Source organism: Prionailurus viverrinus, chromosome B3 (assembly GCF_022837055.1).
Source record: "Prionailurus viverrinus isolate Anna chromosome B3, UM_Priviv_1.0, whole genome shotgun sequence".
In the NCBI taxonomy this organism is placed as follows: Eukaryota; Metazoa; Chordata; class Mammalia; order Carnivora; family Felidae; genus Prionailurus; species Prionailurus viverrinus.
The window spans coordinates 129,509,035-129,571,430 of record NC_062566.1 but is presented as its reverse complement, the minus strand read 5'-3'; the positions used below and the strand labels follow the sequence as shown (position 1 = coordinate 129,571,430).

At 48.5% G+C, this 62,396-nt stretch overlaps 1 protein-coding gene across 1 annotated transcript; it reads right to left on the bottom strand.

Annotated features, from left to right (window-relative positions):
- Positions 1-39,404: 39,404 nt before the first annotated feature.
- CALM1 (calmodulin 1) lies at positions 39,405-47,447 on the bottom strand. Its single transcript, XM_047863111.1, has 6 exons — positions 47,237-47,447; positions 44,428-44,458; positions 43,363-43,506; positions 41,096-41,202; positions 40,534-40,669; positions 39,405-40,351 (listed from the first exon to the last, which is right to left on the bottom strand). The coding sequence occupies exons 1-6, from the start codon at positions 47,237-47,239 to the stop codon at positions 40,323-40,325; spliced, it is 450 nt and encodes a 149-aa protein (XP_047719067.1). The 5' UTR covers positions 47,240-47,447; the 3' UTR covers positions 39,405-40,322.
- Positions 47,448-62,396: the final 14,949 nt, after the last annotated feature.

Sequence of the window (62,396 nt, the reverse complement as noted above, 5' to 3'; positions counted from 1 at the left end):
ATCCTCAAAGCATCCTTCAGACTCCGGTGCAGACTTGAATGCTCTCTCCCTGGGCTCCTACTCACAGACAGCTTTGCAATTATCCGAATTATCCGTTAAAGTATGCGTTCCCCTGCTGGGCCTCATTCTCTCTGTCCCTCCGGCCTCAGCACAGCACTCAGACACCTGCACTCCCCCCCTCCCCCACCTGGCACCACTGGGACAGCCCCCCCCCCCATGGCTCAAAACAACAGGGCACAGGCCCAATGGCCAGAGACCTCCAGTGGAGGGCACGGGTTGGACCCCAAAGGTTTTCTGGGTCTGAGAGTATCCATCCCACCTTTTCCTGGTGCAGGTGAGGGGACACCAAGGCCTAGAGAGGAGGCACGGTTTCTTAGGATCACTCACAGAGAACCTGCGCAGCGCTCGGACTAGAACTGAGAGAAAGATGGGGGGCGGGGGGCTGGAGAGAAGAGGAAGCAACATGCCAGCATCGAATGCCACGGATGACCTGACGTGAGCCAGCTCGCTGTGATGTATGCGCCACCATCCTCGGGGTGGCAGAAGAGCTGAAATCCTTTCTGACATTTCAGGACTGACCTCCTCAAATCCCAGCAACGGTTTTTCCCCATCACCACCCAAGCTCACTAGGACGGCTCAGTGGAACTGCCTGGCCCGGACAAGCCAGGCCAAGGAAGCCTCCTGCCAAAGACTGCCCATCGGGCTGAAGAGCTTAAACCAGGCCCAACAGCGAGGGTTGGCTATTCATTCCCCGGGGCATAGGGATTAAGGGCTCTAGAGCCAGTCTGCCTGGGTGCAAATGCTGAATTTCCCACTCACCAGGTCTATGACCTTGGACCATCCGTTATGCTCACCCAGCCTCAATGTCTGCGCAGAGTTAATGTTTACAATATGAATAAAATAACATAGAAGCCTTAGCTGTGTCTGCCTTTTAGGAAACATTCAGCTCATGCAAACCATTATCATACGTGTCCACGTCCTGCCAGGCTCCGGGGATGCAACGGAGAGGGAGCCAGACAAGACCTCTGTCCCCCGAGGGCTAGCAGCCCTGCAGGGAGGACGCACAAGGGGGTGAATATGTGGAGGTAGAGGAACGGGGGCGGGGGGGGGGGGGGGCAGAAGGTGGTCTTGGGAGTTCTGTAAAATGGTGGCAGTGGGGGAGGATGTTAGAATAGGAAACTTCTCTTGCACGTGAGGAAAGGGACGCCCGCCGACACCACGCCTCTCCCCTGCTCGGTGGCACAGCCCGGACCTCCGTCTGCCCAGCGTTCTGCCCTACACGGGCCTTCTCTGCCAGCCTGACCCCAAGGCTCTGGGAGCCTGGGGCACAGAGGCCTAGAGTCGCAGTTCGGATGCGGAGCCCAGGAGGCTGTCTTGCCAACCAATGGAAGCCCAGAGTGATGATGTAATGCTCTGCCTCCATTGTCATTGGCTGCCCTTCCTGCCACTCCTGAGCCCGCTCGGGGGCGGAGCCTTTCGCCGGGGAGGTTTTCCCGCACGAGGGGGGGGGGGGGGGGGGGTTTGGCCGGCGGGAGGGGCGGGGACGGGCAGGGGGAGCTGAGGACCCGGCTGGGAGCCCAGGTCCCTCGCGGAGCGGGGCGGTGGGGGGTGCTGGCCGCCGCCCCCTGGGGCCTCTGCGGAGCTCAGAGCTCCTGCGGGAGCGCAGCTGCGGGTTCTAGACACCCAACTCTGTCATCTCCCGAGGCAGCGCGAGCGTCTCGGGGTCGGCAGGCGCGCAGATCCCGGGAGAGCGAGGAGAAGAGGGCCCCAGGAGGAGGCCTGGGCCGAGAGTGCGGGGGGCCTGGGTTCAGCAGGAATAAAGCATGACCGCGGAATGAATTGCAGGTCGGAGTCCAAACTGTGGGACCTGCCACGGGAGCCGCTCACGACTTGGGCTTGCCTTGGAAATCACTGTGCTTTTTCAAAAAAGATCATTCAAGGGGCACCTGGGTGGCTCGGTCGGTTAGGCGTCCGGCTTTGGCTCAGGTCATGATCTCACGGTTTGTGGGCTCAAGCCCCGCGTCGGGCTCTGTGCTGACAGCTCAGAGCCTGCGATCTGCTTCGGATTCTGTGTCTCCCTCTCTCTCTGCCCCTTCCCTGCTCATGCTCTGTCTCTTTCTGTCTCAAGAATAAATAAGTATATATATATAAAAAAAAAAAAGATCATTCAAGTGCTCTGAGGGAGAGGGACAGAAGCAGCCTTTACTTCTCTGAGGAGGGGAGTGAGATACCAGTACTAGGTGTGTCTGTGGGGAGCACTCCTGAGGGCCCCTCCTCCCAACCCCCTGCCGCATGAATCCAAACCACACACAGACACCCAAGGGCCTGTCCTTCACCCAACCTCGGGAGGTCATCGCTCTCCTTGTTCCCATTTGACAGATGGGGAAACTGAGGCACGGAGAGGTGAAGTGTTAGAAAGCCAGGGCCTGACTCAGGGCTGCCTGACTCCAAGGCCAAGGCTTTTTAGCTCACACAGGTAAGCAGCCTAAGAGTGACCCAGGCTGAGGGGAGGGTTCCAGCCTGGGTGTGAGGGGCAGCAGTGGCAGTGCTGGGCTCGCGATCTGCCTGGGTGGGGAAGGGAGAGCCTGCCTTGCAACTCCAATTTCCAACTGGAGCCCCAGAGTCAGGACACGGGGGACAGAGGGCCTGGGGGACAGAGGGCCTGGGACCACCCCCACCCCAGTTTCACTCCTCGGTACAGAAGTAGTAGGCCTCGGTTTCGGCCCCTCCCGAGGAGCTAACCCACTTCTCACCTACTTCCTACCTGTGCTTTTGCCAGAGTGGGGGTGCAGCTGAGCTGGGGTCCCAGCTGTGTGGCACAGAGCATCCTTACAGGGCCCCAGACTGGGGTTCCGGCTCAGCCTTGGCCACTTTCTGGCTGTGGAATGTCTTGGAACCTCTCTGGGCTTCCTGGGGAATCACACTCACTGGCAGGTGCTGAGGGCTCCCAGCATGTGGGAAGCATCCCACACAGGTCACCTCCTTGCCTGATTTTCAGATGCAGGTTTTCAGGGGATAATGCCAAAGGTGCTTGCTGGAGATCACAGGATTGCAAAGCGTCCTCGACTCCCTGCCCTCTGCTTGACATACTGAGCCACCGGGGGACGGTCTTGCCCAAGAGTCACAGTTGTTGGGACAATGCCAGGACCAGGGCTCGTGTCCAGACTCCCAGCTCGGGCTCCTTCCGTGAGTGCAGGTCTCCCCACCCCCAGCAGCACTGGTGACTCCAGCAGAGGAGGCACATCTAAGATGTCCCCCCGCCCCCGCAAAAGGGTAAGGCCTTCCCCCCACTCCAGACACCTAGAATAGTAGACATAACCAACCCCATATAGCCATGGAGCAATGGAAGATGTCTGCAGACGATGTCTTATCCACTTGAGCTATTGTAAGAAAATACCACAGACTGGGTGCTTATAAACAGCAGACATTTATTTCTCCCAGTTCTGGAGTCTGGAAGTCTGAGGTTGGGGTACCAGCGTGGTCCAGTCCTGGTGAGGGCCATCTTCTGGGTTGCAGACGGGCCTTTTCTCGCGTGTTCTCACATGGCAGAGAAGGTACGACCTCTGTGGGGTCTCCTTCATAAGGGCACTGATCTCATCCATGAGGGCTCCACCTTGATAACCTAACACCTTCCAATAATTTAATTTATTTTGTTTTAATTCCAGTATGGTTAACATACAGTGTTCTATTCGTTTCGGGTGTACAAAATATAGTGACTCACCCATTCATTTTTTTTTTTTTAAGTTTATTTATTTATTTTGAGAGAGAGAGCGAGCGCGCGCACAGTGCAGGGGCAGAGAGACAGAGAAAGAGAGAATCCCAAGCACGCTCCACGCTGTGTGGGGCCCAACTCCGGACTCCATCTCAGGATCCATGAAATCATGACCTGAGCTGAGATCAAGAGTTGGACACTTAACGACTGGGCCACCCAGGCGCCCCAGTGACTCAACAGTTCTATACATTACTCAGGGCTCGTCATGATACGTGTGCTCTGAGTCCCTTCGCTCGTTTCACCCATCCCTCCAGCTACCTCCCCTCGGGAGGCTAGACCCTGCTGTTCACACCGAGGAGGCCAGGGTCTAAGAGAGTGAGTGGGGGCGTGCAAGGCCTCTTATGGCTTGGGCTCAGGACTGGCACACTGCTGCTGCTTTCTCTCTGCCCAAGCCAGTACCAAGGGCATCCCTGATTCAGGGGTGGGAGGAGCTGCAAAGTCTCGTTGCAGAAGGCGTGGGTTCAGGGAGGCCATTCACTGGGGCCTTCAGTGCAATCAGCAGCAAACACTGCCCCTGCCCCTCTTCTCTCCACCTGTTGGCCTATTTCCTGTTCCTCAAGACCCTTCTCGGTCTAGTTCTTTAAACCTTTGCCTGAAGGCCTCCCTCCTCGTCCACTCCAAACTAACTAAAGTGCTGCCTTCTTTGCCCTCTTAATTTTTTTTTTTTTTTTTTTTTTTTTTTTTTTGTGCCTGTCTTAAAGCCCTCAAATCTGTCCTTGCCCCCAAGGCTGGGGGTTGACCTTTGTGGCTGCTTCCACTGCTAGGTGTGAGCCCGGAGCCCATGAGCTGCCCTAGAGTCCCCTCTGCACCTCAAAGCCACAAATGATAGCAGGTGGGGCTGCAAGCTGGGAGGCCGGCCTGGTGTGGAAGCTCTCTATAAGTCCTGAACACCCCACCCTCCTTGGACCAGGATACCATCTGAGACACCTCACCTTGCAGTTAGTAACCTGTGTGACCTTGGGCAAATCAGTTCATTTCTCTGAACCTCCATAATCCCTGCCTCCCAGAGTGGCTGACAGTGGCCAGCGGCCTCAGGGCGGGCAGCAGGCATGACAATGGACAGCTTCCGTCTTCTCCCCCTCCCCAGACCCCCCCTTCTTTTGCAGCAAACTCAGACTCCCTGCTTTTCCTAGCATGATGCAGACCCCTGCAGCGACTTCCCAGGCAGACCAAGCCCTCTCTGCACTGTGCTGCTGGGCTCCCCGTGGGCTCTGTGCCCACTCATACATATTTGTCCTCATTTGAACACGCCGCCTGGCTAACAGGGAATCACATATGCCGGCTTCCCCTCCACCCTGCCCAGCTGCCCCTGGCCTTGGCCATGTTTTTCCATCTCCTCTCTGCTCCCCTCCCTGCCCGCCCTCTTCTCCCCAGCTGATGCTTCTGCAAAAATGCCCAACCAGGCCATCAGGGCATTCCCTGGGGGCCGCCTCCAGAACCCAGAGTCAGCAGGAAGCTCCCCGAGGGTGGTCTCGGGCGGCACGGCCAGCGCGGGGCACTCGGCCAGGGTTTCCAGGTGGCCTCGTGACTTGGAGAGGAGGGTCTCGGGCTGTCCCCGACCGTGCTCTGCTGCCCACCCTCTTTCTGGGTCCCTATTTCTGCTTCTATTTCTCCTCCTATTTCTAAGGCAGCTCTGTGTCCTGTCCACCACCACCCCCGGGACGTGTGGGGCCCTCAGACCCTGAGTCTGTGAAATCCTGGCTACAGAAAATGATGAGTGTAAACAGAAAAAAAAGATGAGTGTGTAGCAGGTGACTCCGTGCTGAGGAGGGCAAGTGCTGGAGGTGGACAGTCTGGATTCAAAGCCTCTGTCACCTTCCAGCTGTGTGACCTCGGGCAAGTCACTTAATCTCTCTGTGCCTCACCTGTAAGAGAGGCGTAATAATAGCACCCACCCTAAAGAGTTATTATAAGGAGCAAGTGAATTAAAACAAAAACAGTTTATTCACTGGCTGAGTTCATGTAAAGTGATTAGAGCCATACCTGTACCCGGGGTTATCGCTGTTATTAACAGGGCTGGTGCTCAGAGAGGCAGTAGCAACTAGAAGAACAGCTGATGGTTTGGGTTCCACACCCAAAGGGGCTGGGCCTGTGTCCTGGCTCCCTTACTTCCTAGCTAGATGACTTCAGTCATTCATTCAAACACTCTGAGCCTCAGTTCCCTTATCTGTGTAATGGGGATGGAAACATCAAGCATCTTACAAGTTGCTGGGAGGGTGTGGGGAAATGTCTAGCACGGAGCCAGGCGTGACCGGTGGGCCCTTAGTAGCTACTTGTTAGATGACAGGAGGGCGGGTGGCCATATCATGCCCCCCCCTCCCCACATCTCGTTCAAGTCATGATTTGAACCCAGGCCTGCCTGATTCCAAAGTGAGTCCCAAGCCACTGCTCCTGGTCAGTTTGCAGAGTTGGGGGAAGCACCTCTTGGGTCTCAGTGATGATGTCTGGGGTTGACTGTCTCCAACCCAGCCTGCCAGCGGTTACAGAAGAACCTGAGTCCCAAGTGAGTGGTAGAGGTCCTAGCTGGTCCCGTAAGGCATACTGCAGAGGTCACGCAAAGGCGTTGCTAGGTGGAGTGAAATAATCATGGCCTCCACTTACACAGCACCTCCCTGTGCCAGGCACCATCTCCGTGTCGGACATCTGTGGTCCACCCCTGGATCCTCACGATGAAATAGGTGCCATCATTGCCATCATCCCCATTTCGCAACAGAGGGGACCGAAGCAAAGAGAGGTGGAATCTAAATGTGGTGTTGTATCCCGTGGGGGATCCCAGAACAGAACGAGAACATCGGTGGAAAAACCGGAAATGCGAGGAAAGCCTGGAATGCAGTGAACTGTAATGTACCAGTGTTAATTTCTTACCTGTGACGAATGTACCCTAGTGATGTAAGACGTCAACATCAGGGGAAGCTGGGTGACAGGTGTGTGACGTGTGGTGACAGGTAATATGTAAAATCTCTTTGCCACTCTTTTATAAATCTGTAAGTCTCTCAACATGAAAAGTTTAAAAATAAAAGAGGTTAAGTGACTTGCCTGAGGCCACGTGGCTGGTTAGCAGCAGAGTGAGGAACAGGTCCCCAGCCACCTGCTACAGAGTCTGTGCTTGTCACCACCACACTGCACCACCCAGAAGGCCACTGTCACCTACTCTCCCCAGCTTTCACCCAGGGCTGCAGGTGCCCACGGCCATGGTGCCAGCTGCTGGACAGGCGTATGCTCAGGGCCAGGCTGGGAGTTGCTAGGGCGGGGACCTTCCCCAGGGCAATGTGGGGTAGTAGGGAGGGCGCACACCTGGATCCGTGGTCAGTCCCATCCTGCCCCAGGCTAGTCCCAGGACTTTGGGTAAGTGAATCCTTCCCTGAGATTTCTTCTTAAGTTACCCAAATCCTGACCATCTTCTGATGCCCAGTCCAAGCCTCATTTTCTCCGTGTCGTGGTTTCTCCGTGGGCGTCCTCTGTGATTGGAACCAAGGGGACTGTGTGCCCCAACCTCTGTTCGTTGATGTCCTTGACGTGTCAAAAATAATCTCTGCTCTCTCAACGGCACCTGCACAAGCCAGGCAGGGCCTTCCAGGAAGACTGAGTCCCGGTTCCATGGGGCTGCACTCCCAGTTGCGAGGTCTGACCTCTTCCCTGACCTAGGGGTGCCGTCCTATCAGCCTCCTGCGGTTTCTACCTCACCTTATCTGACTGTCCGCCTTTTGCTTCTGCGATTCTCTGACACCTGCTTACAGAATGTCTTCTATTGCTTCTACTGGGGCCCCTGGCTGGCTCAGTTGGTTAAGCGTCCGACTTCGTCTCAGGTCATGATCTCACGATTTGTGAGTCCGAGCCCTATGTTGGGCTCTGCGCTGACAGTGTGGAGCCTGCTTGGGATTCTCGCTCTCCCTTTCTCTCTGCCCCTCCCCTGTGCTCTCTCTCTTTCTCTCTCTCTCTCTCAAAATAAATAAATAAACTTAAAAAAAATTCTATTGGGAAAACAAAACCAGCAAGTGCTGTGTGACCCTGTGCACAGCCTAAAAAATGGAGTCACTTCTTCCCAAGGAAGAAGCCAACCCCATCGGCTACAATGCCTACACCCACTTATATTTGTTGTTCTTGTTAGAACAACTCAGCAAAATAAAATTCCGGTCCATTGTTGGACAACATTGTTTCACACATACAACAAACGTGAAAAAACAAACAGCAACTTCATATACAGGAAAAGGGAGGCAAAGCAACCTTTTATCTTTGGCCCCTTTTTAACCATCTCGTACAAACCAATCGCTTAGAGTACAGCCAAGTATATACACAAAAAAAGTTACTACATTACTTGGAATAAAATGTTTGTTGTTTTTGCTCTTTTTACAAGTTTTTTTTTTTTCTTTTCTCTTTGAGATTATAGTGAACATGGTCACACCATAAATAAAGCCAGAAGTAGGACAGAGAACACTCCGAAGGCAGGTTGTGGAGTCGGCTGGCTTGGAGTTGAACCCAAACTCTGCTGCAAATTAGCTGTGTGACCTAGACCTGGTTTCTTAACCTCTCTGAGCCTCACCATTTTTCATCTGGAAAATGGGAATAATCACACCCACCCCTTAGGGTTGTTTCAAGAATTCAGTGAGCTGATACGTATGTGGCTCTTCTCACAAGACCCGGCCATAGGAGTTGAATAAGCAGTAGCTTTTGTTGTTAGCATGATTGGTGTTAGAAAAATTCTTACAAGAGGAAAGTTTCACTTGGTCTTCATGCATGGCTAGCAGCCTGCCGTGGAGAAAAACTCCACTTTGTAGCTATGTCCAATCAGCTATTGCTGCATAATAAATCACTTCAAACTTCTGTGACTTAAAACAGCAATCATTAGTTTTCCTGTGAGTGGATTGCCCGGGGTCAGCTGGTTTAGACTGAGTTGGATGGGTAGTTCTATGGGTCTTTTTTTTCTTTGTAAGTTTATTTATTTATTTTGAGAAAGACAGAGACAGCATGAGCTGGGGAGGGGCAGAGAGAGTAGAAGAGAGAGAATCCCAAGTAGGCTCCGTGCTGTCAGCACAGAGCCCGACACGGGGCTCGAACTCATGGAACCGTGAGATCATGACCTGATCTGAAACAGAGAGTTGGACGCTTAACTGACTGAGCCACCCAGGTGCCCTTCTATAGGCCTTGAATGGACAGAAGTCTGAAGCTGGCTGGCTGGCTGGCTGGCTGGGTTGGGGATGGCTCTTTCGTCCTCCTCCATGGATCACTAGGCTAGCCTGAGCATGCCCTTCTCCTGGCATCGTCGGAGGTGCAAGGTGGGGAAGCCCTGTGGGGGAAGCACTTGTCAAGGCTCTGCTTTTGTGATATCTGCTCACATCCTATTGTCTAAAGCAAGTCTCGGGGCTGAGCCGGGAGTCAGGGATGGGGAAGGGACTCTTGCCCACAATAGGAGAACATGCAAAGGACACGGATACAGGGAAGGGTGAAGAATTGGGTCCCTTGGTGCGGTCAAATCTACCACATTCGGCCTTTATGACCCAAATTATTCAGGTCCTCCCCCCGGACCCCATTCAAAATTCACTACCATAGCAAGAATCCAAATCAACCAATGGCATCAAGCTTGGAGTCTACTTTCTCACGATCTACGTCAAGTCCAGACACAACTAGATCACGTCTACCTTCAGAGACCCGTGGACAGCTGCCCATCTTCCGTGCCTCCAACATACAGTGGTAAACTGGGAACGGGATATCTGCCATGAACACTGCCATTCAAACCAGCAAAGAAGGACTTCCATAGTGGTCCCTGGTCCGCAGCAATTCTGAAATCCTGCTGGGACAATGTCTCTCATTACCCCAGCCCACAGGGCAGGTAACATTCTCTGATCGGCCCTAAGATCTGCTTCTGGGAGAGGGTCCCCTCTCCCCTGTTCTCCACGGCTCCTGCTCCAGCCTCTTTTCTGTCACCTTCCTGGGCCACTTCTGAAGGCATCATGAAACACAGCCTTTAAGCGATCACATTGCCTCCGACCCTGAGGTCTGTTTACATTTTGAACGGTCGCTGTCTCTTTAATTCAGACTGGGAGTCCTTTTGTCAATACAACTGTTTACAAAAACTCTGTGGGTTCCCTATGTCTTTGATGCCATTCTACTTTTTGGGCCAAAACCATATCAACAGAACAGATGCTAACTTCTCTGTAGTCCTTCTAATTCTGTCTGCACACCCAGTAGTTATTTTCTGAGCCCATCTCGTCGGTTAGTACCTTACCAAACACCCTCATAAGAGCCAACCGATGCTTTCAATATTCTGCCTGGAAATCTCTTTGCCCGAGTCCAAGAGTTCATTAGATAAGCTTTTTTGTTTCCCAAGTTACTATAGACAACAGTTTTACCAATGGACTCAACCCTGCATGATGTGGGTTGCCATCTGCAGACCATTGTAGCAGCATAAGAGAGCACACTCGATTCTGCAAGCCCATCTCAAGTATCTTCCCGAGCCATGGCTGCTATCATCCATTGGCCAAAGCACAGGGCTGAGCGCAGAGTGAAGAGGTAGGGAAGGACCTCCCACCCACAGTAAGGACAGGTCTGCAAAGTCTCATGGCGAAGGGCACGGACATAGGGAGGAGTAACAGGATGGGACCATTAATGCAACCATTAATGTGGTCAAAGGCAAACACTCACTTCTCATTCTTTGCACCTGCTTTTTCCTTTGCCAGAGCATCATCTTTATAATTGTACCACAAAGTAATATCCTCATTTTTCAAATGAGAGGGGTGAAGATCAGAGAAGTGAGGTCACTTCCTCAGGCTCACAACAGCTAGTAAGTGGCAGAGCCCACATTTGAATCCAGGCCTGTTTGGGCACGTGGTTAGTGCTTACTTTAAATGTATATGAAATGAAAAACCGGTGCACCCGGGTGGCTCAGTCGGTTAAGCATCTGACTCTTGATTTCGGCTCAGGTCATGCTCTCACAGTTGTGGGATCATGCCCCTCGACAGGTTCTGTGCTGATGATGCGGAGCCTGCTTGGGATTCTCTCTCTCCCTCTCTCTCTGCCCTTCCCCTGCTCATGCTCTCTTTTTCTCTCAGAATAAATAAATAAACTTTAAAAGAAAGAAAGAAAGAAAGAAAGAAAGAAAGAAGAAAAGGAAGGAAGAAGAAAGAAAGGAAGGAAGAAAGAGAAAAAAAGAAAGAGAAAGAAAGAAAAGAAAGAAAGAAAGAAAGAAGAAAGAAAGGAAGAAAAGAAAGGAAGGAAGGAAGAAAGAAGAAAGGAAGGAAGAAAGAGAAAAAAGAAAGAAAGAAAGAAAAAGAAAGAAAGGAAGAAAGAAGGAAGGAAAGAAAAGAAGGAAGAAAGAAAAAAGAAAGGAAAAAAGAAAGACAAAGAGAAAGAAAGAAAGAAAGAAAGAAAGAAAGAAAGAAAGAAAGAAAAGCAAATCATTTGAGGGACAGTTGCATCCACAGGACTCTTGAACTGTAGAACCCGATTCTGGCTAACAAGCAGGGGCTCCAGTCCCCTTTGTCACTCAGCCTGAGACTCAAGCTCCAGAGAGTCCGACTGGCCTACACTGAGCATGGCGTCTGCCATTCGGGTGGGGCACTGTGACAGACAGGCCACAGGGACCTTGGGGAATGCGGGAGGGGTGCTTCTTAACTACCCCAGATGGGTGACCTGAGGGTTGGGTGCTTGGACCTGGGAGCCAAGCCGTCTGGGTTCGCAATCCTGGTTTTTCCACCTCCTCCGCGTACTTAACTAGTACCAGCAGGTACTTAGACTTTCCATGCCTCAGTTTCCTCATCTCTAATAGGCTGTTGTGCAATGATGAATCAACCTCACAGGGTTGTCGTGCAGTGTAAAAGAACTCTCGTGCGTCCTGAGTGTTGGCCAACTGTGTCACTGTGTCGGGGACCCGGAGGGAAAGCAGAGAGCTCGCCCCAGGCACCAGGGGCAGCTGTGTCTCTCCTGGCCTGCAGAGACTCAGAGCTGCGGGCCGTCCTACGCCTGGGCTCTTGGGTTCTGGATGCCGGAGCCCCAAGAACTCAGAGGGCGTGACATCGCTGAGTCTCCACCACCCATTCTCCCCCAGAGAATGGGACCAGCTCGTTTTCATCTCTCACAGTCTCGTGTTCCTCAGCATTGCTATCTGGGGCTTTCTGGGTGCCCGGCCCATATGACCAGGGCATAGGGCCTGACGAGCTGGTACTGGAGGAGAAGGCAGCAAGGGTAAGTGCACCGGGCCCAGACTTGGCCTCCAGAGATCCCTTTCAATTTTGGTTCTGCCATCCTTCGCTGTGTGGACGTGGCCAAGTCACTCCGAGTCTGGGTTTCGGCCTCCGTCCACGGAGGGGGTGGGGGTGCCCAGTGCCATCACAAGCCCCTGATCCTGCCACACAGAGCTTCAGCGCAGAGCTGGGGCCGACCCTTCCCCTCTGACCCTTCCCCCCTTCAGTGCTGACCAGGCAGCCCCTCGGTGCCTCCCTCCGCGGCTTATCTTTGCTTTTCTGCTTCAGCAGGCACCGCAGTCGAGGCAGGCCAGCAAAGCACTGGGTTCCCAGCTCTGCACGGGTGAGCCCGCTTCATGACAACCCAGCGCTACCCCATGGGGAAAGGACGCGAGACCTGTCTTCATCCCCCTGTCCTGGCGTTTCGGGTTCAGAGCCCAAGAAGGGCACCGAGCAGGGTTAGCGCGGGGGGGGGGGGGGGGGGGGGGGCGGAAGAGATCAGGCCGGCTCACCCAGCATCAGCTGTCCCGGACGGCGTGGGCCCGGTTCAGAGAGACACCAAGAGCAGGGAGGGGAGCTCCGAGGGACCCCTGGCTCCCGGCCACTCCCCACAAACCACTGGGCGGGATGCGCCCCAGGCCTGGCCGTTCGCGCATAATCTCATGATGTCAAGGAAGGAAACTGGGTTAGCCTGACAGGCTCGTCTTTTACAAAGCCACTTGTTTATCGTAAGGTTTGTTCTGTCGCCCTGTGTGACACCAGAGTCTGCAGTTAAGTTAGCAGAGAAGGCCATCAACCATCCCAGGGGTGGGATGCGGAAGGACCTTGGGTCCCATCCCACCTGGTCCCATCCTTTCATTTTTTAACATTGAAAAAAGAAGATGGGGCACCTGGGTGGCTCAGTCGGTTAAGCTGCCGAGTTCGGCTCAGGTCGTGATCTTGCAGTTTGTGAGTTCGAGCCCTGCATCGGGTTCTGTACTGACAGCTCGGAGCCTGGAGCCTGCTTCGGATTCTGTGTCTCCCTCTCTCTCTGCTCCTCCCCCACTCATGCTCTGTGTCTCTCTCAAAAATAAAAAAAAACATTAAAAAAAGAAAGAAAAGAAGAAAAGAAAAGAAAAGAAAAGAAAAGAAAAGAAAAGAAAAGAAAACCAGATGGCAGGATTCAAATCCTGGCTCCACCACTGGGTGGCCTCAAGCATGTCGTTTAATCTCCCTGGGCCTCAGTCTCCCCATTTGTCAAAAAAAAAAAAATCATTGTCATAAAGCAATGATGCCAATAAAATGTGTCAGGTCCTGTGAGTCCCAAGTGAGTCACACACAGGTGTCCCCAGAGTAGTGCCCAGCAGGTCTCGAGGGCCCCTGGGTCCCGCCCAGTGTTCACTCCTCAGACCAAGCTAGGGGTGCCCGGTGGAGCTCCGTGCCCTCCTGGAAGGGGCCAAAGGAGTCAGTCGCGAGTACCCCAGAAGACCTGACCCAGGACAGGCACTGTCCGAGTCCTCGTCCCTGCCACCCTGCCCCCTCACCAAGCGCCGGGACCCCTGTGTTGTGATTCCTGAGCTGTCCTGGGAAGCCTGCCCTCCTTCCCATGCCCTGGTCTCCACCAGCCCAATTTCTTCAGCAATCCCTTTCTCCCCCTACACCGTCTCTCCTCTCCAGCCAACAATCCCCCTCCCCCAAGTCCCCCAAGTCGCATCCCAGCTGCCACTATGTTCCCCAAACCCAGAGGCTCTCCGCATCTAGGACATAACTGACTTGCCGGGAGCCCCACCGAAGACAAAATGAGGAAGCCACTTAATGCCACCGTTGGAAATTGTTTGAGGGTGTTTTTCAAGACTCTAGGGGTCCCTGGCATGACGTTGAGGGTCCAGGAAAAGGCAAGGGTAACACGAGAGAACAATTTCCCGGGCAGGAGCTGAAAAAGTCCTCTGGCCTCAAGCCGCTGTAAAATGTGGCGATTCTATGATACCTTTGCGTCAGCCTCAGGAGCAAGAGCCTGTGAGCTCTCTTGAAGAGGTTCAGAAAATCCATGTTCCCATCAGTTTGCTCACTGTTGAAATGAGAGACGAGGGAGGACCGCAGGTACTCGGGTTTATTCTCATACCTTGTCCTAACCTACATATTTTTCAAAAAATTGTTTTAATGTTTATTTATTTTCAATAGAGAGAGAGAGAGAGAGAGAGAGAGAGTGCGCAACTGGGGGAGGGGCAGAGAGGGAGACAGAGGATCCGAAGAGGGCGCTGACAGCAGAGAACCCAGCGTGTGGGGCTTGAATTCACCAAACTGCAAGATCACGACCTGAGCCAAAGTCGGAGGCTTAGCTGCTTGAGCCACTCAGGTGCCCCTGTCCCAACTTATATATGAAGAAGTGAACTAGGAAAACATTAAAAAAAAAAAAAAAAAGCAGGGGAGGGGTGGGTGGGCGGCGCCTGGGTGGCTCAGTCACTTGAGCGTCTGACTTTGGCTCAGGTCATGATCTCGCGGTTCTTGGGTTCGAGCCCCGCGCCGGGCTCTGCCCTGACAGCTCAGAACCTGGAGCCTGCTTCGGATTCTCTGTCTCCCTCTCTCTCCACCCCTACCCCCACTCACACTCTTTCTCTCCTTCAAAAGTAAATAAACACTAAAAAAGAGTGTGAAGCGGGATATGAGCCATCTCGCTCGTTCTCAGGTTACCCGCTCTGCCATTTTGCTGGGAATGGAAGTCACCAACCCCAGCTGACGGCTCTGGGTGGTGGAGTGACCAGGAAGGGTGGCTTCGTGCCCCGCTTTGCCATGACTAGTTCTGTGACCTCTGATGTGTCGCTTCACTTCTCTGGGGCTCCGTTTCTTCATCTGCATAAGTACACAAATGTTACAATCATGGTTTTCAGTAAAAGAAGCTGATACAAGTAACATACACCGTATGAGTCCATTCGTATGCGGTTCAAAACCGTGGCAAGCTGAAATGGAGAAGGAAGTGACCTTCAGGAGAACAAAGCAATGAGTGCCCGTAGGACGGGGGAGGGGGTGCGAGTGGGAAAGGCCACGCAGGGATCCTGGCACCATCAGATTATTCATTCTATCTGGATCTGGGTCATCTGTGACACAGGTGTTTGCTTTGCAATTACTGCGATAACAATTATTTGTGAGATTTACATTTATGTCCTTTTCCACGTGTCCGCCGTGACAACAAAGAAGCACACGTATTAGTGAATAACCTCTTCCCGCCTGTCCCTTTTCTCTAGATTCGTAATCCAGAATGTCTGAGCCCAAAGGGACCATTCCAGTCCGGCCTCCCGCCTCCCATTTTGCAGAGGAGCAAATTGAGGTCAAGAAGGCAAAGAGAAGTCCTGGTCCTTCCGTCCTCCTGCCCCTGCCCCCTGCCCAGGGTTTCCAGCCCTGAGACCCGTGCTCAGCTGGAACCTGGAGCTCCCTCGTTGCCTTCAGCTGCTGGAGTGTTATGTGTGAATCCAGCCACCTCAGAGCTCAGAGCTAACAGAGCGCTTCCTCTCCTCGGGAACGTGTTGCCAATACCTTGCATCTCGGGCTGAAAAAAACCACTTGCAATTTCCTCCCCTCCTCCCAGATGCGCTCAGCCTCGGGAGTAGTAGCGGACTTTATTATATTTTTTAAAAGCCCATACACAACTTCCCAAGCTCACATAAGCCCTTCTGAGCTTCCTTATACCAACCACTCCAAAGGAATAAAAGCCGTGCTGGGGAGAGCGTCGAACCCACTGCAGGTGCATCTAAGATTCCGGCTCAGACATTACGAGCTTGCAAGAGGCTCCCAGGTCTCCCCATCACCTCGATAGATGTGGTCCTTATTTCCCTTTGAATATGTTGCCTCCAGCTTGGAGCTGGGAACTTTACAAGCAGTCCTGCTCCTAAAGCCGCTTATTTGCCAGAAGTCAGCAGTGACTAAGACACACCAGCCTCCCTTTGTTCTAGGCGGTAGGGACCGGCTTGTCTTGCACTTTTGGTTTTCGGCATGGGTGACAGAGCTGTGGACAGAACCCTCCAGAGGTCCCAGGCCTGGGTTGGGGGCTGTTCCTTCCTGACATTTCTCTGTGGCCTCCTTACCTCGCTCAGCCGGATGAGGGAGGTGCCGTTGACTTTCTGTGACATTTGTTCATCTTTGCTTTGCTTCCCCCCCCCCCCGCCCCCCGCCCATTGTCCTCTCACTCATCTTCCAGAACAAGAAAGAAATAGAGTGGGTGGACTGCAGGCCATTTCACTGCTTTGTCAAAGACTGGAGGTTTTTCCAGAGACTGATGAGATCCTCCAAATCCCTATCCTCTAAGAGCTAGAGGGAAAGGCCACTCGAGTTTGTCACCTGTCCACCACCGGGCCCCGCAGGTGTGTGGCCACAGCGACAGGGCCACGACCCCCAGTGAAATGGACGCTATTTAATGGAGGTCCATGCAAGAGGACCCCTGCTCTGCAGCTCACAGGCGGGTTGAGTTTGTGCAGGTCGTTTTATCTCTCCGTTCCTCAGTTTATGCATCTGTAGAATAGGTGTGACAATGCAGAATATGTCTGTTCCACGGGGTTATATGAAGAGGCAGTGCTGCCTACATAATTTGTAGGGCCCAGAGCAAAATCAATAGCAGGGTCCCTTCCCGGACCGGACTGACGCCTACCAGTGTGTAAGTTGTCCACTGCACAATGGGAATGGTGCTCCCCAGAGTTGTCCACTGCACATCCTTCGGGGAGGCTGATTGAGGCAGACCAGCCTGCCTAGATCTCTAGTAGATCCCCAGAGTGGACAGCACTGGACCAGCGTCTCCACCCCCATACCGTAACCTGCCAAGCCCACCAGCTTCAGCTCCTTAAACAAAATCTCATGCTGACCCTTAAAGCTGGCAGTGAAGGGAGAGGTTCCATGCGGGGAGGGTGTCTGGTCCCTCCCATTGTTGAGGGCCTCTCTGACCCTCCTTAGGGTGTCCTCACTGATCGTGATCACACGCAGCCCTGGAGGGCGGGGTGCTACCCCCCTTCGCCATCCTTCCTCGGTGCCCCCTTGCCCATCCAAAAATCACACTGAGGCCCTCAGACTTTGTTAGCAGGCTGGGATGACAGGGTGGACACAAGCAGGTGTGGGCAGCTGGGGGATCTGTCAGGCTTGCTAACTTCGACTCTCTCCAGGGGCCGCAGACCCTGTCCCAGCCCCATGGGATTCTGGGACAGTGCAAGGAACTCTCACCAGCTGCTCCCTTTCCCTGGTGCCTTGGGAACCTTCGCCCCAAGGGAGAAGGAGCCTGCAGGCAGAAATACCAACTTTTCTTCAGGAAGGAATGGTCTCACTGCAGCCCAGAGAAATGGAGGAACTCACTATGCGGGAAACAGACCGTCAAAATTCTAAGCAACCTGCATTCTGCTCCTGTTCTCTCTCTCTGCCAACACTTTCCTGAAGTTTCCATCTGGACAGGCCTGAGGGAAGCGGCATTGGAGTTTGGGGGCAGGAGACCTGGATTCGAGTCTGGACTGCTGTGGCCCAGCTGTGTGACCCCTGGCGGTCACTTCACTTACCACTCTGAGCCTCAGTTCCCTCATCCATGAAGTGGGGGCAGTACTGGCACCCCTCACAGAGCTTCTGGAAGGATCCTGGGAATGCTGGGGGGAGGAGGGAATTGTTTTGTATGTCAGGGTCAAGGTCACTGCAATACCCACCCCCGTCCCCTGTGGGTATTTCGGTTTTGGTTCTCTTTGGAATCGGATGGTGTTCCAGAGCAGGGCAACCAAGGCTCAAAAGGCTACCGGTGGTTAACGGCACCTTGTTAATGCTTCCCATGGAGAAACCAGCTACGAACCGCACCCCTCCTGTCCATCTGGAGAGCGGGGATTGATGGGAGCTGAGGTAGGCCTTGCCCAGAAACCTGCACAAGAAAGCCTGTCCCCCCATGATCATCAGTCTCCTGGTCCCAGCGGTGCAGAATCTGGAGCAGCCAGCTCTGTCCCTGTCAGTGAGAAAGGAGGGACGACATCGGAGCGACAGACAGAAAGAGGAAGAATCAGTGGCCCAGAGACAGAGAGAGAGGAGCCCGTGGAGGAAGACGGGGGCCTCCAGGCAGACACACGGGAGACAAAGATGAGACACAGGCCGGAACACCTGGACAATGGGGACAAGGAGGACAGAAGCGTTGTAGGGGTGTGTCTAGAAAATGAATGTTAAAAAGAAACACAAAAATCAGAGTTGCTTTACGGCAGGCCTGTTGCCTTCTGCCTGAGCATCCCAGACACGACCGCTTGAGGGGCACAGGACGCGCAATCTGCTTGGGCAAAAGTGCTAACAATACAACTTAAAAGAGGTCCGAGGTTGTCCCTCTAACAGGATCGCCCTCACTCACCTGCCTTCCCTAAGGTTTCTGGAGGGGCACTGAGCATGCCCAGGTGCAGTGTGGGTGACCCCCAGCTCCAGCCTGAGGACGCTGGCCTGCCGGGGGCAGCAGAAGGCAGCCAGGAGCTGCTATCCCCGTGGAATCCGCTTCCCTCGAGCTCCACACGTGCACTGCAGGGCCGATGGGGGGGCCTCGGTGCGGTAAAGGATGGGCTCCTTCCTCCTTGGTCTGCCTTCCCCATCCAGCCTTGGGTTCCCAGTGCACCCTCCTTAGTCCCAAGCAGCAGGGCCCCGTGGGTGACATGCGAGCTCAGGGGCCACACACCTGCGTCTGAATCAGGCTCTCTTTCCTGCCTGTGCACCTGCCATGTGCCTCAGTTTCCTCCTCTCTGGATGGTGATATGAATAGAACTACTGTCACCCATCACTATCATGGGTGGTGGGGACGAAATGGCTTCTTGCCTGAGGCAGTGAGCACAGTACCCAGCACTCGGTGAGCACTCAGTAACCATTACCTAGTCCATTGTGTGGTGCGTTAAGAAGACCATGGACAGAGCATCCAGAGATTTGTGTTACCGCATTACTCAAGCAGGTCACTTCCCTCTTTTGGGTTCTTTTTCCCCAAACGTGGACTGAAAAGATCGGAGTGAATGGCAGTGGCTTTCCAAACTTTATTGGTTTTTAAGTTCATTTATTTATTTTAAGAGAGAGAGAGCACGAGGGAGGGACAGAGAGAGAGCTAAAGAGAGAATCTCAAGCAGACTCTGCACTGTCAGTGAGGAGCCTGATGTAGGGCTCGAACCCATGAACCCGCGAGATCATGGCCAGAGCTGAAATCTAGAGTCAGACGCTCAACCAGCTGAGCCACCCGGGCACCCCTGGCCTTCCAAACTTTGTGATGGCAAATCCCAGTGAGAAATAGATTTTTACATCATGGTCCAGTAGACACATGGGTGCTTATGTAACCATAATAAAACTGATACAAGCCAACACTCACCGTGGCTTCGGGCCAGGCACTTGGATATTTCCTGTTCTATTCCGCCTAAGTGGAGACTTCCCAGTTGATTTCATGGTAACTGGTGGGTCATGACTGAAGTTCAAAGAGCACCAGGCAAAGGGCCTCAGGAGCACCAACAGGCTCCCTCTCCAGGGAGGAGGGATCCCCATCAGACAGGACTTTGGGCCTTCACCACCTACCATTCCCGCCTCACTCAAAACAACCCTGCTCTTCTGTGTTTCACTCACTGGCCTTCCCCGCAAGGCTTAGTCAGGAAAAAGTGTTCTCTGGTTAGACTCGCAAAAAAACAAGAAACGATTCAAACCAACTAGGCGGGTAGGCATTGGGTGATTTCAAGCTTCGATGGTCTGTGATTCTGTGGTTTGAAATGAACTGAGCAAAGTCAGTGAGGGTGAAAACAAAATAAAACATTCTGGGGAGAAAGATGGAGTTAGAATTATTTCATCTGGACAGAAGGACTTAACAGTGTCTTTCGAGTAAATCTATAATCGTTATGCGTTACACAAAATAATTATCTTTACCAAGTGACTTCTCTGTCTCAGACAGTTACATCGAGACATTTACATTACTCAGTGGCGGTCGTCATTACAAACTCATGAGGAAGGGTTTAGTTATGCCCATTTTATAGATCAGGGAACTGCGGCTCAGAAACACTCAAAACTTGCCTAAGATGACACAGCCATGAAGAACATCTTACTCTCCCAGGAGGAGAAGCTAAGAAGAGGTGCTCCTGAACAACAGAAATCACCTGGTAGGCCCACCCCTAAAAGGGCTCAGTTTTCTCCCTCATGAGATAGAGGACTCCTGCCTCTCAGGGCTATTATGAGATAACATAAGTGCCTGGCTTATAATAGTGGCTCAATAAATGGAAGATATTGGTGTGGTTGTGACCCTTCCCTTTGAAAAGCTAAACCCACAGAACCTGCAAACACCACCACTCCTCCAAAATACACACACACACACACACACACACACACACACACAACATATGCTGGTGCTAAAATCCCTCTCTATAGTTCAGTTTCCAGGAAAAAGGGACACAGTCATCATGGTCTCTAATCAAACAAATAGCACAGTGAGACTGTTTGTACTGCTTTTAACATCCTGCTGAAAGGACGTGTCTACTCCTCCCTCCCCCCTCCCCCTTGCAGTTGATAACAACAAAGAGAAAGGCTTTCCTTCCAAAGCAGGGATCCAGGGCTCCACCACAGGGCTCACCCCACTGTATCCTCCAGCCCATTTTAGGGGTGAGGAGACTGAGGCACAGGAGGGCAAGGGGTAGACCCACGGTCCCACGACATACCACAGAAGCCCAGTCTCCAGCATTTGCAATTCCAAAGGCGGGGCTTTCCTCAGCACCTGTGGGTTTCCTGACAGGCTCACCTTCATCCAGGTCTTAACCTCACTGTCCCCTGACTTCCTCCTAACAGCCTCCAGAGCAAACGTTCTGCCTGCAGGTAGGAGCAAGGCGGATTCTCCTACCAAAATGGCCAGACTGCCTTTTGCTGCCTCAGCACAGACTCCAGACTTGGACAGTAATCATCATCAGCTCAGTCACACAGACAGGAATGCATGAGTGTTCACCATTAACACATCCTTCTCTGCCAGACCTTGAGATTCCTGAGGGCAGGGACTGGGTCTTTCCATCCATATGGCCTGGGGCAGGTTACTTACCTCTCACAGCCTCAATTTCCTCTATTTCTTCATATGAATGATGGGAAAATTAAGTAAGAGCATATACAGGAAGAGCTAAGCACAGTATCTAGAACCTAGTAAATGCTCAATAAACACTAGCTATTATTATTATTATTATTTTATTGATTTTTGTTATTATCTGTATCCCTAGGACCTAACATATCACAGTGCCTGGCAAAAGCATAGATGCCCAGCAAATCGGTAGGAAATAAATATGCCAGGGATGGTGCCATTTATTAATCACCAACTATCTACAGAATTTCTACTAAGTACTTGTATTGGTCAGCTATGGCCACAAAATGCTGTGTAACAAGGCATCCCAAAGTTCAAAGAATTAAAACCATCATTTGTTCTCACTCAGGCATCTGCAGGTCAATAAGAACAACTCTGTCCCACCACCCCCCCGCCCCGTCCCCCGCCACCCATGTGTTCACTTTGGGACCCAGGATAAACGGGCAGAAGCTACCGGGGGAAACTCCTCACAGAGATGGCAGAAGGACAAGCGGAAATTCACCCAGTGTCTTATGGCGTGGGTTGAGAATTGGCTCACTGGCACTTCTGTCCGTTTGGCATTGGGGAAAAAAAGTCACATGGTCAGCCTCATTGTCAGAGGGGTGGAGAACTCCGCTGTGCTTCTGTGTGGGTGTGTTGTACAAGCACAGGGGAGGGAGAAGTTGTAATCAATCATCCCATCTGCCACGGACCTGTTAAGCCCACCTCTAATTTGCAGCTGACTGAAGGCAGGTCACTCTACTGCTGTTTTCCTCCAACGCACACCCAGGAATCACCTAAAGGATGCATCCCCACCAGGATCTTGGGGAGGGAAAAAAAAAAACCTTAAGAGAAAATAAAATGTATTTTGAAGCAGTTTGCAAGTATAACGTGTAAAGCATAAACAAACAGGAGGTAATTCCTCTCATTTTGCCCTCCCCAGTTAGGGATGTTCGTACAAACTCTTCCTAACAGAGTGTTTAATTTCCAGAAGCTGAAAATGGATCTGACAATGTGTTGTTTACGAGCCAATTTCAGGGTCTGGAAGGAAGAAGAAAAGATAGTTGAAGCCCACGGCTTATCTTTCCCATTAGGATCGAGCCTCCATTTTAACCTGACAGCATCCTTCCTTTCAGGAATGCTCTACCTCTGCTTCTAGAAGGGCATTGGGTCCAGCCTGATGGTTGTGGAGAGAGGCAAGAGGGCAGGAGGCCAAGCACACTGACTGATGGGGAGACAGAAGCATTGGGAATCCCAGGTGTCCCTGCACCTTGTCGCTGTGGGACACCCTCCATCCTTGGAGCTTGGTCCTCTCAGGCTTCCCTGGGGGACAGCGCTGGAAGGAAGGGCAGAGGAAACAGAACTGTCAGATCTAGGGATGTGGAAGGAAATCTGTTCTTGCTCACTTGCAGCAGCAAAGACTGTTTACCTCCAAGTCTGTGTTTTTCAAGGAAATGGAGACCAGCGGAGGAAAAACGCCCTTCTGAAAACACTTCCACGAATTTATGTCGTTCATCTAGAAAGGTACAATCCTTCGGCAAGACCTCTGGGATTTCACGTGGTCAGGATGAGGCCGGCCTGCCTCTGGAAGCCACGGCCCCCTGATAAGCAGCCTGCTGGGTCCGTGACGGAAGAACAGTGGCCATGCCACAAGGGTACAGGTGTCACCCTTTGTTCCAAGGAGAGAGCCAAGGAGAAATTCACACACATCCTCTGGGATCCCTCGGTGAAATTCAGATCTGCCTCTCATCAGAGGAGTGAGCACGGAAACACAGTGGGGCTGAATCAGAAGACCTAAGTTCGGCATCCCAGGTCTGCTAGTGCAGGGACATGTGACCCAGGACAAGTAACTGAACCGCTCTGAGCTTCAAGGCCCTGTTCTGAAAGTGGGTTAAAATCTCCTGCCTCGCAGGGCTGTTGGGGTTTGTGCTCTAAGTTTATTTATTTTGAGGGAGGAGGGAGGGGCAGAGAGAGAAATCCAAAGCAGGCTCCGTGCTGTCAGCACAGAGCCCGACCTGGGGCTTGAACCCACAAAATGTGAGATCGTGACCTGAGCCAAAATTAAGAGTTGGAGGCTCAACCGACTGAGCCACCCGGGGGCCCCACCTCGCAGGGCTGCTGTGAAGACCAAATGAGAAAATGAGGATGAAACGATCATTTCATGTCCTTTCTGAACAGGGCAGGGCTGGGGCCTGGGGACAGGCCTCCACAGGCACAAGTCCCTTGCTGGATTGGTTCTGTGGGATAGGAACGGGTTCTAGGAAACTACTAAACTAAGCCAAGGCATGATATTTGGAATTCTTGGACCAACCGGGGGAGCCAAGGGTATTTCCTGGAGGCCAGAGGAGAAACGCGGGCAGTCAGGGCAACACACGGGAGGAGCCTTCTAAGAAAGACTTCTGGAAGACGGAGAAGGGCCTTGGAAGACAAGTGGATACTTAGACAAGTAGTACTTAGCAATTAGTAGAAATCCCATCTGCCCTGTGTGTCTAAGTACAATTTAGACAGTGCTAAGTACTCAGATTGTACCAAGTGCTACCTACTTAGTACTGAGATAGGTAGGGCAGGCTCTCCAGGTGGGGAGAGTGTTGTGAGCAGCCTGGAGGGCGGATTGCCTGCACTGTGTTTGGAAAAGGCCCACTGGATCTGCGTGCTGAGTGGAGGAGTGCAGAGCAGGGAGTGTGGGGGGTGAAGAAAGAAGAGGAGAGAAACAGATGTCAAGGAGCCTTAATGCCAGGATGAGGGGTTGAGAGTCTGTACCAACTAGAACTTTTTTAGCAGCAGATGATGAAAACACCAACTCAAACTAGCTTAAGCACAAAAAGGGAATGTATCAGTTCATGCAGTTGAAATGTTGGGGGGTTGGGGGGGTGAGGGTGGGCTTCAGGTAAGGCTTAATCCAGCATCCTCTTGGCTCGGCGCTGCTCTCTCAGTGTTGGCTCCTTTCTAAAAGTAGGTTTTCCCTTTCACGGGCTGGAGATGGCCTCCAGCACATTTATGCTGCCCAGCTCAAGTCCAGAGGGGAAGATGGAGAACTCAAAGCCCGCATCTAATCACATGCCCCTGGCTCGTCCTCCAACCTGTCCCTGTGGACAGACAGGCCTCTCCCGGGCACTGGGGGTGGGATGAGTCCTCCACAGGCCACAGGCCTGAGACTCGAGGAGGGTGGCCACCTGTGGGCACTCAGGGCACTGTTCCCAGGGGAGGGCAGCCAGCATGACCCACACAGTCATCCTGCCAGCAGTGGGGAACTCTGCAGCAAGGGACCCGCCAGGACAGCGCCCCCAGGGCCAGCACGACACATTGGGAGGGGAGACCCGTGTTCACGGGAGTGGATCCAGCATTTAGGCAGTGGCACAACCAATGGCCTCCACAAAATAGAAAGTTAGCTCAGTCCCCACTCGCCCACACCAACGCCACGCGATACGGGGGATGCCTCATTCGGGGTCCTCACTTCTCGGGCCCTGCAGAGAGAGGGGGGATGGGACAGGGTGCTGGAAGGACGGCTGAGCCCCGGAGGGAGCCGTGGTTCCCCACCTTCCCTCAGACACCGGGGACCAGTGTGCGCCATCTGCCCCCCCTCCCCCACCCTCCCATCTTCTCTCCCTTTTAATCCAGCAAAGAGCTTTTACCTCTTTTTCATCAGTGGAGACTGAGGATTTAGATCTTTTGCATTTCAAATGTTTATTCCTGTTTTAATTTAAACCCTAAAACTAATTCTGGGGACGCCGCGGCCCCCAGAGATCCCGAATCCTTTTCTGGTCCTCATCCCCTGTCTCATCAGACTAATGTGGATTTGTAAGGGAGCGTGTGTTTTTGAAAGGGGACACACACACACACACAAACCAACAAGAGGGTTTTTGAGATATTAAACTGGGTTTTTTTTTTTAGTCTTTTAAATTTTGGATGGTTTCCATGGTAACTGGTAAGTTTGCTTCTTTGTTCTCTCCAATTTTCTAGAGAAGCCGAGGCAGCTCTCGGTAGCTTCTCAAGTAGATTTGGATCAAAGTCCCAGAGTCCAGGTGTGGGAGGGGGACAGCTGTAGCCCCAGTGCTAAGGAGCTGCCCCCTGGGGTTCTGTCGCTAATTAGTGGGAAAGCTGAACCCAGAACTAACACTCATGCTGACCCCACCCCCTCTCACATCTCCCTAAGGCTCAGGTCTATTCCCTCAAGGTCCAAGAAGTTCACAGGCATGCTAGAGGCCCAGGTCGATTCCCTGTGGGCTGACTGGGAGTGGGGGTGGAGAAGAAGGCTTGCCTGGGTCTCCCTAGCTCCCTACCTTTGGGGACCTGCCCCACCCCCTGCCACTCCCGCAGGCTGCCTGGGCTTGGGGAGCGCTATCTTGGCCTCTTCCTGCTGGGAGCCAGGACAGTCCCCTTCACTGTGTGGTTCAGTGGCTCTCCAGCCTCAGCCCCCAGGGCCCCCAGTTGAGCCTGGGCGATAGCTGTGCTCAGAATTCTGCTCAGTGGAGACTATTCTGGGGGGTGAGCCTCCTTCTTGCTTGCCATTTCCCAGCCTGAGTCCCCAGAGTCACCATTACTGTCATTTCTGCTGTTCCCTCATCTTCTAGACTGGTGCTTGTCAACTGTTGGTCCTGACACGCAGGGTTGTGAACCCAGCCAGGGTGCCCGCAGGACACAGGGCCCCTTCACACAGGGAGATTGGGGCTGTTTGCAGGTGTGGACAGGGTTAAGGAAGCCAGTGTGGGATGTTGAAGCTCCCCAGGGCTAAGCGCCTGCCCCCAGCAGCACCTCCCCAGCACCAGCCCCTAAGCCTGCCAGGACAGGGGGACAAGGTACGGGGGCTATAGAGAGGCCTGCTCCACAGAGCTGTGTCCCTCTGCCAGGCGTCCCAGCCCCTGGGACACAGTCCCTGCTGACTCACGACCCAGCAGGGACCCACACCCCTCCGCCCTTCAGTCTCCATGGTGCCGGCCTCTGGCTACACCCAACCAGAAGCCCTTCGTGCACTGGAGACGGATCAGCCTCTTCCGGGGCACCAAACCTGGGCAGAGCTGAGCAGAGAGGAGTCCTGGGGTAAATGGGGAACAGCCCGTACCACAGGCTCTCTGGCTCCCCACTGCAAACCCCTCAGGGTGCATCCAGAGCTTTCTGTGCGTGCATGAACCTCTTCCCCATCTGTCAGAATCTGGATGCCCCCGAGGGGTCCTCGAGGCCTTGCTGCATCCGTGGCCACCGCCCAGCTCATCTAGAGCGAGCATTGCCTGTGCCCCACGCAGAGAGGGTGCCCGGCCGGGAAGGTTGAGTTCCAACCCAGCTAAGGCCACACACACCCCCCACGAAGGAGTTCCTTACAGGGAGGGAATGTTTGTCATCTGGCCGGTCCCAGAACACATTCACTTCTGGAAACAGGAGAGCGGGCCACAGGATGGGGAAGTCCTGAGGGGAGCTGGTCCAAGGCAGGCCTTCAGGATGGTCACGGGGCAGAACTCAAGGAGAGAGCAGACCAGTCAAGCCATCTCGCCCGAGGGGGCACTGGACAGGAGGTAACAAGTGCTCCCAGGCAGGGAATCGCCATCTGTCTCTTGCCGGGGTAGAAAGTGGTATTTGGGTCATCAGAAGGCCTGGGTTCTGCCCTGGTCTCACCACCCTCACCATGTGTGACTTTGGTTGGTTCTCCTCCCACGTTTGGGACCTAATTCTTCACCTGGTAAGTGAAGAGCCTGAACAAGTTATCCTAGAGTTATCCCAGCTCCAAAAGGTAGACAAACCAGACAGCCCATCCCGCAGGCCTCTATCCAAGGAGGACTCTGGAGAAACCCTGTGCGGGGTGGGTTTTTCTCCCTGCGAACGTGTTTGGCAGAGGGAAGAGCAGGGTGGAACCGCGGCCACTTGCCATGACACCCAGGCCAGGAAGCCTGAAAGCCCGCCCAGAGCAGGTGAGAGTTCAGGATGTGAGTGGGTTTTTCCCCGAAGCTTCTCGGGCCAGAGCCGAGGGAAATATTAGCAAGCTGGCAGCGTGCCGCCTGGGTCAGCCCAGCTCTGGCCTCACTCGAGGAAAACTAACTGCAGGAGGTCAGGAAGTCTGGTTTTGGGCAGGGTGCATGCATGGGTGTGAAGATGCGTGTCTTGTCAGTGTCTGCGGACGTGCTGGTGTTCATAGGTGTGCGACCTTGAGGTTCACCTGCCACATACATCGTGGCCTTAACAGTCTTAAAATATTTTAAAACATCCTTACCTGCTGGTAAAAAAAAAAAAAAAAAAAAAAAAATCACTGCCCCAAACACCCAAGTACCTTCTTGTTATCTCAGATCCTCCCTGGACCCCTGACCCAATGAGTCTCCAGTTGAAGAGTTAACTCCCAACTCTGCTCCAGCGAAGGAAAGAGAGTGTTCTAGTCGGTGGAGGGAAAGAGGGCTTTAACTATTCATTATCTTGCCGGTTGCCCTGCATGTGTATGCATGGCTGTATGAAGGTTTGTATCTGCAAGCTGGACAGGTGGGTTGGTTTCACAGAGAGCCCGCGCCTCACCCTTCCACAGGAGTGTGATATAAGGTGTCCCTTCTCACTATTTCAGAGACAGGAATCTGAAGTTTGGGGCAAGAGAACCAAGTTCCCAGCCCAGCTTGGCTCAAATTGTGGTCTAACTATACAGTGGAGTATTATTCAGCCATAAAAAAGGAACAAAGCACTGAAACCTGTGACAGTGTAGATGAAACTTCAAAGCAAATGCTAAGTGAAAGAAGCCAGACGCGATAGGCCACATACTGTGTGATTCTATCTATATGAAATATCCTGAATCAATAAATTAGAACAGATTAGTGGTGGTCATGGGCTGGAGGAAGGGGGAATGGGAAGTGGCTGCTTAATGGAGACAGGGTTTTGTAGAGTCTTATAGAGGATGGTTAGGGAAGGATTCTTGAAGAGGAAGCATCAAAGCTGAGACCCACAGGCTGAGAAGGAGCCAATCATCCTATAGTGAAGGGACAAGCATTGTGGCCAGAGGTCAACTGAGGTTACTCAGTGGTTTTCAGCTGGCCAGTAGCCCTGTCTAGGGGGTCCAAGATGGCCTTACACGTTGGCCACCTTGGTAGGGACAGCAGAAGGAAGGCTTGGCCCAACATCTACATGTGGCCTCTCCAGCATGAAGGTCTCAGGGCCTTCCGAATGTTCCAAGGACAGAATTGGAAAAATTCAGTTTTCTTAAGGCATGGACCCAGACATGAGCACATCCTTTCTACTGTGTGCCATTGGTCAAAATAGTCACAGTGCCCACTTAGATTCCAGGGGATGAGATAAAGACCTCATGTCTCAGAGGGAAGAATGGCACAATTTGACAGATATTCGCTACAGGTAGATATATTTTTAACTACCGATTAGAGTTCTTGAATGGTTATAGTTTGCTTTAAGTTTTCTACTTCTTCTTAAGTCAGTTCTCTTCTCTAAGGAATTGTTTCTTTTACCTAAGTTTTCATATTTACTGGCATCAAAGTTTCATAATATGCTTTTTTTTTAAAAAATCTCTGCTTTATTTGTGGTTATGTCTCCATTTTTGTTTCTAACATTTTTTTCATAAGCACTGCCTGACATTTCTAGCATTTTTTTTTTTTACTTGAAATGCCAGGAATTAGCTTCTATTGTAAAGCTATACTAGGGGCAGCTGGGTGGCTCAGTCAGTTAAGCAGCTGACTTTGGCTCAGGTCATGATCTCACGGTTCATGGGTTCAAGCCCCACATCGGGCTCTGTGCTGACAGCTTGGAGCCTGGAGCCTGCTTCAGATTCTGTGTCTCCCTCTCCCTCTGCCCCTCCCCTGCTGGTGCTCTGTCTCTCTCTGTCTCTCAAAAATAAATAAACATGTTAAAAAAAAATTTAAGCTAGAATAATTACACAATATATTAATGGTGAAGTAAGAGGGGGGGAAATCAAATCAATGAAACAGAAGACAAAACATCATCTGCAATATAAGCAACTTCCAGGATGACATTATCTTCCTGTAATGTTCTCTCCACGTTTTTAACTTAAAAAAAATTGTGGTAAAATATGCATAACATAAATTTACCATTTTAGCCATCTTTAAGTGTACAGTTAAGTGACATTAAGTACGTTCACATTGCTGTACAGCCACCACCACCATCGGTCTCCAAAGAACTTAAAAACAATTTTTTTAAGTGTATTTATTTATTTTGAGAGAGAGAGCGTGAGGGAGGGGCAAAAAGAGAGAGAGAGAGATGAAGAAGCCCAAGTAGGCTCCTATTGTCAGAGCAGAGCCTGATGTGGGGCTCGAACTTACGAACTCAAGTAAGATCATGACCTGACTTGAAATGTCGGATGCTTAATCGATGGAGCCACCCAGGCGCCCCCAAAGAACTTTTTTATCTTGCAAAACTGGAACTTGACCCATTTAGCAAAGGATTCCCCCTTCTCCCCTCTCTGGCATCCACCTAGAAATTCTACCTTCTGTCTCTGTGAATTTGATTACTCTAGGGACCTCATGAACGTGGATTCATGTCCTTTCCTGAGTGGCTTCTTTCACTTAGCACAATGCCTTCAAGGTTAATTTATGTGTTAGCACGTGTCAGCAGTTCCTCCCTTTTTAAGACTGAATAATATTCCACTGTCTGTCTACACCACATTTTGCTCATCCATCCACCCACTGACGGACACTTGGGTTGCTTCTACCTTTCAGCTATTGTCAATAATGCTGCTGTGGACATGAGTTTACAAATGTCTATTTCAGTCTCTGCTTTCAATTCTTTTGATTATATACCCAGAAGTGGGATTGCTAGATCAGAGGGTAATTATATTTTTAGTTTTTTACAAACTGCCACACTCTTCCTAATAATCGTTTCAAAGAGCCATCTTTGTCTGTCTTCGTTGATCTTCTTTTCACTACCGCTGCTTTGTGTTTTGTTTTGTATTTTGTACCTGTGGTTATCTTTGATACTTCCCTTCTGTTCTCTTGGGCTTATTCTATTCTTTTTCTAACTTAAGCTGCATATTTACCTTATTTATTTTTGGCTTTTCTTCTTTTCTATTATAATTATTTTAATGCTATACATTTCTAAGCTGTATCCTACAGCTTTGAAATGCAGAATTTTGTTTTCATTCAGTCCTAAATATTTTCTAGATTTTCATTATTTCTTTTTGGACCCATGTGTTATTAGAAATGGGCTTTAATTTTCAAAACAAATGCGTATTTTTAAAGTTGTATTTTTTTAAGTTATTTTTCATCCATTGCATTGTTATAACATAGTCAATGTGAAAGGTTTTTTTTTTAGATGTTCATTGAGGCGGTGCCTGGGTGGCTCAGTTGGTTAAGCATCCGACTTCAGCTCAGGTCATGATCTCGCAGTTCCTGAGTTCGAGCCCTACATCAGGCTCTCTGCTGTCAGCGCAGAGCCTGCTTTGGATCCTATCTCCCCCTCTCTCTGCTCCTCCCTCATTTGTGCTTTCTCTCAAAAACAAATAAGCATTGGGGCATCTGGGTGGCTCAGTCGGTGGAGCACCCGACTTCGGCTCAGGTCATGATCTCACGGTCTGTGAGTTCGAGCCCCGTGTCGGGCTCTGTGCTGACAGCTCAGAGCCTGGAGCCTGCTTCAGATTCTGTGTGTCTCTCTCTCTGCCCCTCCCCCACTCGTGCTCTGTCTCTCTCCCTCTGTCAAAATTAAATAAACATTTAAAAATTTAAAAAAAAAACAAAAAAATAAATAAGCGTTAAAAAAAGTGTTTGTTGAGATTTACTTTATGACCTAATATATAGTCAATCTTAATTCTCTATTTAATATCGTCCTTATTAATTTTATTATTGACATTAATAGTTATTTATATATTTGTATTTATAAGTATACATTATAATAATATAATAGTTTATTAATTTATAACTATTATTAAGACCTAATTAGTATTTGCAATCTGAAATCTCTAATTGCTGGATAAAATGTTCTACATATATGCAAGATCAAACTTGTGAATTGTGTAGTTCAAATGTGCTATTGTCTGCCTGGTTTCTTCATTACTGGGAGAAGAATGCTAAAATCTCTATGATGATGGATTTGTTATTCCTGTTGTTGTCGATTTTTGTTTTATACATTGTTATGCTATGTCTGCATCAGTTCTTATGTATTCAAGTTGGTATATGTTATTCATCAGCATGCTGCTTGGTAGTTGTAGTTACTGTTTCTTTGAAAAGCCTGCAAAAGCTCCTCAAAAGGTAGAGACTGAGTCTTCCCATATTTAGAAGCCCTCTGATTCAGAGCTCTAAACGTTGTAGGCATCAAACCTGAGAACAAATAATTAGAATACAACCCTCTCACTCATTCCCTTAATCAGCTGGCTCTCCCAGCAAGCAAAAAAAAAAAAAAGTATATACATATATATGTATGTGTGTGTGTGTGTGTGTGTGCGCGTATATATATATATATATATATATATATATATATATATATATTCCTTCCTGATTACAGGTGGCAGCCTGAATGGAAAGACTAAGCAGTTATGGGCAAGGCTGAGTTAAAGGATTTGCCCCGTTTAAACAGCTGTGTCCAGACTCTGAATTTCCTTCCAGAACCCTTCAAAAAAAGATGTGCTCACATAAGATTTAGCTGACCATTGGGTCATTGCCCACTTCTGGGGTTTGGGGAGGTGTCTCTGATACTGAGTTGGAATCAGGTCTTGGGAGCCAAGGCATGTCATATGACATGTTCCAGGTGAAGATCAAGTTTGGCAGAGAAGAGAAGAGGCAGGATGCGACCAGGTGGCTTTACTTTCCATGGTGTTAGACAAGTTTGGGCCAGGTCCAGCCATCCTAGAGAGTAGGGCTCCCAGCTGGGGGCAGTGAGCATTTCTCAAGGACCAGTCAGAATTCTGATAGAACTGGAGCAGGAAGAGGTAGTCCTCTGCCAGGGACAGAAGGTAATGAGATGTTCCCTGAGAAGGAAGAGAGGGCTTCACCACTGCCCTCTCCCGCATGGGGTCAATTGCTTCCATTAAGATGGACCTTTAACAAGAATGGTACCTTGATCATTCTCCAGAGAAGGCCCAGCCTGCAAGTGCCCAAAGATGCTACAGCTCTTCCCATGCAGGCACACCTAGGGAGAACACTGACAGAGGCCTTTACGCCTGGCCCCGCTGAGGGTCCAGAAGGCTTGCCCGTGAGCTCTGGGGAGCCGATACCAGAAGACTAGACACTGGCAACTGTCATCAGGTTCCCAAAGGGATGAGAAGCTAACTAACCAGAAGGTTTATGTGTTTTGAACAAAGAGAGGAAGTGGCAACTCCCAAGAGCCAACAGGAGATGGATCAAACAAAGGAAACTGGAAACCTGGCCTCGTTTTCTTCTGCAGTAACAGAATTCATACCTCGTGGAAGAAGAAAGCGTTTAAGCACCTTCCACGTGCTTGCCGCCAAGCCAGAGGATCTCCGTAATCTCACTCTTGCAACCGCCTTGAGGCTACTAAGGCACCAAGCTGTCACCTGCCAAATTGTATGGCTTGGGAAGGCAAGATTTGAATGCAGAAGTCTGTCTGAATACAGAATCTGAGTGAATTTCACTATATTTTGTTGATTACTCTCAGAGCAGTCTTTTTTTTTTCTTTTTTTTTTGTTTTTATTTATTTTTGAGACAGATAGAGACAGAGCATGAGCAGGGGAGGGGCAGAGAGAGAGGGAGACACAGAATCCGAAGCAGACTCCACGCTCTGAGCTGTCAGCACGGAGCCCGATGCGGGGCTCGAACTCACAGACCGTGAGACCATGACCTGAGCTGAAGTTGGATGTTTAACCAACTGAGCCACCCAGGCGCCCCAGCTCAGAGCAGTCTTAAAAAAAGAACAACAACAACAAAAAGTAAATACTAGGACTGAAGAGTTTTTTGTAATTTTTTTTTTGAGAGAGAAGAGAGAAAGAGAGGAGGCGGAGGGGCAGAGAGCGAGAAAGAGAGAATCCTAAGCAGGCTCCACGCTGTCGCACGGAGCCCAACACAGGGCTTGAACTCATGAACCATGAGATCGTGACCTGAGCCGAAATCAAGAGTCATACCGACCCAGCCACCCAGGCACCCCAAGCCTGAAGATTTAAGGAGGGCTGTGTGGAAGTGGAAAAGACCAAAGGTCTACAGCGTAGAAACAGGATTAGATGTCCAGTGATAGCTCCACCAGGCTGACGTGGAATCAATGAGGAGAAGCTAAAAGGAAGAGGTCAACCTATTAAGAATGTTCTCACACTTAGAGCTGCTCAAAATGGAATGTGCCAAATGGCCTTTACTAGGGGATCGTTAACGAAAGTAGGCCATAGTCATGTAGTCAGCTCCTAAAAATTGTGTCTAAGAATTGAAGTATATGGAGGAATGTTCAGCATAAAAAGTAAAAAAGAGAGGAGAAAAAATTATGAATACATGATTCCATTTATATGAAATGTCCATAATAGGTAAATCTGTAGACACACAAAGTAGGTTCATGGTTGCCAGGGGTAGGGGTAAGAGAGAATAGGGAGTGACTGCTAAGGGCTACTTTTTGGGGTAATGAAAATGCTCTAGGGGCACCTGGGTGGCGCAGTCGGTTAAGCGTCCGACTTCAGCCAGGTCACGATCTCATGGTCCGGGAGTTCGAGCCCCGCGTCAGGCTCTGGGCTGATGGCTCAGAGCCTGGAGCCAGTTTCCAATTCTGTGTCTCCCTCTCTCTCTGCCCCTCCCCCGTTCATGCTCTGTCTCTCTCTGTCCCAAAAATAAATAAACGTTGAAAAAAAAAATTAAAAAAAAAAAGAAAATGCTCTAAAATTAGATAATATTGATGGCTGCACAATTTGTGAATATATTAAAAACCACTATGAAAAGGGTGAATTTTATGGTACATGAATTATAGATCAAGAAAAAGCATAATCAAAAGATTATATATGTATATAATATACACAATATGTAACTGTATATAATAAAGAATATTATGCTTAATTTAAAAATAAAAACCGTACCTACAGATCCAATTTTGTCCATTGTCTCTCTGCATCCATATGGTGAGAAAAAATTCTGGAAGGTAATACTAAGCATTAAGTATATTTTACATAGTAGTGGGGTCATTTGAGATCACAGATTTTCTACAATAAACATTTCTTTTAGAATCACAGACATACTTTTGTAAAAATGGGACTGGCTGCCTGTTGAGGTAACAAGCTTCTTGTCATGGTCAAGTGTTCCCAAAAGTTTGAGAATCACCAGATATGGGCATTTGCACTGAGTTTGACCTACAATGTATCTAGTCCTTTTTTTATTTTTATTTTTTTTACATTTATTCATTTTTGAGAGACAGAGACAGAGTGTGAATGGGGGAGGGGCAGAGAGAGAGGGAGACACAGAATCCGAAGCAGGCTCCGGGCTCCGAGCTGTCAGCACAGAGCCTGACGTGGGGCTTGAATCAACGAACCATGAGATCACGTCCTGAGCCAAAATCACATGCTCAACTGACTGAGCCACCCAGGTGCCCCTGATCTAGTCCTTTTAACTAAAGTATTAGTTTATAATTACTTCTTCATTTATTTCCCATTTTCTTTTTATAATCCATTATCTCAAATCTTGCCTCTGGTACCAATCTCTGTGAGGGAAAAAAAAAATCTTTTACTCTAAAACACGGTAATTAAAAAAGAAAGTCACAGCCTGAGGGTATATAGTAAGACCCAACAAGGGGAAGTAAATTAGTTTAAAAGCAAACCGTAGGGGTGTCTGGGTGGCTGTCGGTTAAGCGTCTGACTTGGGCTCAGGTCATACTCTTGTGGTTTGTGGGTTCGATCCCTGCGTTGGGCTCTGTGCTGACAGCTCAGAGCCTGGAGCCTGCTTCAGATTCTGTGTCTCCCTCTCTGCCCCTCCCCTGCTTGCATTCTGTCTCTCTCTCTCAAAAAATGAAATAAAACATTAAAAAAAATTATTAGCAAACTGCACATGTTTACATACCACCAGGATAGAAAGACAATAACACAAAATATAAGAAATTATCTTCTTAGTGGAAGTACCTCCAGATTTTTCCCCTTCATCTCTGTAAGTGAAAATAAAACTTTCAAATGAGACATTTCTAATAATATCTGAGTGTGTAAATACATACATACTCACTCCAAAGGTTGCTGACACAGAGGCAGAACATAATGCTTCTGAAGAAAACTGCTTTTTTTTTTTTTTTTTTTTTTAACTCAAGTTCAGGGATTGTCAATGGGAGAGGCGGGGAAGCCGGCCGGCTCCTCTGGCCTCATCTGCTCTCCCGTGGGGTTCTGGAGTCAGCTAACTCCTCCTGCTCCCTGGCAGAGGGTGGAGGGCAGTGAGAGAGAAGCTCCAAGCTATAAAAAAACTTTCAAGTTTTATTTCCTTCTAAGGCATCTTGAGTCACTGGGTGCTCCAGCCCCCAGTGCCCGGGGAAGTTCAGCTCAAATCGGAAATGTGTGTGTGTGTGTGTGTGTGTGTGTGTGTGTGTGTGTTTCCTGAACCAAAGCTGCTGAAAATCCAGATGACGTTGCCACTTGGACTGAATCTCTTGCAGGCAGAGAGCTTCCTATTTCCATCCCAGGAGGAGGACGGAAGTCACTTAATGATCAGTTTCTCTGACCCACGTTCCAATATTACATCACAGTCTTCATATATATGTTTATTTTGAGAGAGAGCGAGATAGCGTGAGTGGGGGGGAGGGGCAGAGAGAGAATCCCAAGCAGTCTCCATGCTGTCAGCGCAGAACCCAACACAGCCCCGTCTCATGAACCGTGAGATCATGACCTGAGCCAAAATCAAGAGTCAAATTCTCACTGAGTCACCCAGGTGCCCCACCTGACGTCAGTCTGAACAGCAAGCTTACCCCTCACTCCACTCCCAACATGGAGCTGCTGACACTTTAAAAATCCCAATTGTCACCTCGAAGCGTATAGCACGCCCGCACTATTCTGCCTCCCACCCCTTAGGCTGCAATTTCAATTTAAACACCAAGTGATGCCAAGCTGGGTTGGCCAGAATCCTAGAAAGCCACCTAGTCTAAAAATCTTCTTTTACCAAGGAGGAAACTGGGGCCCAGAGAAGGGAAGCACCTGTCCACAGCTCCAGAGGGAAAGAACCAAAAACAAAGAGCCAGGCCTAAAGTGTCAGGCAGAGGGGCTCTGTCTCCACAGTGGTGTCCACATCCTTTAGTTCAGCTCCTGTATACAGAAGGGGCCAAATGCTCCCTGGAAGCGGGTCTCAAGCCTTCTGACCAAAGCAGGGGCTTCCCCTATGACCTTTCCCCTTCTTTCTGGCTCTCTCACGGATTCTGTGCAGAAGGAAACGGGCAAAGCAACCTGGAAAAGATCCTTCAGGAAAACAGGTGGACTTTCCTGCTAGAGAACTTTGCCTAGGACCAGGGTCTGAACAGGATCGGAACAGGGGAAGGTTTCAACTCCAAGGTTGTAAAGTTGCATCCCACCCCGTTTCCTTGGCCGCCCTGCTCTTGACGTGGGCGGAAGTAATATGGGCTTAGGTATAAAATTCCCGTCCAATTTGTAAAGTGTATTTCTTCACACAATTCCTCAAGAAACTTGGAATTAACGCTGAGGTTAAAGGGAAATGAACCTTTTCGTGGTGTGAATTTTCTGCATAAAGCAAGCACGGATACAGTGATTGGCCACGAGATTGAGTTCAAATGTCAGCTATTATCACTTGAACTTAAAACTAGAGTAAGGCTATAGTGGGATGTGTCTGTGGTGTTTCTGGCCCCTCATGCTCGCCCACTGTTCTAGAGCCTGGGTGGAATAACATCTGAGGGCAGGTGCACCTCGCCCGTTAAGCAGAAGGGATCGGAGGCTATACAAGCTAAAAACCTACACAGTTCGCAGTTAGAGATGAAAGGCTGCAGAAATGTTTATTGAATACAGTGCCAGGTTTATAAATAAAACTTATTTACAATTTCCATAGAGTTGGTCCCCCATCAGAGAGGTGGTTAAATCTCCAAACAGTTTATCTCAAGATTTACAGAAACATTCAAGTACATCTCCTTTGCAAATCGCCATGGTGAAGGGTTAACTCCGGTAACAGAACTACGGCCATCTTTTGCTACAGACGTGTGTAATGAACAGTAGAAGGGCTGGAGAAAGAACACACACCCCACCCACGCCACTACCTTCTTACTCGAGGGATACAGACCGCAAAGGATTTCTGTCTCCTAGAAGACAACTTCAGGGGATTTAAAAAAAAAAAGGAAATCGTAAACTGCCGGCTGAAGGGACGGGTTAAGACACATTCGTGGAATCCTAGTCACTGCCCAAAGGATGATGTATTTAGGATATACAGTATTAGTTCAAAGGTTTAAAGTAATTGAGTGAAACAAGAGCAGACCCTTGACCAAATTTACATTCTTGGTTTAGGAAGAAGTTCCCAGTACGCTGAGGGGCCAATAATATGCTGCTACTCTGATGTGCCACGGTGGCACTTAGTTAGGGAGGCCTACCGGACGGCCGCTCGTTACGATACAGGTTAGAAGTACAGTCAGACATGCATTTATAAAGAGAATATAAAAATATGTACAGTAGCTAATTTTCAATGTGTTGCCGAAAGACACCAATTAAAGTGTGCAAAAATTCATTTGTCTAAAAATCAGAAAAAAAGCCTTTCTTGGCAACAGTGCATCAAAAGCCCATCTGAAACATCGAGATGCATTTGCCTTGCTTAACACCTACCCCAGACAGATGGAGAACAAAACTATGAAAGTGTTTGCCAAGTACTCAGCAGTTTTTTTATGGCAAGTCTCAGGCTCAAGCGGGATGCCAGTTAAACTAGTCACTTTATATATATAAATATATGTATATATTTATAGAGCAGTTAGAAGTAGGGGCAAGAGTTTACAGGAAGGTGCTAACCAACGTCAGGGGGACAGACCCCCACATCCAGCTATTTCCTCTCACAAACTTGTGCAGCCTGCAAACGCCCAATCTGGGCTGGTCATCCCCTCAAAAGCCAGAGGGGAAAAAAAAAGGCTACAGCGGACTGGGCTGCCCCTCGACGCCAAGCTGAACTCAGCACTCCCTGGGGGCAAGGCTTCACTTCCCATCCAGGATGCTGGCCATGTAAGACTCTGACTTCATGAACGGTCTTTCACGAAGGATTGTGGGACCGCTTAAATGGAGCCCACCCAGCTTCTAGAAAAAGACTTGACGAAAGAGTTAAGACAGAAGGCAAAGTTTTGAAAACAAGTTAAATCACCCCCATCCCTCTTTGACGCTACGGAGAGGCCACTGAACACAGGCCCGCGATGGGTCAACACTTGGCCTCCCTGCAAGAAACGTCCAGGAGCCCTCGGTCCTCACTGTCTCACCAGAAGAACCTCTAAGGTGTTCTCAGGTGCTCCTTCCAGATCCAGGGAACTCTGAAAGCCATCTCTAGTTCAGTCACCTTCTCTTCTACAACCGCCCAGTCTAAGGACCAGCAGCAGATGGGTGGGCTCCTCTCCACGGCTCTGACCTATCCCTCCGGCAGGAAATCTAACAGGCTGCAAAATGCCAGAAAGACAGGGAGTAGGAGAGGGAGAAGCCAAGGGTCTCTATAAACCAGCCCCGAATGCACCCGTTTGGCTGCCAAGAGCTTCTCGCTGCCTCACTGGCAGCCTGCTGCTGTCCCAGGCAAATTAAAACCGCCCACGAACACTCTTGAAACCCCCATCTCCTTACTGGTAAGCTACGACCAGTTGACACCCTGAAAGACGCACCTCCAGCCTTCATTGCAGAAAAAAGAGTTCTACGCTAAATGCATTCTGTCTTTAAAGGGGCTTTTAGAGAACACCAATCCCACCGCAAAGACCAGTGTCAGCATCTCAGTTTTGGTTACAGGTTTATAATTAGACACAAAATCCACTCCATGCTGGAGTTGTTTACTTTCAGGCTGGGGACTACTTGGGAGAAAGAAAGCAAAGTGTCAAGTCCACTGCAGGAAAACAAAACAAAACAAAACAATAGAAAAGAAAAGGAGGCTAAGGAAAGTAGTATAAATGAAAAGTCATCAATCAAAGGGGACCGGTAGTGTCTTTTAGGCACGAAGACTGGCTAAGAAGGGACCTCGTGCTCCTACCACCCGGCGAGGATTGAATTACAGACACACAAAACCATGTCTCTTGCACAGATGGTCTCAAGTAGTTACATAAAACAGGTAATCGGCAGCACGACTGAGAAGAACCCCGAAGTACATGCTTGAGAAAAAGTGGGTTTTTTTCCTTCCTTAAGAGCTCCGCTGCCTGAATAATCATGAAGCTCCCGGCCTTCACTCCCCACCTCCCCCCAGTGAAAATACAAGTAGACCTACGTGCCTATGGACAGGACGAAGCAGTTGCTATCTGCCCGGCTTTAGGCAAGGTCTCACGCTCAGAGGTCGGTGCTGGGATGTCGGGAGGGCGAGAAGCCCGATTCTGGGCTGTGGGCGTTAAATGGTTAAACCTCTCCTCCAACTGCCTTGTCCCCGTTTAGATCTCAGCTTTACAAAGCATTTAACACCACTTTAAGTTAATGGTCTTTTTATTGGAAAAAAAAAAAAAAAAAAGACTAGCATTTACAACTTGGAATGGACGTTAAATTGTAATTTCTTGAACAGCAATGTTGATGGTTGTGCTGAAGAGTCCACAGCCACAGCCTACCTCTGCTGGCTCCAAGTCAGGTTCAGGAGGTTTTAAAAACAGAGAGTCCAAAGATGCTCCCTTGGTAAAGGTTTCTTTTCAAAAATTTGTGTGAATGGTGACAGCCCAACACCCATCTCGCTCTCTGGTACAATGCGGACAACGCTAAACCAACACGCACAGGATGCCGGCAGGATGTGTCACTGTCACCACGGGTGGGGGCGCACGAAGTACAGGGGGCCGTCCTGCTCTGTGGGGCCGCGTCTAGACGGTCTATCTATCCTTCACCCATTTTTCTGCACAGCATCCTGAGGTAAACCAATTTTAAAGGTTTGTTTTCAGTAAACCCGCTATGACAATTTATACTAACAAATTGAACTAGAACCCATTTGAAACAGGTTTTTTTAAATTTGTTTTTTCATTTTTCGTTTTTAATACAAAGGCCTGACTGTGCTCAATCGTCAAGCTGCATGCATGAAAAACTGGCCAGCCCAAACAGTGTAGTAATCATTAGCAAATGGAACTGCAAGGAGTCCACTAAGTGCTTCCTTATCGTTAAGGTAGTACAAGTATTTATATCGTAAAACTGATGTGTAGCGCTTCATCTTTAGGGGACAGGACCACCAACCAATACATGCAGATTTTGTGTGTGTGGACAGAAGGTACTTTTGACATTCAGTTTTGCTATATAGAAACAGAATGAGTAAATGAACTTTTTTTTTTTTTTTTTTTTGCAAGAGGTAAGTAAAAGATTCAATTTGATTCTTCTAGAGGGGGGAAAAAAGGAGTTGAAAGTAGGTCTTCACTTTGCAGTCATCATCTGTACGAATTCTGAAAAGACAAATAATCATAGCTTTGGGTTATCTTCAAAAGTAGCTTTCATGGACACGTCAGCTCTCTTCTGCATTAAAAACAAACCAAAAAGACCCCTGTCTAGTGAAGCAGTTAGCTTGTTTACAGACACCAAAGGGAAGTCTATTCAAAACTAAGCTAAGGAAATTGTAGTGTTTTACCTTCATAGTTGACTTGCCCGTCTCCATCGATATCTGCTTCTCTGATCATTTCATCTACTTCTTCATCTGTTAGTTTTTCGCCTAAGTTTGTCATGACGTGACGTAGTTCTGCCGCACTGATGTAACCGTTGCCATCCTGTGAACGTGGAGCCTTGTTACTGACGGCGGCAGCTGAGCAGGTCTGTGACTTCATCATCCCCTCTCCCAGTACTGCCACTTCTGCATACAGCCTGCACATCTCCGGTCCGGCCCCCTCTCCCCGCTTACCGACTACGTGCATACACTCAGCGACCCCAGAGAACGCAGGGGCTTTGCAAAAGCTAACAAACTGAAAGTAACAACCAAGAACTTGGCTCAGAACTCGCCACTACTTACTATGCTTACTCTCACCCAATAAGAGGGCTGCAGAAGTCAGGATATTTGAAAGTGAGATAACAGGGCCCCAGCAATTAGCTTTAAGTGTGCTAACTAGAGAACAGATTGTCAGAGCATTTAGAAACGATAGGGGAAAAAAATTAAAAGCCATATGTAAGTACCGTCTGCAACACAGATGCAGGATTACCTTGTCAAAGACTCGGAATGCCTCGCGAATTTCTTCTTCACTGTCTGTATCTTTCATTTTTCTAGCCATCATAGTCAAAAATTCTGGGAAGTCAATGGTGCCATTACCTTAAATTAAAAAACAAAAGCTCACGTAAAAGAAATGCTCCAGTAATGCTACCTGGCAGTGATAATCTTAAAAGCACTTTACGGAATGGTTGAAGCCTCACTGGCACAAACTGGTAAATTATTTTATTAGGTAAAACCATTTATAAGTCTAAACTGTTTAAACACTTTGCAGGGTAATTTCACATGATACGTGGTAATTCAAACTAGCAATCGGTGCCCAGGATATCATTTAACGATGCAAAAGAAAGTGCACACGTGGCCTCTTGACCACTAATGGGGGGGTGTACAGTTCGAGAGAAAGAGCACAGCTCCCTTCCATTCCCGAGAGAGGCTTTGGAGAGCGCCGTCCCCCTGAGTGAGGGTGACCACTCCGACCTAACTCTGCCTTGGCCAGTGATGCCGGGAAAGGCTCAGAACTGGCCTGCCAATACAACCAAACATTCTCACAGAAGAAAAGAATTACGGGAGGGGAAAAACTGACTTTGTTATGCCACAGACCATAAACCGTCACAAAGTCTTCTCCAGAAGGTGTTTCTCAACCACATTGTAAGTCCACTAATCTTTTTCTCTCCAATTCCGTATCTTTGTTTGTTTCCCATTAAGGGCAAGGCTCGGAAGTGTTTTCATAGCTCAGAACCGTAAACATTTAGGAAACAGTGTCAGAAGAATGTGTTCTACAGCCAGTATTCCCAACAACTTCCCCTCTAAAACGAAGAGTTACGTGAACCACCTCCAGAGACAAGCCACCAGATTAACAGGGTAACTTGCATTAAATGGAAACAAAACTAGAGGGAAAAAGCCTTAGGTTAAGTACTCATTTTCACAAGCAAGTACCTTTAAATCAAAATAGTAATTCAAAGACCCCTTTAAGTCATTTTGGCCTCCAAAATTTTAAAGCATTAATGACATTCACACAAGACAAAAATTATTTGAAGTGCCATCTCCTAGCCATGCAGAGAAGACGTCCTCAGGCATCACACTTATTCATCGCAAAGTGTTAGATTCTGTAGCCCCAGACAACTTCTCTCTCCTTGTTCCATACAATCTAAGGGCCCAAGACACTTTGCCAGTTGCGGGTCCCTAAGCAGTTTCCCAGGCTCCACATGAAACAGGAGGCAGCCACTCCATGTTCCCAGATGGCCTTAGCAATCAAACGCAAGAGAATTATGAGCTATCTCCTTTCCAAAACAACACTAATATGGATGAAAACTCTTTCTGAAGTAGCCCAAATGGGCTGAAACCACTTGTTAAAGAGCTCGCCCCAAGCCCCTGCTTCTAAATGTGATCAGACAAGTTTAACTCTACTTTATCACCTTAGGATACCACATTTATTTAAATGGCTACTACACCAAGCCAATCATCTAGAAAAGAGTCTAGATCCAAACTGTTTATTCTTAGCTCATCTTTTGAAAAATTACCCATGTTCTACAATGTTATACAGTACATGTATATATGGTTTCCACAAACACATGGTGTCTTTTTTTTTTTTTCAAGAGGGGAACGCTCAGAAATTGTTTACTGATAGAAGTGAGCAAGATAAGGTCTACTCTCCACTCTTCTAGAGTCCAGAGAAATGGATGACCAATTGGTGACCGACTGTTACAGGGGTTACTGCTTGTTCCTTCTTGCTCTGCACCTTATTTATCTTCTTCTTCTAGTAGATTCTATAAATCTACTCCGTACAGTCACCAAGCACCCCATCTCTCCAAGCTTCACGTGATCTTCAAAATTCTCTGGCACAAACACATCCACAGCTCACGCCTGTACTCAATTCTAAGAGTGCTCTTTTCCCACCTTCACTTCCCACTCCTCCAGAGACAGACAGTAAGCTCTTTTAAAAGGTCTATGGGTATTTTTTTTTTTTTTTTTTTTTACTTCCCCCACAGGACTCAGTGCAGACTCATGGGCCAGTTGATAAAAGATTGAGCTGTAGGTCACGGCAAGTAGAAAAGAACAAATCAGCGATCTGATCCAGGAAATGTTCTAGACAGTGAGCACAGCCAAAGGCAGGCCCATAATCTTCTATTTTCCTTGTCAACGGCTGTAAGGCAACCACTGCGGTGCATGTGCTTTGCTCTGGGGACCTGAAAGACAATCTTGTGACATGTCTGAACTTGCATTACACAACGCTGACACTCATTCATAGGTCTAAGCCCTCACCGTCAGCATCCACCTCGTTGATCATATCCTGCAATTCGGCTTCTGTTGGGTTCTGACCCAGTGACCTCATGACGGTTCCAAGTTCCTTTGTTGTGATGGTACCATCGCCATCTTTGTCAAATAGGGAGAAAGCTTCCTTGAACTCTGAAAACAAAAGCGTACCCTTTAGAATGAACGTCTTTATCCAACCCAGGCACAGCACACACTTTCCTTGGGCTTGCCAAAGCAAACCGTCCAAGTTTGGGAATTATCAGTAACTGCCTGGTCTTTATCTGCTAAAATAAAGACCACAACAGTCCTGTTGGACTGGCCTCCATTCAGCAGTCCATAAAGCAAAACCACAGTAGTCTCACGTTTTTCAAGAAAACTAAGCTTAAACACACTTAAGTTAGTCCTCAATCCAATCTGACAAGTGAAGATTGGTCAGCAAGTTCCCTTCAGGCCCCTTCCTGTTAAATTTCTACAGCCATAAGAACTCCTGGTTTCATAACAACATGAAGCGGTTCCTAGAAACATACAGTCCCAGGTAACCAGGCTGTTCTCTCTACATGGCACTTAACATCTCAAAGGCGTATTCCTGGCTTCCTGAACAGAATCATCCTCAAAAAAAGTCTTCCAAGGAACACTAAAAGCTAGAATCTCAACTAACTCCCTTTCCAATGATTATAGTAGTCCTAACGCTCATTTTCCCATTTATTTCCAAACAGCAAGCCCAAGCCTTCGCAGTGAATTACTAAAAGCCCCGTGGCATAAGAATTCTAAACTCCATTTGCGAGGAGCAGGCTCAGCACCATCTCATTACGTGCGGAGCCCTGAACACCAGGACGTTCGTTCAGTCAAACACTCCAGCGCGGAACAAGTATTCCCACCTCCACTTCCTTCCACGTTGCCTCTGAAACACTGGCAAGGAATTCACTCCTGACCTAAATATCTCTGCATATTGTTTCCATTTAAATCAATTCTTAGAAAACTGCTCACATTATTGGGGGGGAAGGGTCAGAGAAGCCACCCACACAATCGTGCCTAGTTCTGGTCTCCTGGAACCCCCTGAAGTCAGCAACTTACCAGCAATCTGCTCTTCGGTCAGCTGATCAGCCTAGATAAAGAAAGAAGAGGTTATAACTCAATGCACAAGAGTTGACTGAGGGCAACATAGTTTTCCCAATTATACTTTTAATATTGACCTTTTAAAAAAAAAAAAAAAAAAAGACAACCATCCCCACACGGTAGCACTGCCCTTAAATGAAACCCATTTTAAAAACAAACGGTGACAAAGAAGTGACAACACTGTACTTCAGGTTTTCTTGGCTGGGCCTAAGGCGATGTGCTGAGGTCTCCCTAAGGAAGGGTCAGTTCATAATTTGAAAAATGGCACCTCTAGCGGCAAAAGGCCACACCGCATAGGATGCAGCCACAAGCTCTGAGAAAGAAGAGCGCCACCTACTGCGCCAGGGATACCGCAGTCCCCCCTTCCATCCAAGGATCCTAGTCTGAGGCTGCTGTCACCACAGCCAGGATCGCATCCAGGGGCAGGCTTTTAGCGCACCTTGCGCATTGCTGCGGGAGCTCCAAAATCTCCGAATAGGCGTTACGTAATGGCATTGGAGTGGATTAAGAGGCTTTTAGATCTATTTTATGAGACACAATGAAGTGGAAAAAAATAAATTTACGGCAATGGGTTACCCCACCTAACTTGATTTCCATGTAATAAATGCTTTGTTTAAATTAGGCAGTTATGTCTTAAAAGCCTACCATTTATTATGGCTGATGCCCTCAAATTATCTTTGACGAAGAAGCCAGGAAAAAATGGAACCATCCTACAACTGAGCTGTTACAAAACTGCAAACGTTAAGTACACATAAAGTACACAACAATTGTAAGACTACACCTTCTCTTTTCTGGAAAAGAAGTAGCTATTAACTTTGCCAGAGAATATTTACTCTACCAAGAGCTGCTCATAATAAACACACTTTACTTGAGGTGGTAATGGCCATGAAGGTAATTCTCACTTGTATTGTCTGATCTCTGCAACACGGAACCTGTGCCTCCAGCCAGAGGAATTTGAGAATGCAAGGAGAGCTAATATGTATTTTTATTTTAATGAAGGACACCACCTAGTGAAGCCAGTTACAAAGCAAGTTCTAACAGAAAGCTAACCAAGTCATGTTTACTCGAACTCTTAAATGAAAACTTTCCCAATAAGAACGTTCCAATTTATTTGTTTGGGGAGGGGGGGGGGACTTATTTTTTCAAATTAGAATTGGGTCTTCCTTCCTTTCTACCCCAGTCACCGGAAGATGGTTTTCTTTACATCGAAAGAAGGAGACCCGATGATTTATGTAACGTCAGGACATCTGTCTTTGTACAACAGGAAGCGGTGCCACACCTCGAAAGAGAAGCTGTCACCTTATTGGGGGAGCACAGTCCCACCTCACCGCAAAACTCTCTTGGAGAGGTTTTTGATACCATCAGCAGCCTTATTCGACAAAGAAATACCCGCCCCCAAATCGCTTTGGCCTAGGGGCAAAGGTGCCCTGAAACTCCCCACCCCGCCAAGCCAGAAAACGCTGTGAGTGATGTCAGCCCTGCCCGCCCAAGGGAGGAAGGGGGCTGTAGAGAACACACCCGGCGAGGCGCACAGGCGCATCTGGCAATCTAGAGGCCGCAGAGAAAGCGGAAACGTGGAGGGCATCTCCCTGCGGACTGCAAAGTGGCTAGGGGCCAGGCAGGGGTGCGTGCCCCGCGAGCAGGCGGGGTGCGGAGGAGCGAGGGTGCCCCAGGGCGGGGACAGCGCCCCTCCCAGACCAGGGCCACCCCCACTCCCACCCCCGCTACGGGACCGCGCGGCGAGAGGGGGCCAAGCCCGCCCCGCGCCTCCCACCCGCTTCTGCTCCCCCAGGCGGCGAGCCCGCCGCGCCGCCGCCTCCTCCTAAAGCAGAAACTTTGCGTCTCTAATGGAAACCGAGCCGCGCGCCAGCTCCCTCCTCCCCCGCCCCCCCCCCCGCCCCAATTAGCGCAAGCCGAGCGCCTCCCGCGGGAAGGGACCTCCCGATGTACTGAGGATCACGCACGCCTTCACTACCGCACTGGGTAGGGGGGCTGCAGGGGTGCGAAACAGGGAGACACGAGCCCGGCCACACCGCAGGGCCCCGCCCGGGCGCAGGGCGGCCGGCCCGCCGCTTCCGCCCTCTCCGCCCCCCACCCCTCGCCTTCCTGCCCCCACCCCACCCTTCCCCGGCTCCTTCCTTCCCAGCCCACGCCCGCGCCGCGCCCCCCGGGAGGGAGGAGGGAAAGCGGCTGGGCCCGAACGCGCAGCAGGGTCGCGGGGTGGGGGAGGAGGTAGACGCGGACGGCGCCCCCCACGCCCCGGCCCGAGCAATGTGCGCCACCGGCTAGCGTGGGCCCATTCATTCTCTGCAGCCCTCCCGACCCGCCGCCTCCGTGCCCCGGGCTGAAGGCGGAGGGGGGTGGGGGTATCGAGCGCCCGGCCCCGCCCGGCTCCCCCACCCCCCCACCCGGGCCCCGGCCCAGGCGCAGCGCTGCGGGAAGCCCGGGTGCGGCGCGCTGGATGCAGTGGTGCGGGGCTGGGGGGAGGAGGTGGATGCGGAAGGCCCCGGTGCTGCTGCGGCCGGAGCCCCTGCCGGCGCACAGCCCACAGCCAAGTCCAGCTCCAAGAGGGACCAAAATTTAAGAAGAAACCCTGGCCGAGGAAAGCGACATGCAAATCCGAAATGCGTCCTTCTTAACCGCAGTTGCTGCGTAACACCCGGAAAAAAGGACCTCCCCTCCACCAAAAGGGGGGGCTGAACTAAAAATTTGGGAAGAAATCATGGGCAGAGAGCTGCTATGCCGCCGTTTACCACTCCCGACCTACCATGGTGCGAGCGAAGGGAGGAAGAGCAGAGGGAGCGAGGGTGGCTGCACCAGCGCAGAGGCTGTGACGGCGGGGGTGCCTCCGCTGCTGCTGCTGCTGCTGCTGCTAAGGCGCGGTGTGCGCTCAGCGCTGTGCCGCTGCCGCCGCCCGACTGCGAGTAACGGCGCCGCGCCCGCGAGGCTCTCAGCACCACTGCCGAAGTGCGAGCCTGCTCCCCGCGGTATATATATGGAGATCCGTATCCCTCCGCCACGACCGCGGTTGCCTCGCGCCGAGCGGCCCTGCGAGAGGCCGGGCCTTGCCCGCTTGGCCCCGCCCCTACCGCGCCCCGCCTCTCGCTGCACCCGCGCGCCGGCCGCCGGCCGAGGCTGGGGCCCGGGACTCGTAGGGTTTGGAGAGAGGCGCGAGGTCGCGGGGCAGGGGCAGAGGCAGGTGAGGGGTGGTATCTCCAGAGACTCACTTCTGGGGACGCTCAAGGGCGGAGTGTTTACGTAGCCCCGACTTGGGACAGCCCAGGACTTGAGAAGCTGTCTGCCTCTCGCCCCAGCCCCACCTCCACCTCCACCTCCACCTGTGGGACACCCCTCCCCCCCGCCTCTCCTCTTTTATAGCTTGTCGGGAGCAACCGGGTCACCCTGGTCTTGCGCCCCTGGGTCCCCAGCTGGTCCCCTCCATTCGGGGAGCTTCAGGAGGTCCTGGGGCAAGGGGCGGCCGGCCGTGGGGAGCTGGGGACAGAGGAATTGACTGCACACCTCAGCTGCCTTGGGGAGGGTCTGGAAGGGTCATGGCAGTTTTCTTCGCGCAAGAAATTGGTCAGATGTTTTGGCTTTTCTTTTTCTTTTAAAAAAAGTGAAGCAGTTTCTGAAACAAATGATGTATGCTTAGTTGCTAAATCTGTGTCATGCTCATATGCTTAGCCAGTCTTCTTTTAATGTTTTCACGTTTCCACTGAATATTTTTTGTGTGCCTGAATAATATCTCTCCCTTTACTGTTTTTTTTTTCCCTATGGAAAATATTGTTCATCCTGGCTCCAGTCTTACTGAAATTAAAGTACCTGTGAATCTTCCATAGACCTTAAAACCCATGCTTTGATACATTTTTTTAATTTTCCTGGTCCTGAGAAGGCTCAGACCTTTATTCATAAATCCATAAAAGCAAAGAAGGGGAGAAAATAGGCACTTAGAATCTCCTAGGTTAGAGCTGGAACAAACAGCAAATTGACTCTACAGTGCAGTTGGATAATATTTTAATGTGCAATCTTGATTATGTTCCTTTCTTAAAAATATTTTATCTTTAAATTTACTAATGTTTTCAATTTTTCTGTAAACTAGAAAAAGGACAATTTCAGTTAATTAATTTGAAATCAGCACTTGTAAAAATCTTGACAAAATGCTGCAGTTAGTTTTCTTGCCAAGGCAGAAGACAAAATTTGATCTTTTGTTTACAGGGCCTGGGCAACAGTTCCAATTTATCATTTGCTTACTTAATCAGAGAATACAAAGTGTGTAATTGACAAACTCTGCTAGAAAGGGCTTCCCATGGTTATGTTTGTTTCTGGCTCTGACAAAATTTGCAGAAAGATATTTTTTAAAAATGAAAAATGTTCAGGCACATTGCAGATGCCACAAGACTTCTGGGATAACCTCTTGTGAACTGTTCTACCAGGCGTTCCTTCTGAAATGCTGCAGAGAGGGTGAACCTGCTGTTCAGTTTAAAGAGCCTGCAGCAGGGTGCTTGGGTGGCTCAGTCAGTTAAGCCTTTGACTTCAGCTCAGGTCATGATCTCGCAGTCTGTGAGTTCAAGCCCGGAGTCTGACTCTGCGCTAAGAGCTCAGAGCTTGGAACCTGCTTTGGATTCTGTGTCTCCCTCTCTTTCTGCAACCCTCCCCCCTACCACCTCTCTCTCTCTTAAAAATAAACTTAAAAAAATTTTTAAAAAGAGGCTGCAGCAGCAAGCCAGGGAATGGTGGAATGGTGTTGCCTTCTCTCTGCAGACCAGAAAGATATGATCTGCTTCACAAATCTACCAACCATCATCATCTTTCTCCCCCATCTTCTACCCCTCCCTTTTCCTCATCTTCATTGTGTTTGTTCAGGTTTGTTCACGGTGGAAAGCCTGAGTGGGAATAAAGTGTATATATTAAGGGGAGAGTTGGAAATAGGAAGAGAGAAGAAGAGGCACGAATAGAAAATCAATGTAAAGAATATTCCGTGATATGGCGTGTTACAAATCTAAATGGCCAAACACATCTTAAAAATGCTTCATTGCTAGGGTATTTGTATTCTTTTGTCAGGTTTTTCATATAGTATTTAGTGAAATACATTTTAAAATACAGTATACATCGTATACGTAAGGGGAACAGCCTTAGAAATGAATAAGTAACAGCCTAGAAATGAAATGTATTTAATTATTAAGGATTCACTAGCTTCTATCTTCCATTCCTTATAATTATTGTGGTTAAATTGCTACAAGCCATGGTTTTTCAAATAATGTTTTGAAAATCATATTCTCCCACTGTCCTTTAACCGATTTCACCCAAATTAAATACTTTGAAACTTTTTCATGACTTTGCTTGCTAAAACCTGTACATTTTAGAACCCTTTTACTTACTATAGTCCAATTCATTATTCTGATTCTTTATGTTTTACTAGCTTAAGTTCTGTTTTAGTAATTCTTTCATATATCAAAGCACATCTCACCTTTCAAGTCTACTCAGTTTGTAGTGAGGTCATGCTTTACTCAGTTTTTTGGCTAGTTTGACACACTGAAATATGAGGTCAGTGACTTGCCCAAGATCTTACTATGAGTCAATGGTGGAGCATAAAATAGAGCATGGGCCCTTGCACAGGGGCTCTAATATTAGATTATATACTTGTGAAATCAATATCTGAAAACTTTAAACATACAATGTGAAGGATTTGCCTCATTCATGAAGCAGATTCTTCTCCCTAGATGATCACTGAGTTTTCATTAAAGTCGAATAGATTCTTTGAAGTCAATAAACTTCTTAATTTATGGAGAGATCAATCAGGAAAATAAGCCACATTATTGTGATATCATAATTTCCTGAGAACCCAGAACCTATGGAGTATTTCATCATGTTGAAAGGAAAATGGTTATTATCATTGTTATTATTTAAATAAAATAATGTCGCATGGAAGTTAAAAGAATGCAGCCCAAGCCAGGAATCTCAGGTTGGAATATCATTTCTGCCTGAGTAACCACACCACTCCACTACTCCATCACTCTGTCAGAGTGAGTCTGATGGTAAGAATACAAATGTAAAACTCGTACATACTCAAAGATAAGACAAAAGTTTTGGACTTGATCTATAAATTCCTTCCAGCTATAAAACCCTGTGCCTGAGATTATAATATATATGATTATAAAATATACATATTGGGGCGCATGGGTGGCTCAATCAATTAAGCGTCCGACTTCGGCTCAGGTTATGATTTTACGGTTTGTGAGTTTGAGCCCCGCATCAGGCTCTGTGCTGACAACTCAGAGCCTGGAGCCTGCTTCGGATTCTGCGTCTCCCTCTCTCTCTCTCTGCCCCTCCCCCACTTGCACTCTGTCTCTCTCTCTCTCAAAAATAAACAAACATTATAAAATGATAAAATAAAATCATTTTATTTTATAAAATGATAAAAATAAAATCAGGGGCACCTGGCTGGCTCAGTCAGAAGAGCATGTGATTCCTGATCTCAGAGTTGTGAGTTCTAGCCCCACATTGGGTGTAGACATTACTTAAAAATAAAATCTTAAAATTAAAAAATAAAAATATATTTATCATGCACCTATGTGTGTATATACACAAATGTGCATATGTGGAAGATGAAGGGGGCAAATGAAGAAATGGAAATAGGTTAAAGACAAAAACAACTTTTGCCAGGCATTGACTCTGGCCAGGCCCTGTGCAAAATGCATTATTTCATTCTTCTGCTCATCTCATGAGTCAGGTATTATTATCCTTATGTGGAAACAGGCACTAAGAGTTTCAATGATTTACCTAATTTAAGTGGTAGAACCCAAAAATCTAGCCCCAAGCACTTTAAACATTACACTATAACTATTTCCTGTAATTTAATAGAATTTAGGTTTAATTTAATTTTCTGGGGGGAGGAGGAAGCACAAAGAGTAAAATTAAAATTTGTTTTTTTAGCAGTGACTGGCTGGGTCAGTGGGTAGAGCACACAACTCTTGATCACGGGGTTGTGAGTTTGGGGCCCATGTTGGATGTGGAAATTACCTAAAATCTTTTTTAAAAATTAAAAAACAAAATATATTTAAAAATTTTTGTTTAATGTTTATTTATTTTTGAGAGAGAGACAGAGCATGACTGGGTTAGGGGCAGAGAGAGAGACAGAGAGACAGAGAGAGAGACAGAGACACACACAGGATCGGAAGCAGGCTCCAGGCTGCGAGCTGTCAGCACAGAGCTGGACGCGGGGCTCGAACTGATGAACCACGAGGTTATGACCCCAGCCCAGGTCTGACGCTTAACCGACTGAGCCACCCAGGTGCCCCCCAAAATAAAATTTATTTTTAAAGAAATATTTCTTATCCAAGGATTTAAAATTAAAATAAGAGTATAGGAATGTAGCAATAGCTACATCTTCCACACAAGGAGCAGAGTGTTTGTGAAAGAAAACTCAAGGCAAAACATTTACTTTGTGGCGTTTTGTAGCTAGAGGACATTTCTCATTTTGCAGATGAGGCCCAAGGCGGCGGGGGAACGTATTCACTGTGGCACATTCAGGTGACGACTCCGTGCTTTCATAGAAAGAGATAACAGAGGGCTCCCTAACCCTGTTCTTGCTCCATGCCCTAGCGCCAGCGTTTGGTCTTTTAAATGTCTCTTTTACAAAACTGTCTTGGCGCAAAACCTGATTTTTTAAAATTTTTTTATTTTTTTTTTTGAGAGAGCGCGTGCATGGGAGCAGGGCAGAGGGATGGAAAGAGATAGAATGAGAGAGGGAGAGGGAGAGAGAATCCCAAACAGTCTCCATGCTCAGCATGGAGCCCAAAGCAGGCCGATCCCAGCATCCCAGGGTCATGACCTGAGTCTAGATCAAGAGTCAGATGTTCAGCCAACTGAGCCACCCAGGTACCCCAACATAACCTGCTTTTAAGACATCAATGAATACAGACAGAAATATGGCCCTGATTTTCACTAGTATATATTCAGAGAATATATGTACATATTTAGATCTGCTTCAGAACAGGGCTCCGATTGAGTATTTCTTGTACCCACCCTCTACAAAGTGTCCAGTCTAAAGTCATTCACTGCACATAACTATAGTCGGTGCTGTGTTCATGGGTGGATTGTCCAGAGGATTTTCCTCAAGACATAATGTAACGCCAAACTGGAGCCCCGGAGCGTTCTCGCAGGAAAGGAGTCTTGTCTTCTCCCTCTCCACCATCCCAGCTCCCCCTTTCTCCACCCCGTAATACTTCCATGATTATCTACTATTTGGGATTCTCTCCCTCGCTAATCATCTGCATGAGCCAGAACAGATTTCCTGCTGTTTGTGTGTGGATTTACATTTCATGAAATGTTCCACAGGATTATTATAAAAGCTTTGCTATCTCTAACAACAGACAAGATGCCTCATTTTTCCATTTCAAATTTTGCTGTTTTGGGGTTTTTTTGTTTTGTGTGTGTGTGTGTATGTGTGTGTGTGTGTGTGTGTCTGTTTGTTTTTGCTATTATCTTTTATGAATGGTTCTTATAAAGGTAAAGGATAAAGGAAGAATTCTAACATTAAATTGAAAATTTTAAATATGTTACCATCAGAACACAATAAGCAAGTGTTAGGCCAACACTTTGTACCAGGAGAAAAACATTATCAATTTTAGCATATGTCTATTTAGTGCCCCATAAGTTTAAGTGAATCATGATCAGACTAAATGCCCTGCGGTATGTTCCAGCTTGCAATGTTCATCAGTATATTTAGTTAATAGTCTGAAGTGCAGTTTTTGTAAAGAGTACCATTCACCTTGCATGTTTTACCCATTCTTGCATTTTTTTTTTAATGCTTTCCTTTGTAAAGTAGAGGACACATCTTGCCCTCCATTCACAGGGCTTGTGCTTGTTTTGCTAGTAGCTGTGGTGATGGATTTGCACCATTCCCTCTCTGGCCTGTTCCACCCTTGTGACCAAGGTCATGAATATGCAACACAGCAAGTCGGGGTCAGGGATAGAGAACAGAGCAAAATAACTGGCCATTAATAAGTCTGGACCCATGACTTGGGCTTCATTAGCTCTGTGCTTTCACCCACTGAGCTCTTAAGTCACAGGCAGCCAATGGTTGTACAGACTTAAGGGAACAAGTATGTGAATTCAGATTCTAAAATGCCCAATGGGATAAGATCACAGTTTTTGTGCTTTAGTTGTTTACACTAAATTCAAGCTTTTTTTTTTTTTTAATGCAGCTGACCCACTGAGAAATGTATTCTCTAAGTCATCTTATTTTGGAAATTCGTAAGTCACCATTTCCCCTATTAAATCCAATTAACCCAAAAGTCAAGTGTAAAAGTAACTTTAATCAACATCCAAACAGTAACCAGCAACTTCTCATTCCTACCATATGTGCTAGAGTGGGGGACAAGCCAGAGAGCTCGTCTCAGATGTCCATATAACAATATGCATTTAGCAGCTTATAAATGATTTGACAACTGTTCAGTTGAGGGATATGTGGCCATGGTGGTAACTCAGCACATTTTGGGGGACTCAGTTTGCCTGAAGAGCAGAGCCAGGGATTGGCACAAATTGGTACGTTCAAATGAGGTCTTGATACGGAGAAAATTGACCATAATGATAAATTAGATAAATTGACGCTGATTCTGGATTATAGCAAAGAATGGGCCTCACCAATTCCAGCAGAGGGAAGGTCTAGTTTGTTGACTGTGTGGTTTGGTTTTGAATCCTAACAAATGGCCTTTGTCCTGCCTTTTGGAGCCATGCTGTCCACTACAGTGGCCACTAGCCACATGTGGCTATTTATATTAAAATTAAAATAAAAAATTCAGTCCCTCAGGATCATTAGCCACATCTCAACTATTCAAGAGACCCACATGGTTGGGAGTTACCATATTGCAAGGCATAGAACATTTTGGTCATCACAAAAGTTCAATTTGGACAGCACCATTCTAAAGATTTTTTTTAAGGGAAGAAATACACACATTTGCCTGAATTCAGAATCCCAAAATCCAGGATCCCAAAATTTGTAATGCCAGGTCCATGATTCTTTATTCATCCCAATGACTTGTCTCCTTCTGAGCTATGCAGCACACAGCCACCAGATTACTTTCATTGTGTCACTTCACTCTAAAACCTTTAGTGGCTCCTCGGTGCCTACAGGAGATAAAATGCTAAGTCCTCATGCCTAGCATGCAAAGCCCTTCAACAGTTTGTCGATATGCTCTTTCCGAGTTACTTTTGTTATTCTATAGATATGAATTCTCTGCTTCAAATTGGTTAACTCTCTGCCCCCTGAATAAGCATGGTGCCCTCTCAACTCATTGCCCTTTCCATGGCATTCCCAGGGTCCAGGTGTCTGTCCATATCCTCACCGCCTGTCTAAACCCTGCGGGTCCTTCATTCCCAGTTTAAATACCACACCTTACAGATTTTCCTGATTATCATAGCTCCAAACGAACTCCCTCTCTCCCAAATTCCACCTCTTATCCATTTCTGGATTCTACCTCTTATCCATTTCTGATATTATCTTTTCATGTACCTCACCTCCTCGTCCAGATAGTAGCAGAAGCTCCATGTTACACTCTTTTTTTTTTTCAAGTGGGCTTCATACCCAATAGGGGGCTTGAACTCATGACCCTGAGATCAAGAGTCACATGTTCCACTGACTAAGCCAGCCAGGCGCCCACCCCATCCATCTTCTACTCTTGAATTTGGCATAGTACCTGAGTCAATAAATACCGATAGATTATTTAATTGATTAGTGTTGAGCTCACTTCACTCCTGGGACTAAGGAAGGTATTAGACATGAATTTTCCAAAGTAGAGAGAAAAGGAAAAGGAAATATTTACTTTAATGCTGAACTATCACCTGAAACCAGTCTCCATAGCTTTGGTGGCAGGCCACATCTCCTCCGGAACATGCTGGACTGTTCCTGCCTTGCTCCTGACCTGTACCCTTCGACAGCCCTGAGCAAGCATATTCCTTCCTCGGCAATTCTCTCCCCACTTTCACATAACTGGATCCATTCCCAGCTTCCTGTAATGGAGAAACTATGGCCAAAGGCAAGTTGTATCTGAATAGGAAAACTGAACTATCTACGCCCAAGTCCAGTGAAGATGCTTCTTGAGTTTTGTTCATTCTAAGTAGAGACTCTGAGTCATTGGCTAATAAACCAACTTTAGGCATCACAACGGGATGAGTGGACCATTCGGTCACTGAAAAGGTTTGCCTTCAGGAGAGTTTGCAAGTTGTACAGATGCCTGTTGGCACGCCCCCTCCCTTCTCACATTCTCCCCCATAAAGCAAGAGGATAGAAATAAATTGTGTCTTGGGGCGCCTGGGTGGCGCAGTCGGTTAAGTGTCCGACTTCAGCCAGGTCACGATCTGGCGGTCTGCGAGTTCGAGCCCCGCGTCAGGCTCTGGGCTGATGGCTCAGAGCCTGGAGCCTGTTTCCGATTCTGTGTCTCCCTCTCTCTCTGCCCCTCCCCCGTTCATGCTCTGTCTCTCTCTGTCCCACAAATAAATAAACGTTGAAAAAAAAAAAAAAAAAAAAAAAGAAAGAAAGAAATTGTGTCTTGCCTCAATGAAAGCTTATTCAAGGTTTTATTTCTATTAACCTTGTCAAAGCAAACAGTTATTTCCCAGGAGGGGACAACACTGTGAAATATTATTTGCTAGGTTAGATGGCCGCTTCCTTGGCCACTCAGCCACACAGACTCAGCTATCTCATCTGTAAAATGGCGATAATAATAACATACCTCAAGGACTTGTACGAGAAAAAGTGAGAAAATGAAAGGGGAAAACATGTCACATTAGTTTCTAAACAATAAAACCCTAGGCAAATGTAAGCTGTGGTTGTCTATACGATTAAAACCTGTGGCAGCTAAATATGGCAAAGAGCAGGGCAGAAGTCCATTCCGGACCAGTCAGGGAATCCGAGGCAGTCCCCCTAAAGCTCTGCAGTGGGAAGATCCAAGAGGTCTCCCATCGCCCCCAACAGGCTGCTGCCCAGGGCAACAAGCCCTCCAGCAGGCCTCACTCCCTCCGCCACTCCAGCGGAATGCTGCTGAGTCATCACCGGCCCGTAGAGCCGCCTCAGAGATTTGTGACTCAGAGAACTGATTTATCGGTTTGGGCTTTGCTGCCCTAGCTCTTCCCTGCCACACAAAGTTTCACGGTTGTACCTGTTTCACACCAAGTTTGAGACGTAGGAGATGACCTCGAAATTGAATAGCAGCAAAATAAAGAAGCCATATTTTAAATGGCCTGTTGACAAGTGTTTCGAAGAGAGGCATTTCTGATTTCCAAATCCCAAAGAAACATGAGACGCGATGGAACTCTACGGTGCTTTGTACCCGTGGGAGCTTTGTATCTGGGGAGACTTTGAGGTTTGAGCACGCATTTCAGCCTGTATTTTGTATACAGAGGCTCACGCTGTGCTATTCTTTCGAAACTCTTTTTTTTTTTTTTTTTTTTTTGGCTTGTGAACATTTGCTAGACAGCCAAGCTAGGTGAGGGGGTTAGGTGCTACTGGAGCTATGGACCAAGTTATTCTTTCTGTGAAACAGCACCATGCTCTAAACAAGTCCACTCATACCAGTCACAATCAGCTGAGGAGGAGAACCACATTTGTAGGAACCGGCCTAAAAGTTGCATCACGACCAATGAAGACGAAACCACGGTTATTCTTTATGAGCACTTTGTAATACCCTAAAAAAAAAAAAATACTTCAGAATGTCGTGGAAAAATTGCAATTGTATGGTGACATGCCTTTTCATGTGTTTGTTACTCATTTCAGAAAATGGGCTTCTCTTGGGAATGAGACAGGGAAATGCTGCTAGCCTGAAGAAGACCTAAGTAAAGAAACTGATAAAGCTTAACACCAGGAAAATGTCAGCAATTTAAATAAAGGTCAAAGATTTTAAACCAGCTGTATAGATAAGGCCTAGCACAGAGAACAATTCAGGAGTGCCAATCCCTAAATGGCATAACAAAGTCCAAAGCAAAGTCATTTCAAGATTTTCCAGTCACTGGGAGGCCTTGAGGATGATAACATTCCTCTGCTTCCCTCATTTACAATTAATCTTTTTTTTTTTATAGTGTGGGTTTTTGTTTTTTTTTTACAATTAATCTTTGATTAAAATGTTTTCAAAGGTCAAAGCATAGGTCAGTCTAGAAGGATCCTAAAGCCCACTCTGTTCCTAACTATTCACTTCTCAGAACTTAGTTATCTGTAAAATGGAAAAGGGAGACCAGATAGACACTTTGCGGTTCCTCCCGGATTTAGAATTTTATGATTCTAATTATTTTACTTGTGAATTTTGCAAGGGATTTGTGCAGAATTCCACAGTAACTAGGAGACCCCTGGAGATGTGGATATAAATAGAACTAAAGGTCATAGGGGATTTGACTCAAGAGTTACATCTTCTTATAAACAGTAAAAATTAACATCATTATAGAAGTCCCACTTTGTTGAATGATACTTGATTAAAATACTTAGAACAGGCTAGGCCATGCCTCCTCAAACTGACTGATCAATCGTGACGCTTATCCCCCCAAATTACAAAAAAAGACCAAAAGCTGGGTAAAGGACATTATCTCTTTATAAAGACCAGAAAAGCAACAATAGTAAGGGAAATCGAGTGATTTGGTTTCAGAGAATCTGATTTTTTTTTTAATATTTTCTTCTATATCTTTGTATTGTTCAAAGAATGTAACAGAATGCATGCAAAGAAAAGCTTGGAGATAAGCCTTGATATTTAAGAAGACATTATTAATGTCCCATAATGATGATATTTCCTTAACTTAAAAATAACAAGTGGAAACAACGCAAATGAAGAAAAAAAAAATTGTAGTGTTGAAAAAGAAACTGTACCTTCTACATTGTAGACTATCAGTAAGTATTGGTTGGCTGAATTTCTTTTTTTTCTTTTAAAGATTTTATTTCCAAGCAATCTCTGCACCCAACATGGGGCTCAAGCCCCTAACCCTGAGATCAAGAGTCGCACGCTCCTCCAGCTGAGCCAGCCAGGCGCTCCGGTTGGTCGATTTTCTTGGAACTCAAAAGACATTTTCACATCTGGATTCTTCTACTACTGTCCTAATTACTGTTCATTCATTCCTTTAATGAATCTTTATTGAGCTTCTGTAAAGTAAAATTGACTAAGCACAGAGAATATGAAGACGAATTGGATAGGCCCTATCCGTACAGGAGCTCACAATTTAGTGAGCTAATTGCTGACCACCAAGCAACAGCAGGTTTGGCATGTACTGCATTGAAGTAATCGGCCCAGAAGAGTACCTTGTAGCACCTTGATTCACATTTACATAATCTTGGGACACACTTGAGAGTAAACCCAATTTCTTATGCAATGGAGACTCTCCCTCTAGAAGTACTGCAAAGATTAAATGTGAAAGTAAATGCAAAAGTCACTTTAAAAGTCTAAAGCACTGTGCACAGAAGCAGATAAGCCTAAATATGATGACACAGTGAGTCGTGGTCTAACTTCTTCACAGCAACATTAAATAATAGTGCTGTAAGGAAACGTGGAAATCATCTCATCCCATCCTCTCATTCTACAGAATATAAAACTGAGTTCCCAAGAATACAGAGACTTCTGCAAGAATTCCCAATTTGTTAGTGGCCCAGCCAAATCCCTTTTTTTTTTTTCAAATTAAAAAAAATATATTTTTAAGTTTATTTATTTATTTTGAGAGAGAGCACGCAAGCGGGTAAGGAGCAGAAAGAGAGGGAGAGAGTAAATCCCAGGAAGGCTCCACACCACCAGCGCAGAGCCTGATGGGGACCTCCCACCCACAAACCACCAGATTATGACCTGCGCAGAGGTCGAGCACTTAACCAACTGAGCCACCCAGGCGTCCCGCCAAATCTCTTTTCTCGCACCGTGGTCTGGCTTAACCCAAAAAGTCACGGTATATATTTCCTCTAACATTTATATTGCAAAAGAAATATGATGTATTGTTTCTTTGGCCAGGTATTTTTATGATGTGTTGCTCACTTGGCAAGCATCTTTGGGGACGACTACTGGCCGCCTACAGAAAGAAAACCACAGCTTTTCTCCTTTTTGAACAAGGCTCTGAGTAAAGGTTTAAGAAGCGGCAATAAACAGCTACTGGCAACTACAGCCTTAGATGAAAGAACAACCTTTACGTGGGTACAGCAGAAACACCACTACTCGTTGTGAAACCTCAGGAAAGGCATACTCTTAGAAACAGGATGGGAATAGAGAATAGTTCAATGGCAAGAATCATGAGATCATCAAAGCTCTAGTGTGTCAAAATCACAGATAGAGGATGTTGAATGAAATGGCAGTTCTAAGAAAGCCACAAGATTTCATTTTCTCAGCTAGATTCTTAGAGTAGTGAGAATACCCAAGTAACATTTCTTCTCTGCTGCTTGCTCTACAGGACACTAACAAAATTCTGTTCCGAGAAACCCCATTCTTAGTTCCCACACCATCTTGCAGTTTCACGATAAAGTTCCTTCCCCAAATGCTTCCACCATCTCTCACAACTATAGCGCTGGCTCTAGAAAGTGGGGGTATTTACTGGAGCAGAGAACCCCAGGCTTGGGAGACAGACAACCTAGGCTGTATTCTGCGCTCCGCTACTAAATCGCTATGTGACTGTAGGCGTGGCGCTTGACCTTCCTGGGTCTCAGATTTTTCACTGCACAATGAGGGCTTAGAGATCCAGCCACCACACAGTCTGTGGCACCAGATCTGGCCCAGTTGAGAGGTTGTTCCACTGAACCCCGTCCTCAATCTGGAAGGGCCTTTCCACAAAGAAGTCACAAGGGGCTTTCCATGGGGGAGGACGCTAGAAGCTTCCCCTCGGTCTTCGAGCGAGCTCAGCAGCGGGGAACCACCGCCTGTCCCCAGCCGGCTCCTGGCCGCGTCCCTGGTGGCCCCCTCCTTGCTCGGACGGGGCTCAAAACCCGGCCCGCGGGGGGAGATAAAGAAACCACGGGAGGGAAATGGAAACGTCTCCCCTCCCCCCCCCCCCCGAGAAACAAAAGCGCCCACTAGGGCTCTTCTCGGGCGGTCGGGCCTCTGCTGTAAACAGGAAGGGTCAGCTCGGTGGCAGTTTGGGTCGGGGTTTCGAGATAAGGGGAGGCCGCCTTATTTCTCCGGCAGCAACTGTTTTCACAAAACGTGCCACAGGAACGGCACCGAGCGCGGCCTCACTGAGCAAGGGGGCAGGGCGGCAGCGGGTTGGGATCGCCCCTCGGAGGGCCACGGGCCCAGGCCAAGGAATGCTGCATTGCTTTTAAGGTAACCGACTCCTCCCCGGTCTCTCCGAGCGGGACACAAGACGCTAGCCTCGCGCCTAAGGCTTTCAAGCGCGCGCGGGCGGCGGGGCGGGGCGCGGGCGAGGGCACTATATCTCCCGGCGGAGGAGCACACGGCAGGCCGCAGACACAGGCCCCAAAATGCGCTCAGACGCCGGTTGCTTAGTTGGCGCTGCTGAGCCTTCATTCCTCGTTCAGTTTGACAAGGACGCTCTGATAGGCCAGCGCGACCCTGCAGTGGTTGGCCGGAAAGCGTCGAGCCGCCTCATTGGCCGCTCCGCACCTGCAATGCGTCAAGCCGCGGAGGGCGTGGAGGGCTCCGCGTGAATGGTCGTGGCTGGCGGGGCAGCGCGCGGCCTTCGGGGGGGAGCGGCTCCGCCTATGGCCGCCATCTTTACTAGTGGCAGTGCGGACGGCCTCGGACGCAGAGGGGCTTTCGCGGCGCTTTGGCCAGTAGAGAAAGGCTGTGTGACAGAAGTTTTGTTTGGGGTTTCTTTTTCCCTTCTTTCTTTGCGGGGGGTTGTTTTGTGTTGGTTCCGGTGCCAGGGATGTGGCGGGGTAGAGCTGGAGGGCTCGCGGCTCGGAACTCCGGGCAGAGTAGCCACCCAGGAAGGAGGGGGTCTGGCGAAGTTTCAGCCGCCGCCTCAATAAAACCGCTTGCTGTGCGTTCTCTCGGCGTGCGCGGTTCCTCTTATTTTCTGGAAGCAAAGATGTGTTTTGCTTCCTGGGCATCTTGCTGGAGCTGGAAAGCAGTTCTGGAAAGCTCTGCCGAATACGTCATGGCCCTTGCTCATGCTGTGAGCGATCCTGCCCGCACGGAATGCGTTTTTATTTTTTAGCACTGCAAATCAGCCGTCTTGGAAACAGTTTTATCGGCCCAGAGACAGTGGCCTGCAGGGGCAAAACTGAGCTTGCCTGATAGACATGCCACGAGACGTCGGCTGAAAATTAGTGTGATCATATCAGTTTATTTGCCTTTTTAGGCAACTGTTATGTTTATGCGTGCATCCGGTTTTCGTTCATCTCCGATGTCCACCCCCTCGTAAAACACACGCACACACCCAAACCCTCTTATCTTTATACCAAAAGTAGTCGTTGTTCAGGACTCAACCTCCCCCCTTCCGTGCTTGTGGGTGAAAAGAAAGAATATGTTCTCTGGAGGAGTTAGAGATGGGAAACGGAGAAAAACCACAGTTGTCTTGTTTCGCGGGAGGTGATGTCTGTGTTGGTTTCTTGTGAGCTGCGCAGGTGCAAATTCAGTAGCGTGTGGCTATCCAAAGGTGTAGTCGTGGAGTGGGTGTTGCCATGGCTACGGGGAGAGGTAGGTGGTGAATTGCAGGGCCCATTAAACCCAGCAAGGCCGGGCCTCTCCCATGTATGAAGCCTTAGTAATAATCTACTACCCTGGTTTAGGTGTTCTGGCTTTCACCATTCCCATCTCTGTCCGAGATTTCCTGGATCGGTACGGGCACACGTGGGCGTGTCAGGTTTTGCATCTGGACTAATACAAGTGGGTTCACTGCCTTGTGTAGCTCTTCTGATTAGATAGTTTTGGTACCATGTGCCACAGATTTTGATTTGCAAGCTATTGCTACCCTTACCTAATCTGAACCAATTTGGAACATGTAATTATTGGCCGGTA

Excerpts from the sequence above, each read along its gene's own strand:
- CALM1 (XM_047863111.1), bottom strand. Across the intron at positions 43,507-44,427 it reads GACCGAAGAGCAGATTGCTG|AGTTCAAGGAAGCTTTCTCC; the intron begins GTAAGTTGCTGA and ends TTTTGTTTTCAG. Across the intron at positions 40,352-40,533 it reads CGGGCAAGTCAACTATGAAG|AATTCGTACAGATGATGACT; the intron begins GTAAAACACTAC and ends TTGTCTTTTCAG.